At 51.5% G+C, this 71,128-nt stretch overlaps 1 protein-coding gene across 1 annotated transcript; it reads right to left on the bottom strand.

The window, feature by feature from the left end:
• Positions 1 to 38,426: 38,426 nt before the first annotated feature.
• ATOH8 (atonal bHLH transcription factor 8) lies at positions 38,427 to 70,875 on the bottom strand. The gene is made up of 3 exons (XM_047853998.1): positions 69,627 to 70,875; positions 60,287 to 60,478; positions 38,427 to 39,494 (listed from the first exon to the last, which is right to left on the bottom strand). The coding sequence occupies exons 1-3, from the start codon at positions 70,386 to 70,388 to the stop codon at positions 39,489 to 39,491; spliced, it is 960 nt and encodes a 319-aa protein (XP_047709954.1). The 5' UTR covers positions 70,389 to 70,875; the 3' UTR covers positions 38,427 to 39,488.
• Between the last annotated feature and the right edge of the window lie 253 nt (positions 70,876 to 71,128).

The raw sequence follows: 71,128 nt of genomic DNA, 5'->3' as shown, positions 1-71,128 counted from the left end.
CTAAACTAAGTGTCTTGTTTGAGTGGAATTGGTCACAGCAGTGGCCTTTCCCTCCCCATCTTTTGCCTGTGGTTCATCTATGTCACTTTTCTCTGAAAACTTGACCTAACTTTAAGAACATGAGTGCACTGCAAACCCTGGTATGGAGGGGGGGGTGCGGTAAGTGGAGGAGAGGTCATAAGGGACAGATCCCCACCTAATTGCTAACCTCACCTACTCTCCCCACATGGCCACCACTAGTCACGCAGAAGACTGACAGGGGAAGAAGAAATATCTAGCCCAACCTCTGGCTTCACAGACAAGCATTTCCTTTAGGGTTCATGCATACTGACCAGGCACCCCTCGTCTGGTAGGAAGTCTCAGTTCCAACTCTCCCATCTAGTTAGCAGGTCACATGCCCTGATTTTTACTTTGGACAATATACTCACCACATTTACTGTTTTATATACTTATTCCTAGAGACCTGTTTTGTGTTTCTTCAAGTATTTATCCCAAGATGTTTGGAGTCACTTTTAGAAAGGGTGGCTTCTGACCACTTCCATCTCAGCCTGCAGCTACATCAAAGTCTCTCCAGAATCTTCCCCAGACTGCTCTCCATAAAGAGCTAGCCTTGATTTTCTTCCTCTCTCCCTTCTCTCTGCCCATCCCTCCCCGCTACTTATGTCCTGAGTTGAAAAATGTATTTAAATTTCCTCCAACTAGAAAGAATCTTCCCTTTTCAGGAAGACAGTGAAAATTGAGCTGATTGTCAAAGAGATTCTGACCAGTGGCAGGGGGCAAAGACGACCGCCTTGTTTCTATTTGTCAGATGCCATAACTCTGCAGAAACAAAGGACTGTCCAGTTTTTATTATCTAATTTCGAATACTCCCAGAATAAGATTTTAAGTATTATTTAAAATTGAAATGTGCATTAGAAGACAAGCTTATTTAGATCATTTTTCATTCTTTAGCCTTTTTGAAGTCTTTATGTAATAGATGCTTGACCTCCTTTATGTAACAAAGTTGTATTTAAGTAGCCCTGCAGCCATCCTGCCTATGCATTGGAGAAACACAAAACTTGTGTTAACACCCACGGATGCAAATTTGTTACAAGAGAGAAAGGAGAGGGAAATATTTTGACGTGTTCATCCTATGAACAAGCAGCCAAAGTTGGTGTATCCACAGGTGAGGCATGGTGGGGTACACGTCCGCCATCAGCTTTGTGGGGCCTGCCATGTTGCTGTCACTGTCTGGCTCAAGGGTCTATGGGCCCCAGCTCTGGGAGAGCTCTGACCAGGTCAGGACAAAGGCCATGCTGAGACCTACCTGCTCCAGATACACCCCCACATTTTCCAAAACTCGCAACTGAAATAGAATCCAATGATCGCTTTACTTTCTTTCACACGAACTAAAATATACCAGGTCTTGGAACATGGAAGTGAAACTACCTCCGAATGGCCTTTGTGCAGGATGCTTACATTCAGCAGCTCCGGTTAACCATTCTGGCAAAACATTGTGTTCTGAACACCATTTGTTCAAACACCGAAACAGTTGCGCTCTGCCCACGATGCCAGACAGACACTCTGGGCTGTATGTGAGTGCCCAGCAGGGGGTCCTAAAGATACTGCCCCGTGGCACCTGGCACCAGCTCCTCGCCTACTCTGCCAGCATGGCCCCCTTAGTGTCAGTAGCCTTCTAAGAACCACAGCTGGACCCTGATGGGACAGGCTACAAACAAAATGGACCCTGTCCTACAGCTCGGGAGTTCAGTCTAGAGAAGAAAAGATGTGAAAGAAGTAAATATGACAGAGGCACGTATTAAAGCAAAGGGCAAGTGCACCACGGAGCAGATGAGAGGATGTCATGGAAGTGAAGAACAGATTGGCCAAGGTGTGGAGGTGCCTAGCACGAAACTTGACCAGAACAAACCCAAAAGGCAAGTATAGGCTCAGGGTGCAGCTTGTAGAGGCCAGGCTAAGATGAACGTCTGGGTAAAGAGCATTTTGGAGCCACCAGATGCGTTAACGGGGGTGACCTGATCCAACTCATACTGAAAGACGTCATTGTGGCTACAGGTGGAAAGAGGGTGGGGGGCTGTGGGGGACAGAGGACTGGAAACAGAAAGGTTGGGAAAACCAAGGGAGGTGACTTCACTGTTGGCAAGACTGAAAAGTGGGGGGTGCTGGAGGTCTGGGCCTCTTGGGAGACCCCATGACCCTCGGGGTTGCCTTCTGACCCAGGATTCTGCCAGCCACTTTTCTAGATCCTTCTCTGGGGTGTGACTGGAGAGAGCCTGAGACAGGAACCAGGAGGCAGGGAGGTAAACCTACCTCTGTTACGACACCCATATATACCTTGGGGCAAGTCACAGCCCCTCTCTGGGCTTCTCATCTGTTAAACAGGGCATCGGCGGGGCCCCAGCACATTAATTTCTCTTTAATGAAAAGAAAACTGCCAACCCAGAAAAGAGTGGCCATTAGAGTGGGCCACAGCGCCGCCTAGTGTCGATAAGGTGTGCGTACAGCTCTCAGCGCTGGGCCACGGGTGGAGCCTATTGCTCTGAGGTGTTCAGGCCTGCTGGCTAGAATGCCCCATCAGTTGCGGGGCACTTCCCCTCTTCAGCGCTGTCTCTGACCACGTCTCCGGCTCCCCTTCGTCCTCTCACGATTCTGCCCGCCATCCTCTCTCCCTTTCTCACTGTGATCTCCTCCTGTGAGATCATCCACTCCCTTGGTCGAACCACCTGCTTTGATGCAGCCTCTTTTTATTCCATTCCCAGGTCTCCTCCCTATCAAGCCTCCAGAGCCCCAGCCCAGTATGTCCACTTTCTTCATGGTATTACCTCCTCCATGGCTACCAGCTAGCCTGGACCTCACACTCCAAAGGCTGAAAATGCTGCACCCCACGCTGAAGCTTTTCCATTGACCAATTTACTTTCTGATAGCTGTGATCACAGGTGCCGTGACTCAGTCCCGTCCAACTGCTGGCGGGTCAGGTGGATTGTCCCTCTGCAGTGTCTCATACACCCAACTTTGTCACTTGTTAAATGGATGGTTTGGAAGAGCGAGGCAGTAGAGCTCCTACAGACCCTGCAGAGCCCACACCACCTTGACACTCTCCTGACCTGCTGGTCTCTGCCTACCCACGGCCCTTGACTCCTCCCTCTGCCATCAGTATAAACCCAACTTGGGTGTTTTCTTTATGATACAAATAATACATGTCCATTGGGGATACATTTTAACATACATACTCACAGAAACACAAAAATTAAGAAATTAAAATCACCCATGTTCCCATCCAGAGGTACACACTGTATAATGTATTTTCTTCTTAGTTGAATATCTTTGACTACTAGGGAGGCTCAATATTTTTCTGTTAATTGGTCATTTGTATTTTTTTTTCTAAAGTAAATTGCCTATAGCTCTTCGCACATTTTTTTTGTGTGGGGAATGTTCATTTTTTTTTCCTAATAATTTCATAGGAACTCTTTATATGTTTAAAAACAGTTTGGTTCTTGGGGCGCCTGGGTGGCGCAGTCGGTTAAGCGTCCGACTTCAGCCAGGTCACGATCTTGCGGTCCGTGAGTTCGAGCCCCGCGTCAGGCTCTGGGCTGATGGCTCAGAGCCTGGAGCCTGTTTCCGATTCTGTGTCTCCCTCTCTCTCTGCCCCTCCCCCGTTCATGCTCTGTCTCTCTCTGTCCCAAAAATGAATAAACGTTGAAAAAAAAAATTAAAAAAAAAAACAAAACAGTTTGGTTCCACTTTCCAGGCTGAAAGCATGAGTTGCCGCACAGGGCTCCTCTCCAGTGAAACAAGCAAAGCTAATGAAACTACTAAAAAAAAAGTTTAAGTGTTGTCTGGAAATTATCTTAAGAGCATATAGCAAATGAAGAAAAATCTTTTTCAAGAAAATCTGCTAAAACATGGCAGGAACATCAAGAGTATGTGGTATTTGAGCCACCACGCCTCTCCACCCACCCCACCCCCAACCATCTCAGGTTGACGGAAACTCCATTTCCAGTCGTGTGGCCAAGATAGGCGTCTTCCCCTCTCAGCAATTGATTAAGAGCTATTGTATCTCATCAGTAGGGACAGGCTACCAGCCTTTCTTGCCCCCTTCAACTCTAAATTGAAGAGGTGAGTGTGGCCCAGAGGCTGGAGATTCCTTTCCTCTGCCCAGCCCCTAACCATATGAGGGAGGCTGTACCCTAGGCATGACAGGCCCAGAGTACGGGGGCCCCAGTCATCCTCACCACAGCTCACTCACCCCATGCTGAGATTTCCTGGTAAGCTGACAGAACTGAGGGGAGAAATTGACAAGTCAACAATAAGAGTTAGAGACTACAAGACCTCACTTTCAATCCTGAATAGTACAACTGGGCAGAAGATAGACGATTAGATTTCCAAATGCTAAGGAATGAAGTTGGAGCCCTAACTCACACTATACACAAAACTTGCTCAAAATGGATCAATGGCCTAAATGTAAGAGCTAAAACAATAAAACTTTAAGAAGAAAACATAAGGGTATATCTTCATGATCTTAGATTTGGCATTGGCTTCTTAGATAAGACATCAAAAGCACAAGCAACAGAAGAAAAAATGGATAAGCTGGATGTCATCATAATTAAAAGTTTGTGTTTTAAAGAACACTATAAAGTAAGTGAGAAGACAATCCACAGGGTGGGAGAAAAATTTTTACAAATCATATATTTAATAACAGTCTTATATCTGGAATATGTAAAAAAATGATTATTATTCAATGATAAAAAGACAAATACCCCAATTTTTAAAACGGGCAAAGGATCTGAATAGACATTTTTCCAAAGAAGATATACAAATGGCCAATAAGCATATGAAGAGATGCTCAGTATCATTGGCCTTCAGAGAAATGCAAATCAAAACCACAACAAGGGACTCCTGTATGGCTCAGTCAACTGAATGTCTGACTCTTGATTTTGGCTCATGTCATGATCCCAGGGTTGTGGGATCAAGCCCTGCATCGGGCTATGCACTGAGTGTAGAGCCTGCTTAATATTCTCTCTCTCTCCCTCTGCCCCTCCCCGCTCCTGCTCATGTGTTATCTCTCTCAAAACAAAAGCAAGCGAGCAAACAAACAAAACCCATAATGAGATACCACTTCACACCCACTAGAATGTAATAATAATAATAATTATAATAATAATAATAAAGGTAATAGGAAGCATTGGCAAGGATGCAGGTAAATTGGAGCCCTCATGCACTGCTGGTGAAAATATAGAATGTTGCAGCCCCTTTGGAAAACAGTCTGGCAGTTCGTCAGATGGCTAAACAGGGAGCTATCATATGCCCAGCAATTTAATTCCAAGTGCATACCCAAGAGAAGTGAAAATGTATGTCCACACAAAAACTTGTATGTGGATGTTCATAGCAGCATGATTCATTAGCCAAAACATGGAAACAACCCAAATTCTATCAACTGATGAATAGATAAATGCCATGGGGTATATTCATACATCAGAATATTATTTAGCCACAAAAAGGAAAGAGGTATCTGGTAAGGATACAACATGAATGGACCTTGAAAACATTATGCTAAGTAAGAGAAGCCAGTCTAAAAGGACCATGTATTTTGTGACTCAGTTTATATGAAATGTGTGGAAGAGGCAAATCTATAGAGACAAAAAAAGATTAATGGTTGCCTAGAGTTGGGGTGATGGGGGAATTGGGAAGCGATAGCTAAGGGGTTCTATTTTTTGAATAATGAAAATTAATCGTAACAAGGATTGAATACACAACTCTATGAATACACAAAGCACCACTGAATTGTACGCTTTAAATAGACAAATAATATGGCCTATGAATTTACCTCAATAAAGCCATTGAACAATATTGTTCAAATTTTCTTCATCTTCCTGAAGACACTGACTGATGGCTCAGTAGCCTCCTCAGAACCCAGAACACCCTTCTGTGGCCATTCAGGGGCTGCAGGTGAAGCATCAGAGATACTCAGTCCCCTTTGTGTCCAGCCATAGCCAATCGCCCAACCTTGCACCCCACCTCACCCCAAGGATGGGTCCAGCTGTCCTTTCTGCTGCCTGGACCAGACTCCACTTTTCAAAAAGGATTCGATGTTCTATATTTATTCGAATTAGTAATGCCAGATTTAAAATGCTACAATTCAGAAATCTTACTAATTTTTATGAATCTTTACTTAAGTAATCTGAAAGCAAGACTTTACTGCATCTCACTCTGAAAACAAAAAAAGGTTGTATAAGCGTAATAAATTTACTGTCTTGCTTCAACAGGCTCAATGTCAAAGGTGTTAACTCCACAGCCATGGATCCTTCCAACATCTCTGTCTTTATTTAACTGTAGTCCCCAAACCCTCCACATGGAGTCTGCTCTCCATAGACGAAGAGGGTTGTCCAAACTGGCTTGTCTCACTGACAAAAACTCTCCAGACTCCACTTCTAAAAAGAATTCGGGCACCTCAAAGATGGCATATAGCTAATCCCACAGCTGCCACAGCACAGCTGCTAAGGGAAGACGTTGGGAATCTTCTCTTGCTCACTCTGAGGCTGAATGGGCACTCACCTGCAAAAGGTCAGTGGAGGTTGTATCATGTCCTCTACCCAAGGAAGGACTCCATGCACCTGTCTGTCTGGGGCCCCTGAGGCCAGAGGAAAGATTTTAATGTTCCCCAGGACTATCCCATGAGCCAATTTCCACTTCTACTTTTTCCCAGTTACAGAAATTTTCTCTGTTACTAGGACACTGAATCTAGCAGCAGACTTGGCTGGACCCTGAAGCCTGGGTCAGCTGTCTCATCAGATCCCCAAAGCCACAGAATGCCCTTCACATGTCCCAGCACACACACACACACACACACACACACACACTGAGAGAAAGAGAGAGAGAGAGAGAGAGAGAGAGAGAGAGAGGTTTGCAAAGGATAGCCACACACAGGGAGGCTGACCTGGCCTGCCTGAAGTGGGGTTACCAGCAGGAAATTTGCCTTAAGTCAGGGGAAGTTAAGCTCCAGGGCCCTCACTTATATGAGCTTTTTCCAATTTCACTGTAGTCTAAAACCATACCTTGTATGGGTTTTATTTATTTATTTGTTTGTTTGTTTGTTTGTTTAATTTTTTATTTAAGTTCAAGTTAGTTAACATACAGTGTAGTCTTGGCTTCAGGAGTAGAACCCAGCGATTCATCTCTTACGTATGCTACCCAGTGCTCATCCCAAACAGTGCCCTCCTTAATGCCCATCACCCTTTAACCCATCCCCCCCACCCATCTTCCCTCCAGGAACCCTCAGTTTGCTTTCTGTATTTAAGAGTTTCTTATGGTTTGCCTCCCTCTCTGTTTTTATCTTATTTTTCTTCCCTCCCTCTAAGTTCATCTGTTGTGTTTCTCAAATTCCACATATGAGTGAAATTATATGATATCTGTCTTTCTCTACCTGACTTATTTCACTTAGCATAATATGCTCTAGCTCCATCCATGATGTTGCAAATGGCAAGATTTCATTCTTTTTCATGGCTGAGTAGTATTCCATCGTGTGTATGTATATGTGTGTGTGTGTGTGTGTGTGTGTATTCCATCGTGTGTACGTGTGTGTGTGTATATATATATGTGTGTGTATATATATATATATATATATATATATACGTGTATATATGTATACATACATACCACATCTTCTTTATCCATTCATCAGTCAATGGAAATTTGGGATCTTTCTATATTTTGGCTATTGTTGATAATGCTGCTATGAACATTGGGGTTCATGTGCCCCTTCAAATCAGTATTTATGAATCCTTTGGATAAATACCTAGTAGTGCAATTGCTGGGTCATGGGGTAGTTCTATCTTTAATTTTTTGAGGAACCTCCATACTGTTTTCCAGAGTGGCTGCACCAGTTTGCATTCCCACCAGCAGTGCAAAAGGGTTCCTCTTTCTCCACAACCTCGCCAGCATCTGTTGTTGCCTGAGTTGTTAATGTTAGCCATTCTGACAGGTGTGAGGTGGTATCTCATTGTGGTTTTGATTTGTATTTCCCTGATGAGGAGTGACGTTGAGCATCTTTTCATGTGCCTGCTGGCCATCTGGATGTCTTCTTTGGAGAAGTGTCTCTTCATGTCTCCTGCCCATTTCTTCACTGGATTATCAGTTTCTATTTTTTAATATTTGTTAAGGTGTGTTTTATTGCCCAGAACATGACCCACCTTGGTGTCTTAGTCTGCTTGTGCCACTATAACAAAATACCATAGACTGAGTGGCTTAAACAACAGAAATTTATTTTCTCACATTTCTGGAGACTCGAAGTCCAAGATCAAAGTGCCAGCAGGGCCGGTGTCTGGTGTGGGCTCTTCCGTTGGCCCGTTGGGCACATGTCTGTCTTCTTGCTGTGTGCTCACATGACGTCTCTTCTTATAAGGACATTAATTGTATCAGACCAGAGTCTCACCATTATTACCTCATTAACCTTAATTACTTCCTTGGAGACCCTAGCTCCAAATTTAGCCACCCTGGGGATTAGGGTTTCAACATATGAATTTCTGGGAGGGGATACAAACACTTGGTGAATATTCTGTGTGAGCTGGAGTAGAAAGTGTATTCTGCTCATGTTGGATGCAGTGTTCCGTAAATGTCAAAGATCCAGTTGATAGTGCTGTTCAGTTCAACTATATATGTACTGATTTTCTGCCTCCTCGATCTGTCAATTTTTTCAGTTTTTTTTCATGTGAGGATGGGAACGACAACTTCCAAGCTCTTTACGTGTTGGAGCTGAAACAGGGACCCCCCTGATTGGCTTCTTTGAGCCAGAAGGAGTTAAATAGGAGGGGGAAATGGAGACAGCCCCTTCCTGGCTGCCCTTGGCAATGTATGTAGGTGAAATGTCTTCATCCATGTATTATGGAGAGCAAAAAGGTTGCCTTTGGAGTGTGGAAAACAAAGATGGGAGAGAAACAGGGGCAGAGAAGGGAAGAAATTTCTGAGGGGATCCTGAGTCTGTGGCCCTAGTACGAGGGACAGACGACAGCCTTGGTGTTCACACGTGGCATTGTGAAAGAAGGTGTACAAACTCAGAGAGACCCTGGGGCATAAGCAAGAGAGGGCTCTGGGTGCCTTATTTTCAGTGTGCAGGGTGGATGCTTCGATATAATGATTTGCAGAAAATATATATTTGGTCATTCAGATGCCAGACACGGGGTTCGAAGAGCGTCTGGGTTGGTGAACACGTGGATATTGGGGATGTTGGCTGTCCTGGAAGGGCATGGAGGTACCCACTCCCTGTACCCACTCCCTGTACCTCACCCTAAGCATCTCTTCCTCTGGCTGTTGATTCATACCCTCTGTCATATCTTTCCATAACTGGTAAATGTAAGTGTTTCCCTGAGTTCTGTGAGCCACTGTAGCAAATTAAGGTTTTTTAAGGGAGGAGGTTTTTGGAACCTCCAGTCTGTAGTAGGTTGGTCAGAAGCACTGGTAACAGCTGGGGTCTCGTGACTGGGATCTGAACTGTGGGGTGGAGGGCAGTCTTGTAGGACTGAGCCCTTAACCCGTGGAATCAGATGGAATCTCTGGGTAGATCATGTCAGAATTGAGTTGCATTCTTGGCGCCTGAGAATTGCTTGGTGTCATGTGCCCCCTCCCCCCCAGTGTGGGAACTAGGTCCAGGAACCTAAAAAAAATGCCAACCAGTCAGAATTCCTAGGGCATTTTGGTGGTTTATAGAATCTGGCAGACAGAATAGTATTGAAACTGCGACTACCAGCCATAAGAATCTCTACCAATGGGGTGCCTGGGTGGCGCAGTCGGTTAAGCATCCGACTTCAGCCAGGTCACGATCTCGCGGTCTGTGAGTTCGAGCCCCGCGTCGGGCTCTGGGCTGATGGCTCAGAGCCTGGAGCCTGTTTCCGATTCTGTGTCTCCCTCTCTCTCTGCCCCTCCCCCGTTCATGCTCTGTCTCTCTCTGTCCTAAAAATAAATTTTAAAAACGTTGAAAAAAAAAAAAAAAAAGAATCTCTACCAAGTACTATGCCAGGCACTTCACAAACATTATCCCTAATCCTTAAGATAAACCTATAAAGGATGCAACCATTACTCATACAAATGGGGTCCGTGTTCACTCTGTCCACAAAATAGTAGACACCAATACCCTCTAGTCACGGTCTTCATCTCTGAGCAATGTTAATTCCTCTCCTAATTCAGTCACCAATGCCACCTGAACTTTGTTACCTAGAAACTATATTGTAATGGGAAACACCACCAGCACTATATAAATCACTAGAGGAAAGACAGCAAGGGAAAATGATGAGTGTGTATAACGGGGAAGAAAATATGCAAGATCCCATACTTCACACCTGTAACTGGTCGCAGGGCCTTGGCTGGTGTCAGAATTTCTGTGTTTGTAGGACATAAATATGTGGCGGTTCAAATCCAGGCACTCAGAAGTCCCTTCCCCATTTCATGGGGCATTGACATGGCTGGGGAGGTGGGGGTGCTAATGAGACAGCATACCCTGGTACAAGTTAGGGAGCATGAGTCCATTTTCTAGGGAGCTCAGTGCAAATCCTAGGAACCCAGGCTTCAAAGACCATCCAACACTGTGGCTAATAGTGGTCGCTGGAGTCCGAGAGCCAACTCATGTCCATCTTGTACTACTTCCTAGATAAAGTGGCCTTGAGCAAATTCCTGCCCCCGCCCCCAGTGTCTCTCATCTGGGGCAGAAGATTAAATGAAATAATCAGTGTAAAGCACTCCATAAATGTTAGCTATTAGTATTAATAGCTGTCACTGTGAATTATTTTTTTTTTATGTTGGACGGCAGTCCAGAGAGGACTACTTACAGTTACTTAGGTTTTAAATTAATGTTCCTTTCATTAAAATAGAAATAACTTAGTTATCCTTAAGCTGTTATGTTCAGATTACAGATCTTGTTATTTTGTTTATAAAAATGGCAAGAACAGTGACCTTCAATTTTCTTTGATTAATGATCTATTAACTTGAAGACCCTAAGCTCCCTTTAGAAATCATCTGCAAACTTAATTAAACTCCTCTAAGCACTCTGAACTGCATTTATAAATTTAATATATTACATTTCCTTGGTAAGCACTTCAGTTGCCTAACAAAGCAAACTAATGACTCGAACAAGCAAGTAACAAATTCTTATATGCCTAAGAAATAAAATGTATTCACATGATGAAACAAAAGAAAGAAAAATTAAAATGTATTAACATAGTGAAACACCAGTTTTCTTTAAAATCCTATTCAGGAGCTCTTGAGTGGCTCCGTAGGTTAAGCGTCTGACTCTCGATTTCGGCTCAGGCCATGATCTCACGGTTTGTGGGATCGAGCCCCGGGTTGGGCTCTGTGCTGACAGAGCAGAGCCTGCTTGGGATTCTGTCTCTTTCTCTCTCTCTCTGCCCCCTCCCTGCTCTCTCTCTCTCTCTCTCTCTCTCAAAATAAATAAAGCTTTAAAAAAATAAAAAATAAAATCCTATCCATATTCACAAAAAATAAAGCCAAATTTTCTTTCCCCTTTCAGCTGAAAATCACAAGTCTAAATTTGTCACACATGTAAAACTGGAAGCATCAGGCTAATCTGTCAGTCTTTAATATGCTAGATTCTCTTACCTATTACAATATTTTAAAGAAACAACTATGCACAGGTTACTCCTAAACTTAACATGACATTTTGCTTCTAAACGCTTGTTTCCTCATCTTCATGTTTAAACCTGAACTTTCCCAGGTTAGAAAAGGGCCCTTGAAGAAGCAGATGCCACATCTCCAGAAGGTCAAGGGCGCCACCCTCCGGGAAATGGTGACGCCAGGCTGGCAGCCGATGGCCAAGATCTGGATGTTTCTCGGTCAGAGTCAAAACTGAGGATTGGATTCGGGCTCAGCAGAGTCCAGAGGGCCACAGTTCTACCTGCCAGGCCCACCGTACACTTGGGATGACAACAGGTACCCCAACTTTATTCCTTTCAGATAGCATTGGCTTTGCCACCAAGGCTCCCTGGGCATTTATGCCCTTACCCACTTTTCCATAACCTCTTTTTTAACTTTTATTGGTTTAGTTGAGGAGTTGGCACGCTCCATTCCCCATGACCAACCCCTTCCCCCAGGTTTCTTCGATTGGCTTCAACCAACCTACTTACCGTCTGAGTCATGTCCTGTTGGCTTCAGCTGCAGCATTAAAGTCATGCCAAGGACATAGCATTTTCCCACAGGCATACGTTGCTCCCCGGCTGATTTTAGAGAAGCAGGCACTTTTCCTGAGATAATCATTTGCTATTTGTTCTTGGTATATTTTCCTCCCCCTATACAACCTGCCTTTCCTGCTTTTATTTTCAGGCTCTTGAGCAATTTAAGGGGATTGGGTGGGAGTTGGGGAGAGGAGAAACAGGTGGTTGGAGAGAACTCAGTGGCCAGGGATATCAGTGCGTCCCCATGGAGGGCACAGGACCTCAGGTGGCAGGCCTGGCTTCGAGGCCATCAGGGGAGGGAGTGAGCATGGGCCCGAGCCCCAGGGTCGCCAACCTTGGCAAGGAAGCAAAACAGCCTCCCTGAGGCTTTGACGTGAAGCTTCCACAGTGGCCCTGACATATTTCCCCACCCTCCTCCCGTTTTCTAGCATCGTGTTATGCTCTGGGTTCTTACACAGGCCTAGGGAAGAGGAGCCCTGCTTCTCTTTCCCAAAGTAAGGAAGCATGCATTTTTCTGCAGTCCTGGCTGGCAAAGGTAGAGTGAGATCTAATTTGACTTTAATGAAATAAAGAAGAGTGGTCTTTCCAGCATGCCTGAGTTCTGCTATATTCACACAAGATAACTCTGCCTGGAGTGGGAGAAACAGCACCATGAGATGGGTCTGGTTCGGCCATTTAATAGCTGTGGACTCCTGAGCAGCGTCACTTCTCCAAGCCTCAGTTTGCTCATTTGTAAAATGGGGATGAGCTTCCCCGCCCCCCCACCCTCCCAACAGGGTTTCTCCCAGGCCAGGGTCTGGTCCACCTGCCTAAGTCCAAGGCTATGGAGGGGCGGCCCATGTGGGTTTTAGGGTCACCCTCGCCCTGGCCAAGGAGAAGCCAGTGCCCGGCATGGCCAGCAGAGGGCACTGCCACGCCATGCAGACTGTGTCCCAGCCCGCTGAATGGGCTGCTCAAGGAGGCCACCAGCTCTCAGGGCTTTATGGAGCAGCACGCGGCGTCCAGCATCCGTCCCCCTTTCAGTGGAACGGTCCAGATGCCCGGACCCTCAGGTGTCACCAACCCGTAGGCAGAAGGTGACGTGTAACCTGGTTCTCCCACCCACGGATCCTTAGCCCCTCAGCACTCTGCCCTGTCTAGAAACCCTTGGGGTGGCTCATGTGTGGTCACAAACCAGTGTGCACCCACCGGGCAGCACTGCAGCTTTGCCAGGCCTCTGGGGTGTCCCACACGGCACCCGTGGCACTCCAGACTTACAGCAGGTTCCACTCATCAATGGACACCACCCCTAAGGGTCACAGCTGAGAAGCAGTCAGGGCAGAACGACCCCGCCCCTCTCCGTGAGAGGAAAGAGGACTCAGCTATGAGTCCTGCAGGGACCACCGGTCTCCCCGTGACCAGTTCTTGCCTTCTCACAGCTGGGGCCAGGTCACTGGGTCATCCCCTGGGGCCCAGTTCCCAGACCACCTGGAGGGCCCAGGTCACCCCAATGGTGTGACTTCTACTTAAACAACCAATACTTCCATTCCCTCAGTGTGCCAGGCCCTCTCATACCTCTCATGCCACTTAATATCAAGGAAATGAGACAGAGGCTATCACTCCCGTGGGGAAACTGAGGCTCGGGAGAGCTTAAAGGACTTGCCCAAGACTTCATGGAACTACAGTGCTAGGACTAAAAACCAGACTCCAGATTCCAAAGGCCATGTGAGTTCCACAACGTCGTCGAGCCTCCTGATTGTGGGCACCGGGTGTTTGACTGTTTTGGGGGAAGCAGGAGGGGGGCACTAGCTGTCCGGCAGAAGTCTGGAAGACCCGCTGTGCAGGTGCAGGCCAGCTCAGCTCAAGCTGAGGCTGGCGTCACACGAAGCCCGGACAGGCCTGGAGAACAGATGCTTTCTGTGGGCTGCTTGTTTGGGGTAGCCCAGCCAGAAGGAGTGCAGACCCCCGTGAGGCATCTGTCCTTACCTGAGATTGAGCAGGGCTCCTGAGAGGCCCTGATGACAGGACACTTAAGAGGGAGGTAGAGGCGGGGGTTGGCAGGGAAGCTCAGACCATACTCTCACTGTTCTGGCTGTTCCTTGGTCTGGTAGCAGATGTCAGGAACATGGGGCTGATGTCCACCCTGTCCCCCACCTCCTTAAAGCAAGTGGGCTTGGGGCCCTCTTCTGCTTCCTTCACACAGGACACCAGTGGGATGTCACCATTCAGCCCAGATTTGCCATTGGTAAAAATTCAGTTTCCCCAAATGGGAGGCCCCGCTCTGCACAAGAGACTGGGCCAGACCTGCAGGGATCTTGATGAGGGATCAGAATGAGGGAGGCAAACACATCCACAGATCAAAATAGCCCAAGGTCAAGGGGATAGGAGACCTGAAGGTGCAGGGGCTGGGGGTGGAGGGTAGTGTTGCGGCAGCTGGAGGGAGTGAATCTTTCTGGAGGGGGTGGCCAGGGAAGACCTAAGGCACAGGTAGCAGAGGGTTGAGCCAAGGCTGAGAGCTAGGAAGGGGAGCACTGGTTTAGAACCAGGGAGATGACTGGCCAGCTGCACGAGAGGGGCTTGAGAGCACTTGGCAGGGATGAAACTGGGAGGGTGGGGTGGGGCCCAAGTGTGGGCAGCTTCGTGCCAGGCTGAGGATACCACGGGCACGTACAGCTGACAGAGGGGCAGCAAAGCACCTAAAACTCCAAAACAGACTTCCTGGGTTCAAATCCTCACCCGGCCAATCACTAGCGGTGTGACCTTGGATAAGTCATTCAGTTCCTCGGTGTTCTAGTTTCTCCCCCATAAAATGTAAACTGTACGTAGACTTAGCATGTGCCTGGATCATAATGGTGCTATTACTCCTACTTCACATAAATAGTAACAATGGCTCCCATGTAGTGAGCACCCGTGATGTGCCAGACTCTGGGCTGCTTCCCTATCTCCATCACTCACCTCCATCTTCACAGGAAACCTGAGGTAGCTTACCATTATGGCGCCCATTCTACAGATGCAGAAAAGGAGGCCCTTGCCAATAGCCTGGGAGCTGCAAAGCGGTAAGCCGGCTTCCCACCCAGACCAGACTGATTCCAAAGGCCAGGCTCTAAGGACTTCTAAGCTGCATCATTCTGCCGGGCAAGAGGGGCCAGGGGCCTGGGCCACGCAGCAAATGTGGCTTATGGATCTCGGGGATTCTGAGCCCAGCTGGGTGTGCCGGGGAGGTGGGGGTAGGAGAAAAACTCAGGCCTGCCCCCGTCCCCACCCCCGCAGCCCCCTCCCCGGGCCCACACCCAGGAGCCCTGGATTGGGGCGACACATCAGGGATCCCTTTAAAAACAGCGCGGAATGGAGCGGAGCTCTTAAACAGTACAAATGTGTCCCCCCGCGCGCCTGATTCTCCTGGAGCCCGGCGCGCACAGACAGAAGTTGTGTACACAGGATTTTAGTATTTCCTCTCCGGCTCCAGCCCCAATTTGAGGGCCTGTAAAAGCTTGAATGGCGTCCAGTGCGGCGTGGTTTGCCTAAGCTCGGCTCCGGCTCCGGCGGCGCGGAGTCAAAGCAGCCCACACAGGGACCGGGCGCCCGCGGGGGACGCCTGGGGGCAGGGGGCGCCCACGCCTACGGCCAGGCCGCCCCGCCTGGGCTGGCAGCGCCCACCAGCACCCCTGGGGACTGAGTGCACTAACGGGGGACGCCAGGGCGTGTCTGCTCCACCCTTTCTTCCCCCGGAGCCTGGAAGGAAAAAGGGTGAGTGGGGAAACCACTGAAACGTCATTGGGGTGGGGGCGCTCCCCGTCGCTGGGGGGGGTGGCGGGGGGGGGCGGGGGGAGAGGGTTGGCTGGTCCAGGTGTCTTTTCCGAGGTCTAGACAAGGTGGGAGGCTTGTCAAGTCCCAGCTTTTAAACATGCCCCGGGCACCTCTGCCCCACCTCCCAGTTTCAGTTTCCTGGCTAGCTGTGTGAGTCTATACAATTCACCCACCCTCTCTGAGCGTCCATCCCCTCATCTCCATCTCGGACCCCTGCCAGCTCCAGCTTCCACTCCAGCATCTTGGAGTCTGAGATTGTGAGCAGCCTGGGCTGCAGACAAGGTGTGCCCTCCTCCAGGGGCTGTGACCTGCACAGCCAGTCTGTAAGGACAGGGGTATATCTCAGGGCCAGGAAGAAACACGGGAGGGCTCCCCCCCCCCCCACGCCCAGCGCCCCGGGAGGGGCCCCGCGCCCCTGACCCTGCGGGACTGGTCATGGGCCTTCCAGGGGTCACTCACACCCTGAGCACAGTGCCCTCTGTGGACACAACCCAGGTCACAAAGGGCTCCACACACGAAGAAGTTTCTGCAGCCACATTCAGCCTGCACTCCACAATTGCACTCCCAAATCCAGAAGTTCCCGCCAAACATGTGTGCCCCTCTGGCCTATGTAGCCTGTGTAACGTTTGGGACTAAATCTGACCTCAAAAGACTCATTTGGTGACTTGAACTGACACTTCACAATTCTAGTATGTGTTTATCCCACTTTCTGGGAATATTCATACAATGCATTCATGAATATTAATGTAAATGTGCTTGATTTACATCGGGAGGCTGCCTGACACCCCCCCCATTCCCCCCAACCCCCCACTGTGGGGAGGAAGTTACATAATAAACACCATAGCACTGTATTACTTTTCTAACCCCCCTCAGAAAAAACCTTAAAAACTTCCTGGCCCCAAGGGTTTCACATAAAAAGCTGTGGCCCATAAAACAAAGAGACAGTGAGAAAGAAATGGTAGTGGCAATGATTCAGGTGGTTCTGTTGTGCCTTCCACGTAATGAAGTCCCCATCCCAGAGGCCATCATATTGGGAGTGTCTTCTGATGAAAGAGTGGCTTTGGTGTTTAAATACATGGATGTTCGGGGCGCCTGGGTGCCTCGGTCGGTTGAGTGTCCGACTTCGGCTCAGGTCATGATCTCACAGTCCGTGAGTTCGAGCCCCGCATCGGACTCTGCTGACAGCTCAGAGCCTGGAGCCTGTTTCAGATTCTGTGTCTTCCTCTCTCTGTGACCCTCCCCCATTCATGCTCTGTCTCTCTCTGTCTCAAAAATAAATAAAAACGTTTAAAAAAAAATTTAAATACATGGACGCTCATGGTAATATGGCTCCTAAAGCAGATTTCTTTATGGATGGCTGAAGAGATTTTTTTTTAATCTTATTTTGATATTATTACAGATTCTCAGAAAGGTGCAAAGACATGTGCAGGGAGGTGCCATGCGCCCTCCACCCAGCCTCCCCCAATGTGAAGGTCATACTTTACCATAGTATAGTATTAAACCCAGGAAGCCTACAGTGGTACCTTCTTTACAATGAACTCAGATTTTACCAGATATGCATGTGTTTATTTGTGTGTGTGGCTCTTTGCAATTTTATCATATGTGTAGCTTTGTGTAAATTGTCTTCAACACTCTCAGCGGGGTCTTTTGCAGAGCAAAAGTTTTTCATTTTAATGAGGTCCAGCTTATCAATGTTTCTTTTTGTGGATCATGCCCAGGCCTAGATCCTATGCTTTGTCAAGTTTTATAGTTTGTGTTTAAGCCCAGTGAAGTTTATGATCCATTTTTGAGTGAATTTTTGTATAAGGGGTGGGGTTAAGTCAAAGTTCTTTTTTTTTTTTTTTTTTTTCCTTTTTTTGCCTATAGATATCCAGTGGCTAAAGGGATTATAAGAGCTATTTTGACCATACCCAGTTTTGGCTTTAGAAACACTAGTTTTAGATGAAGTAGAGGCGAACTGGAGAAATTAGACAACTTTCCCAAAATTACTGTGGTCATCACAAATTCTGCTCACCAAACATTTCATGCTATCTCTCTTCCAGGCGTATAATAGGATCACACCTCTGGGCCCCTCTGTGGTTGGGTGGGGCCACATTGGTGCTTGCCAGTGACCTGTGAGTAGAAATTATATGAATCTCTCCCAAACAGGAGCATTTAAATGCTTCTGTGAGACCCTCCAGATCTTTTCTTTCCCTCTGTCCCAGCAACTGTTAAGTTCAAAATGGTGACCACTCCATCAGCCTGCATCCCAGAGTGGGGAGAAATGGAATAGAGCCCCCAGTGGCTTCGTGCGGATATTTAGAAGGAATAAGAGATAAACTTTGGGTCTAAGCCATTACACTTCTAAGCCTGTAGGTTACCAGAGCATGACTCAGCCACTCCTTCCCCATACAGCCACCAAGCTGGACTTCAGAAGAATCCAGGTTCCCCTTCACTCCAGGGTGAGTGCTCCACATGCTTGCTCTGACGGAAACCCAGCAGGAGGGTTTGTGGCTCTATATGAACCCTCTCTGCTACTGAAACAGCAGCTGTCCCCAGCGCCTGCACAAGCTCAGCTCAAGAAGGGCCCTCAGGGAATTCAACATTGCTGCTCCCAGTGACCCTGGAGACCTCTGCACTCTGCCTAGCACTAGTCACTCCCCCGACACGGGGGCTGGATTGACTTCTAAGGGGGATAAGGACAAACTGGGACCCACTGAGGAGAGGGCCTGAAATGGGAAGAGGGACACAGAAGACTTCACGGTGTCAAGTCCAGAAGGCAGGGTTTCTGATTCCTTACCATTTCACCTGCCAGAAGCTCCATTCAGAGACAAACAAAACAAAGAGAACACATCATTTCAGGCTATGTCTGGAGGACGTGCCTGAGTCCCTGTGGCAGACCCTGCCTTTGCTTACCAATATCCATGTTTCTTTCCCCTTTGCTAACAAATTCAATTTGTTTGAGATAGAAATGCACCCAGCCTCAAGCGCACAATCTATGGCCAGATTAAAGCAAGCATGACAAGCCTGTTCCTCTATTCCCATTCCCCTTGCAACCAGGATTGGACCATAAGATACAGGTGCAAGTGTGTGTGTGTGTGTGTGTGTGTGTGTGTGTGTATCTACCTCAAGTAAAGCTTCTGCTTTCCTAAAAAAATAGATTCAGCTGATACGTTCCCTCTTTCCATTTCTCTGTGTTTTCTTTTGAATGTGGGCATGATATCTAGGGTTGTACCAGCCACCTAAGACCACAAGGAAAAAGCCAAGAGAATCTCAGAGTTGCTGAGTTAAGATAGCAATATTACAACCACCACCACCTGATTCCTTGTTATGAGAAAAAGACTCCCTGGTGCATTTAAACCTCTATAACCAGGTTTCCCGCTACTTGTAGCCAAACACCTTCCTAAGTGGTAGAATTTCCAGCAGAGGAGTTGGGGAAAATGACTTTTTCTGATTATCAGCCACTGTACTTCTCCTCTTTCCTCACCTGGGGTTGTGTGGCCCCCAGATCAGTCCTGCCCCCAGAAGTTGTCCCTAGATCAATTCTGACCTGCAGCAGGAGGTATGATTTAAGCAGCCTCGTATCCTGTGCTCTGCAGCAGGAGCATTTTGCATCTTCCACATCAACTCCAGAGTTATCTCCTCCAAACACAAACCTGAATATGGCACTCTTCTGCCCCAAATCCTGTTAACTTCCCTCAGACCCCAAGAATGGCATTCAGATCCTTTCCCAAGCCTTCAAGGCCCTTCCCACCTTGGATTCAGCTTACTTTCGTAGCTTTAAATCCCTGTCCTTTTCACCAGGCACCATCCCCATCTTCTGGCCCACCTCTGTCACCCCATGTCCACCATGGGCTGATACGTTTGCTCCCTCCTTTGCACTCTTTCTGCACACCTTTGTTATAGCGAGCGCCACTCTGCCTTGTAGTTGCTTGTTTGCAAATGTTTCCTTCCAGAGATCGCAAGCTGTGAGGACAAGAGCCCGTCCTTATTCTGTTTGTGCTTCAGCTTCCAGAATACCTAGTACTCAAAAGAAATCCTGGGGTCAAGAAATAAAACCCCAGTGCTTTGGTTATACTTTGGACATTAACCTTGAGCTTCCTCTTTGGGCTCTGTTTGGAGCCACTCTTCAGGTAACTCTTGAAGTTCCCCATTATAAGGAAAGGGTTTGCTCAGTTTCCTATTAAGCAATATTTATTAAGCACCTACTGTGTGCTTGTATCAGTTAGCTATATGCTGTGTAACAAATATCCACAAAATCCTAATGGTGTATAATCATGAGCATTTATTTCTCACCGGTCTTTGGGTTGGTGGGGAGTATTACAAGGTGTTACTACAAGCCCCACTTTTCAGATGAGGAAACCAGAGGTATAGAGAGGTAATGTAATCATCCAAGTTTGCATAGTTGATGAGGAGCAGAGCCAGAATAACAAGCAAGAGGACCTGACCTGAGGCTGGAGTCCTAACCATTATCTTGCACTACCTCGCTGCTCTAGACTGCATGTTTGTGTCCCCTCAAACTTTGTATCTTGAAACTTAATTGGTGATGTGATGGTATTCAGACATGGGGCCTTTGGGAGGTGATTAGATCTTGAGGTTGGAGCCCTCATGAATGGAATTAGTGACCTTCTGAAAGAGACTCCAGAGAGCTCTCTTGCCCTTTCTGCCATGTGAGAACACAGGGAAAAGACAACCACCTATGAACCAGTAAACAGTCTCTCACCAGGTAACAAATCTGCCAGCATCTTGATCTTGGACTTCCCAGCCTCTAGAACTGCAAGAAAGAAATATCTGTTGTTTATAAGCTACCCAGTGTATGGTATCTTGTTATAGCAATCCAAATGGACCAAGACATTCTCCATCTTGGAGAGTATCCCACTGTGCTTAAGAAGTTGGCTTGTTTTTTTTTTTAATTTAATGTTTATTTCATTTACTTATTTACTTATTGAGAGAGAGAGTGCATGAGCAGGGGAGGGGCAGAGAGAGAGGGAGACACAGAGTCTGAAGCAGGCTCCAGGCTCCAACCTGTCAGCACAGAACCTGACATGGGGCTCCAGCCCACAAATCCTGAGATCATGACCTGAGCCGAAGTCGGCTGCTTAACCGACTGAGCCACCCAGGCGCCCCAAAAGTTTACTTGTTTTAAAAATAACACCCTAATATTCCAAGGAATGGATGTGGATATACCGTAATTACTTAGCCAGCCTCTACTGATGTGCATTTAAGTTTTTCTCAAACTTTTGCTACCACAAACAATGTTGCATGAGCAATTCGTGCCCAAGTCATTCAGCGTCTGTGAAGTATATCTGCAGGGAAAATTTCTAGAAGTGGAGTTGCTGGCTCAAAGTTATGTACCTTTGTAATTTTGATAGATATTGCTAAATTGCTTGCCAACAATCTATGGACTGTCGGTTTCCCCACACCCTTTCCCACAGGATGTGTTAGCAAGCTTTTTGATCTTTAGCAGCACGATGGATGAAAAGCAGTATCTCAGTGTTGTTTTAATTTGCATGGTTTTTATTATGAGTAGTGTTGAAAAAATAATGTTACCTCATGGGGTTGCTGTGAGGATTAAATGAACTAAGACAATGAATACACATCAAGTTCTTAGAACAGTACTCAGTACTTGGTAAGCACTTAATAAATGTTTATTGCTCTTACTATTATATATTAAATGGGGGAGAGCAATGCACAGAGCTCTATGCACAATATGCCACTATTTCTGGGGAAAAAAGGAAGCAAGCAAAAATATGTGTATGTACATAGGCATATACATCCACATCCATGCATACATTGATGTGTGTGTGTGTGTGTGTGTGTGTGTGTGTCTAGGTACTTGCATGTGTATGTAACATTTCTCAGGAAAGATATACAAAAGTAGAAAACATTGATGCCTCTAAGGAAGGAATTGTGTGCTGGTGACAGGAGAGAGAAGAGATTTTTCACAGCATTCCCTTTGTATCTCATCATATTTGAATCATGTGCACGAATCATTTATTCTCAAATGGGCTGTAGTTTCTGGCACTTCCTGTAGGAAGTCTATGCAATTAAGAAGGCTCCCAGCTCCAGGGTTTTAGCCCAGAGCCCCGGGGAGGTGACACATTCCAGTTTGCCACCTTCCCACCCTTGCCTCTTGAGGGCACCAGACTCAGCCCTAATGGTAGCTCAAAAGAAAGCTGGGTTTGCCACCAGCTGAGGAATGAATGGAAAGTACCAGTGTTCATTCTTCCTTTCCCCCCATGTTTTCCACACCTATCACTCCATCCAACCCCCTCAAGACAGAAGGAGGAAGGACCACATGAGAAAAAGGGACCCTGAAATCTTTGCTGCCTTCCAGACGCTCCGTGTGGTAATGGAAGAATTCCTGGACTTGAGTACCCTCATCTAGTCTCAACGAAGCCATTGATCTCCTGGGGAGACAAGAACCATCACCTTCCTGGGCCTTAGTCTTCTGAGAGTGAAAAGGGGTTACTGCCACCCAGCCTACATCATAGGGTTTGGATTAAATCAAATAAGAAATATGAAGCCACATTGAACACACCAAAGCGTGATGTTACAGAACGTGTGGGTGGCCTGGGACAGCGAGTGTTCCTGAGCTGTCACCAAAGACAGTGGCCTCTGCTCCACAGGACATCTGTTCGCAGCACAGACCTCCAACCTGGGAGTGCCTCTTCTCATCCAAGAGAACTGAATGAAACACCTTGCCCAGGTACTACCAGATGTCAGACACCATGTAGAGAATAAAGAGAACAAAGATGCAGGAAAGAGAGAAGCCAATTCCAGGCTTAATAAATGCAGGAATTTTGCAGGATGCGTTGGAAACATCCAACCTCGGTGAAAATCTGTTGATTAAAAACTTAACCCTCAGTCATAAGAAGGAATGGAACTTTTGACACGTGCTGCAACATGGAAGTCATTATGCTGAGTGAAATCAGCCAAACACAAAAGGACAAATACTGTATGATTCCACTTATATGAGGTAGCTAGAATAGGCCATTCATAACGGCAGAAAGTAGAATACAGTTACCAGGGGCTGGGGGCAGGTAAATGGGAACTTATATGCGTTCTGAGTTTCAGCTCTGGAGATGGATTGTGGTGACGGCTATACAACACTGTGAGGGTACTTAGTACTACTGAATTGTACAATTAAAAATGATTGAGGGGCGCCTGGGTGGCGTCCACCTTCGGCTCAGGTCATGATCTTGTGGTTTGTGAGTTCGAGCCCCGCACTGGGCTCTGGGCTGACAGCTTGGAGCCTGGAGCCTGCTTCAGATTCTGTGTCTCCCTTTCTCTCTGTCCCTCCCCCGCTTGCACTCTTACTCTCTCTCTTAAAAATAGACATTAAAAAAAAAAAGGCTTTTTAAAAATAAATAAATAAAAATAAAAATAAAAATGATTGAAATGTTAAATTTTTATGTTATATATATTTTACCAGAATAAAAAGTCGCCCCAAAAAAGAAAGGGGAAAAAAACCCTTTATTGCTCGCCAATTATACGCGATTGCCTTATGAGATCCTGAAACTAATTTTAAAATAAGGGCCCTGAAACAAGAAAACACTGGATCCCAAGAGCAGCAGTAGAGAGAGCGAGTGTGAAGGGCCTAAGGGAGCCCGCTAGGTCCACATCGGTGCCATTTCCTGGTCACACTGCTCTGAGTTCCCACTAGTTAATAGAAACTGCCGGGCGGTGACCCCAGAATGCCGCTATAGAATATTCACGGTCATACAGATTTGAGTTTGTGTTTGCCTAAGCGATATTGTAACATGTATGTCGTTTTCACATCACAATGTGAAGTCATTCATGCTAAAACAAATCCTTTCATTGACTTCATATAGTCCTTAGTTTAAACACAGAAAAGGATACCTTCAGCTGGTTATCTGGGTCAGGTGAAACTTACCTAGCTATTAAAATTGCGATTCATGGGGCGCCTGGGTGGCTCAGTCGGTTAAGCATCCGACTTCGGCTCAGGTCACGATCTCACAGTCCGTGAGTTCGAGCCCCGCGTCGGGCTCTGTGCTGACGGCTCAGAGCCTGGAGCCTGCTTCCGATTCTGTGTCTCCTTCTGTCTCTGCCCCTCCCCCGTTCATGCTCTGTCTCTCTCTGTCTCAAAAATAAATAAAAATGTTAAAAAAAAAAAAAAAAAAAAAAAAATTTAAAAAAAAAATAAAATTGCGATTCTGCTGTCCTGAGTAGGTGAAATCAGGAAAGCCCCAGTCCCATCCCTCTTAAAAGCATTCTGCCCAAATGAGGCTTGATTCTGTCTGGATGTGTGACCCACAACCATCATCAGGGATAAGTGACATTAAACAGTTTATGAGAAGAGGAACTGTGTCTGCCTCAGATCTGTCGCTGCCTCTGTCCCTGAGGTGGGCAGAGTCCAAAAAGAAAAGGGATCTTGGGGAATGGACGGGGTCAGGGGAAGGGAGCCGGACTCAAAGGCAGCCAGTTCTCTGAGGCTGGCAAGGAAAGGTTGTTCCTTTGTTTGCACAGTTGGCCCTCAGCCCAGACAGGGTGAGTGACCGCCAACACGGTGGGGCCTCTTGGACCTGGGGAAAGCCTGACCACCTGCAACACCTGCCAGCCTCACCTGCCAAGATGTGACAGATCCCTTCAGGGCACGACTACCCAGGCGCCTTAGTTAGGAGAATGCATGTTAAACATATTAAGTGATGTCTCACTTTTCAAGATGCCTTTGTTAGGATAAAATTTGGTTGTTGTGACAGAGATCCAAAGCTTCCCAAGTTTTATTTCCATGCTGGCACCCAGAGAAAACGATAACAATCATATAGCTCAGTGGCGTAAAAGAACAGGGTTGCTTGTGTGCAGAAGCCGCTGGCCCAGGGATGAAGGCAACAGTAGCTTCACACACCTGGACCCCATTTACGCACACCAGGGAGGCCCAACATTGGGAAGCTCTGGCTTTATTACTGTGGCTGTTGAGTTCCCTCTCAGACAAGTGTGTTGTTATTCTGACTCTGCTCTACAAAGCCGCTGAGGGCCCAGACCCCATCCATGTTGTTGCTCCTCCATTCCCAGGATGTTGCCCTCATTTGCAAGATCCAAGATGGCACTTCACATATCCACCTTCCATCCAGAGAGAGGGGAAAGAGGAAGGGAAGACCCACCCATCCTCTTAAGGGCGTGTATCGGGTGTTTACTGCTGCATAACAGATTACCTCAAAACTGAGTTGCTTAAAACAATCAACATTTATCATCTCAGCTTCCCTGAGTCAGGAATTCAGAGGCTGCAGTCAAGATGTCCACCAGGACGGCAGTCATCTGAGGGCTAGACCGAAAGCTTCAGAACTTGCTTCCAAGATGGCTCGTGTGGCTATTGGCAGGAAGCCTCAGTTCCTCACCACATGGGCCTCTCCCCAGGGCTTCTTGATTGTCCTCATGACCTTGCAGTTGGCTTCCCAAGAGTGGTTATTACAAGATAGAGCAAGGAGGGAAGCCAACTGCCTCTTCGGTCCTAAATCTTGCAGGTCACACACAGTGACTTCTGCCACATGATGTTCATTAGATGCAAGTCCCTATGTACAGCATACACTTAAAGGGAGGAGGATTAGACTTCACCTTCATGCAAGAAGGACTATCAAAGAATTTGTGGACATATATAAAACCACCACAGGACACATCTGGGAAGTTGTATGTACGCTTCTTCCGCTCGTACTCCATTGACTAGAACTCAGTCACGTGACCACACATAGTCCAGGGGGAGCTGGCATATATTGCCTTTATTGCAGTGGCTATACACCCGGCTAAAAATTGGTGATCTATTACTGTGGGAAAGAAATGGGACATGAATTAAGTTTCTGACTCAAAAGAAGCAAAAATGCAGATATGCTAGGTGAACAAAAAGAATCTGGTGGAGGGGCGCCTGGGTGGCGCAGTCGGTTAAGCGTCCGACTTCAGCCAGGTCACGATCTCGCGGTCCGGGAGTTCGAGCCCCGCATCAGGCTCTGGGCTGATGGCTCAGAGCCTGGAGCCTGTTTCCGATTCTGTGTCTCCCTCTCTCTCTGCCCCTCCCCCGTTCATGCTCTGTCTCTCTCTGTCCCAAAAATAAATAAACGTTGAAAAAAAAAAAAGAATCTGGTGGAATCTAATTTACATTCTAGGAGCAGGAAAATATGTTTTTCATCAATGGCATCCTTTCTGATGTTCATGGCATATGGATGAGTGAAAAACGCAGGTTGACTAACAGCATGATCCCATTTAAGACGATTTATATACACATATCTCAACGGGTGTGGAGGCCGAGAGGTGACTGGGAAAGGTGTTTGCCAACTTAATAGCAATGGTTATCTCCAGGTGGTTAAATTACTGCCGACTTTTTCCATACATTTCTATGTCATTTTTCTGTATCATTTACTGTTTCTCCCCAAACAGAAAAAGCTGTTAAAAAAGTATTTTCTCCTATCCTTTCTAATCAACCTACCTGATGTAGAGGAGGAGGGTCAGTGAGGAATTCTAGGCAAACTGCAGTGAGTCTTGGTGAATCTGTCAGCTCTGAGGCCAGCCAAGTGCAGGGCAGGAAGGAGAGGCAGGCAGGGCCAAGAGCCTGGTTAGAGAGTCGGGATGTGCCACTGGACACAGAGCATAACATCACAGCTGAGTCCAGGGGGTGGCGGGTCAAGGGCAGGCCAAGAATCATGAGAACAGAAGTCAGAGGCTGGAGAGTCAGGCCAATGGCGGGAACAACCAAGGTGTGGCGCCCGAGGGGATGTGCCAGGGTCTGGGCAAAATCCAGAGCAAGCATCCAGGCTGACGACAGTGTTCCCAGTTACCAGCAAGACCTAGAGTCCTGAGGAAAAGGGATTCCAGAAAGCGATGCTAGCTATCATGATGGGAGCCAGTGCAGGTCGAAAACACCCTAGGTGCCCCTTCTGGGCAGGAGCAACCAACTGGACTGCAGCTCCGGGGCAGCCATGAGGTCACTGGGGAGCATGCCCCTGCCCCAGCAAGAGAGGCCTCTGTGGGGCTGATTGCACTGCCCCTTGCTTGGGCGAGAGTGAGTGAATGGGTTTCATCTTGCCCCCCAACTCTGATCTGTGACTGGTGGCTCCTTGGCCTACTGGGTTGAGAAAGATTCTAAGGCTGAATCTGGACTTCAGAGAAACCACTGAAGTGATTGATTAGTGATGTCTGCCAAGGCACAGCCTAGAGTGTTGTAGGCCAAGTGCCATCATTCCTACAGCTCATCCTTTTCCACTAGGGATTCACCATCACCTCTTCCCTGCCTCACTCACCTGGCACCCATTGTAAGGAAAGTTTACCCATAATCTCTCCCCACCTTTTCATTTTGGCTGATCCATTGTTAGAGTTTCTATACACAGAGAGGCTTTTTATGTAACTGTCATAAAAAAGTACATCCTAATCATCATTGGAATCACAGCACGACTTTCCTATGATTGTTTTTCATCTTTTTTGAAGTAACAACATGCATTGTAGAAAATATGGAGAATCAGCAAGAAAAAAACTTTAAAACATCTTTAATTCCAAAACTCATAGGGGATCCCAGTGGCAAACCAGGATACTCACTCTAGGACAACAGCTCCAGAACCTTCATAAGTATCAGAATTATTTGGTTTATTCTATTCTATTTCATTTCATTTCATTTCAGAGAGAGAGAGAGAGAGTGAGCAGGGGAGAGGGGCAGAGGGAGAGGGAAAATCTTAAGCAGGCTCCACACTCAGCATAGAGCCTGATGCGGGGCTTGATCCCATGACCCTGGGATCATGACCTGAGCTGAAATCAAGAGTCAGATGCACAACCGACTGAGCCACCCAGGCGTCCCTGAATTTTTTTTTTTTTTTAAGAAATGAAGATTCCCTTTAAACGCTCATTAGAAGGGGTAAGGTGTTCCCCCCACCACCACTCCCAAAACCAAAAAATGAGCAAAGGCTGTGAACAAGACATTCAACAGAGGTAAGAAAAATTCAAGAGGTCAATAAATAAGAAACACATCCTTCTCTAGTTAGTCAGGAAAATGAAAATTAAAACAATGAGATGCCTCTCCCCTCATTAGCGCGTTGGCAAGAATCAAGAGTGAGATAACATCCAGCACAGGCAGGGAAATGGGCATGACCTGCTACAACCCCGTGGGGAAATAATCTGAGGTTGTTTATTAAAATTAAAAGTACTCTACACTATGTGCAGTTGACATAACAGTCTCACTTCCGGGATTTACTCGCAGAAGTAAAACCCCCAGAACATGAAGACATATGTACAGGGACAAACACTGAAGCATCCAGTCATTTGTTCAACCAATATTTGTTGATCAACTACTATGTGCCAGGCAATGTTCTAGACACCAGGAATGCAGTGACTAAAACACACAAAACTCCCTGATCCCAGCGAGTTTACCTTCCAGGGGGAGGAAAGGAATTACTGAGTAGGCAGAGAAGGCAATTTACAATAGAATAATCAGGGAAGGCCTCACCGAGTAGGCAGCATTTGATCAAAGAATGGAAGAAGGCGAGGGAAAAGGTCATGGGGATATTGTGGAGTAGAGCATTCCAGGTGGGGGAACAGCAGATGCAAAGGCCCAGAGGCGGGCTAGTCTGCTGTGTCAAAGAACCACAGACAGGGGAGGGGTAGATGGTGGGGTCAGGGAGGTAAGCAGGGCAGGGGGTGCAGGCCTTGGAGGAGGCTGTAGGACCCGGTTTTCCTCTGAGAGGGATGTAGCCGTCTCTGGAACGCAGCTATGAATCTGGAAGTCATTGACCTGCAAAGGGTTAGGGAGGAGAGAGAATGACGGACCAGAGCCCTGAGCCCCAGGACAGCCAACAAGCCAAAGAGGCTGAGAAGGAGCAGCCAGAGCAGTAGGAGGCAGCCCAGAGGGACAGAGTGCTACTTCGGGGACAGGGGATGGGCTGCATCAAATGTGTGGACAGGTCAGTTCTGGTGAGCACTGAGGGCCAACTCTGGACTTAGCATCATGAACGTCCTGAGCGAGAGGGCTGGAAGATGTGGCCCTGGAGAAGGACTTCAGTCGTGAGGGTGGGCGTGTACTTGAATGAACCTCTCAGGGAGGGAAGCGAAAAGAGCCCCCCGGAGCAAGGAGGAGCAAGAGGACAGCAGCTGACAGACCCTGCCAGCAGTGCAGGGGCAGCAGCTGGACTTCTCCAGACAACAATGGACCACGCTGCTGTGTCCTTGAGCGCCTGAGGCGGTGCCTCTCACCCAGGACCGGAGGAAATCGGATCCTGTGTTAATTAAGTCTCATCTACAGCAAGTCTGTACCTGCCAAGAGGATCCAGGCCCCGCCTCTGAGTAAGCGGCCTGGCAACAAGGAAGGCACTGGCTCCTTGGGAAAGTGCTCAGGCCCCTGGGGAGGAAATGAGCCCCTGACTGAGGACTAAGGACCGGGTGGGAGGAAGTTCCACAGCCCTGGGAGGGGCTCAGAGGGCCAGGGGAGAGGACAGGCCCGCCAAGGCCAGTCCTGAGTGAGAAAAGCAGATGGAATGAAATGCCTCTTCCTTCCCACCGTGGGTGATGCCTGATGGGGCAGGCAGGCTTAAAATGGTGAAATTAGAATAGAATTTAAGTAGATTTTTTTTTTAATTTAAATAGATTTTTAACTCAGCCTGGTGTTGACCGATAACTTCTAGAGTGACAGAATTATGTAGCTGGAAGAAGATATAGTCATCATGTCCTCCAACCACGTATTTTATGAATTGAAACGGAGGCTCAGAGAGGGGAGTCCTTCTCCTGGGTCACACAGGAGTAAGCGGCAGGGCTGAGAACCAGCGTCAGGGCCCCTGGCACCTGTGACAATCTGCATGCCAGGAGAGGCCTGGGGTATGCTGTTGAACCCTGAACCCACACCTGAGGAAACCAGGCTGGGGAGAGGAAAGAAGCCAGGAGGCAAAAATGGGCTCCCTCAGAGGACAGAGAAGAACCAAGAGAGGCCTGGCTCCTGGCAGGGCTGGGCTCTGTGAGCCAGGAAGAAAACCCCCTGAGAATAGACTGGCCCAGGTGGGAGAGGGGGCCAGAGCTCTGGGAGAAGGCAGGTCTCAAGGTGGGCTCAGGCCCTAGGAGGCAGGTGCTCACAGGCCCCAGCAAGGGTGAACACCCCCAACCTCTTCCTGTGGGGGAGGCGATTTTACTCCAATCCTCTGCACAGCTTTGGGCTGGAGAAGCTTCAACGTCACCGATTCCCCTCACTGTGTGCTCCATCTGGCTCCTGCTTCTCATTCCTTTCACACTGAGAACACTCCTCTTACCTGATAATTTTCTCCTTCACCTGAATCTCTGCTGGGCTTGGCAGGATGGCCCGCAGGCCGGGGTGGGATGGGCAGGACCCTCTGGGCTCAGCCTGCAGCCCCTCACCAGGGCAAAGAATCCCAAGGAGCCCTCCCACCCCAGAGCAGCCGTGCTGTATGGCAAGGCCTCGGGGCCTGCAGAGGGAGACAGCCGGACCCCCTCCCTGCCCTCCTGGAGCCCACATCTGGGCCAGGAAGATGGAAGGAGATCCAAGTATCAGTGACGTGAGGGGAAGGGAGGTGTCCTGGGGGGCCCCAGCCACATGGAGTTTGGATAAAGGGTAAAGGGCCTTCCGTTGAGGGGACGGGGCTGGGGGCTGAGGAGGTGACCTGTACCCAGATCAGAAGGATGACCGCTCGTTTATTTGTAGTTTCTCTAAAGATGCCGTTGCTTTTTTGTTTTGCTTCACAACTCTGGCAAGGTCTCTGCTCCTTCAAATAGTTCTCTGGTTTAGAAGATAATCTCTGGGGAGGAGACATAACAGCCGTTCTAGCAAGAACGAGGCATGGCTTCCAGCTCCTTGTGGTGGTAGAGCCTGTGTGTGGGGTTATAACCTGAGCCCTGACCTCCGGCACACAGGCAGGACCCACGCAGTTTGGGACCCAGGTTGGACATCGCTCTGAGAGACCTTGGAGGTCACAGAGCCACTGGCTACTTGTAGTCAAGAGAGGCGGCCAAGCTGGACGCCAGGCCTCCAGGTCCCCGGAGGGGACCAGGTTCTCCCCCAGTCACAGGAGGCTCGACTCTGGCTGCTGCCTCGCTTGCCTTTCCCAGACCCGCTCGTGGGGGAGGAGAGAGCAGCGGAAGACCCTCTACAGGGGGATTGAGCCTCGAGGGTCTGCCTGCCTGCTAGAAAGCGGTCTCCATGGGAAGTGCTGACAGGGAAGGGCGAGGAGGGGCAGTGGTTCAGAACACGTCGTCCAGCTCCCTGAAGGACAGGGCGCACCTGTGAGGCTGCCAAGAGGGGGCCGGGGCCTCTCAGGCAACTGCTCCCCTCAAGTTTGGCTCCTGTCCAGTCCTACCATCAAAGCCCGGGAAGGCAGGCCTGACAGATGTCACCAACACTGAGCTGTCAGTCATCCCAGTGGGTCCCCACAGCACAAGCAGGGCTATGTGTCCTGTGAGGGTTAGAGGGCAAGGCTCTCCCTCATCTCCCCAAGCACTGACCACTGAGCACCCCTCCAAGGTCCTTCTCAGACAGCTTCACCTCTCGTGGCTTCAGCCCAGCCTTGAGTTTGGAGACTGAGCTGACCAGAGCACTTCCGGCAGTGCCTGGGGCAAGCACGTGGGTAAGAAAATCCTGGCCCATTCAAACTCCAAACATTCTAGTGGCTTCACACACTAGCAGTCTTCAAACTGTGCTCCAGGGAACCCTCTTAGTGTCCCATGAGAGACAGGGGTATGAAATAAAGATTAAGTGTGCTCCACCAATAGAAGAATGAATAAGCAAAATGTAGCATATACATACAACGGAATATTATTCGGCCACAAAAAGGAATAAAGTTCTGACACAGGCTACAACATGAACAGACCTTATTAAAAGCCTTATGCTTAGTGCATTAAGGCTAATAGAGAAGGACAAATTATGGTACAAAATTTCACTTACATGAGTTACCTAGAATAGGCAAATTCATAGAGACAGAAAGTAGAATAGAGGCTCCCAGGGGCCGTGGGGAGGTGGGAAGGGTTTTTACGGGGGTGAGGACAAAGTTTGGGGTATACATAGTGGTGACGGTTATACGACATTGTGCACATATTTAATGCCACTGAATTGTGACACTAAAAATGGTTAAAATGACAAACATTATGCTACATACATTTTTCCACAGTAAAAACATTTTTTTAATGTTTATTTTTCAGAGAGAGAGAGACAGAGCGCCAGCAGGGGAGGGGCAGAGAGGGAGGGAGACACAGAATCTGAAGCAGGCTCCAGGCTCTGAGCTGTCAGCACAGAGCCTGCTGCAGGGCTTGAACTCACGAACGAACTGTGAGCTCATGACCTGAGCTGAAGTCAGATGCTTAACTGACTGAGCTACCCAGGTGTCCCAGCATTTTTTTTAAAGAAAATAAGTGCTGAACTAAGTTGGAGAGGCGCTCATTTCTCAAAGTTAAATGTTTTCCTACTGCAGGACTTTTCAGAGGAGTATATTACGCTGAGGCTCCCAATGGAGAGGACCATTGAACCCTTTGTTCTTAGAAGGCCCAGTCCTGTTCATCTTAGAGCTCTTCCCCAAATTACAAATTTGGCTTCCTAGGCTGCCTCTCACACCTGAAAGAGGCACCAAAATCTTTTTCAAATCCGGGTTTTTATTTAGAAAATAAAGGTCAACATAGCTATCCTAAAGTGTGCCAAAAAACTTGCTTTTTGTTTTATTTTCTTCCCCAAAAATGGAGATTTCTTTCTTGGAACTTGGAAACATTTTGAGTTCTTTATTTAAAAAAAAAAAAAAATTGTGTGTTGCATGCATGTATGTGTGTGCAAGAGGGAAATTCTCTAGAAACTTCTGGTGTGGAGCTGAAAATGAAACCCCAGAGGATGAATGCTTGTTGTCTGTGGGCCAGATGGCTTTGAAGGTGGTTTGGGGTATGGGGCTGGCACAGGGCTAAGTTCAGGGCTCTGTCTGCTTCCTGGGGGAGGGGCAGGCTTTGTCCTGTCCCCTGTTCCTGGTGGTGTCATCAGTCAGCTGTTTTAGGAGGGACAGGCTTCCCTTACAGGAAAGCCTGAAGGGAGAAATGTGGCTGCCCCAGGGCATGCATCCTCATGTATCTCTGCCCCAGAAGCAGGACCTTGGATACTGCTCAGCTGAGGGTGGGTGAGAGCCCCAGCCAGCCGCCCTATTTGCTCGTGACCTTTCCACTGGACATCATATTTTATAGTCTCATGTTGTCTGGCCTGGGTTTGATGGGGACCTGGGGTTGGTTAAGGGGGATATTAGATTGAAGAAAAAAGGCTGGATTCAAGCCCCAGCTGTGGGACGACTTAGGGTGAGTCACAGCCCAGAAATGTAGTGTCAGGGAGTGAAGCCAGAGGGGAAAATATTTATAACTGCCGGAAACATGATGAACCTGTCAAAAATATATGAAATCAGCTAAATAAATTGGGAAGAAAAAGGCAAGGCCTTGTTTGTTTTTTGTGTGTGAGTGTAAACATTTCTTGAAAAATCATCAAGAAAGAGAAAAATAATTCCTCTACATACAACTGCCATATGTGAGTGATGTTTAGGGGAAATTGAGGAAATGCGGCTGTGTTCCCTTGAGCTGAAGCAGGTTAGAGAGACAGCATCAGCCATGGGAGGCAATTGGCAGAGAGATTATGAATTCACTGGACCCAAGAAGTCAAAGCTGAGATAACCATGGGGATATAAGGCCCCCGAGAATCCTCAGAGATCTGGAGCGATGCTGGCCTTCTGTGAAGATAGGATGGAGGTGGAGATGTTTTTATTTATATCTCAACAGGAGAGAGGAACCCTTAGGACCTAGGCCACTGCTGTTGGGTAAAGCAGGGTCCCTCTGGGTGCCCAGGTTCGGGACTGGGAGAACTCCAGTTCTGGGAGGAACCAGGGGGCCTTAGGTGGATCCGACGCAGAGGAAAAGTTAGATTGAAAAGGAACCGTTTCCACTGCAGCAAACACTAGGGTTCAGAAAGCATGTTGTTTCAGGGGCAGCCAGAGAAAAGGAACCTGGAATTCGGCCAGCACCCCAGGATGCCAAACTGGGGGTCATAGAGACTGGGGGGGATGTTGGAGACGCTGGAAAACAGCGAGGACCACTGGCCACAGATCTGTTGGGCAGCTAAGGAACCTGGACTTTGCCCCGGCGGAGATGGGCCCAGGGGAGGGACTTCAGAAATAAACCACTATCAGCCACAGCGGAGGGTCAGCCGGGAACAGATCAAAGACAGGCCAGCCAGGGGGCGCCACACAGCCCCATGAGCAATAGCGAAGGCAGGCCTTCTAACCTAGCCTCAGTCCGGTCTTCCTGGCGGTGCACCCAGCAGGCTGGTCTGAGGGTGTTCCTACCGAAACTTGCTCCAGGAAGGCAGAGAGAGCGCATCTCTTCGATTGATTAACAGTGACTGCCCGGAGCGCGGTCAGGAACTCCGACCGCAGAGCCCGGGAAGGAGAGCCACCGCTGATTGGTGATGTCTGAGGCAGGCGGTCAGGGGGTGTGGCAGCGCTCATTCATTCATCCATACCCTGTCCACAGTTTACCTCCTCCGTGCCTGGCCCGTGTGCTCTGAAGCTGTCCTCTTCGCCGGGTCTCAAAAGGCTCAGCTGCAGAAAAAGCAAAAGTGCCCACAGCCCAGGCTCCACTCTGCTCTGGCCCTTCTCCCTTGGAGCCTCTTTGAGGTTTTGGAAAACGCCTGTGTCCCACTCTGTGGGGATCTTGAACAAATTAGCTGCGTGGTAGCTATTTGTGGAAGGAAGAAAGTAAATGCGGGAATCACCATATTTTCCACTTTTTTATTCATTTAACAAAGAAACCAATATATACATTTTGCAAGGCCTTTTCGAGGATTTGGAGATGAATTAGACCCAATCTTTGCCTTCTAGGAATTCATAGCTCATCTGGAGATTAGACACGTGCCCAAATATCTGTAAAACCAGGTCGTTATTTATAAATACAAGTTCCTTGGGGGTGCCCGGCTTCAGGAAGGCAAACAGAGCTTGTCTGGGGTCTGGGGTATCAGAGGGGAGGAGTGTGCCAAGGTGAGAACCAGGATGGGGCGGGGGCGGTAGCAAAGGAAAAGCCAGCTGCCCTTCCTCTGGCCCCCCACCCCCACCCCACCTCCCAGGCAGGTCCCCCTCCATGCCTCCCTGTGCTCCTGGAGCCTGGAAACAGAACACAGCTGTGCAGGATTGGCAGCAGCAAGAGGTCGGAGTGACAATGGCATTACAAGTCCCCTTGAAGGAAACACTTGGAGATGTCCAAGTCTTGCTCTGAGAAGGCCAGACTGTCACTGGGCTACTGGTGATGACTACGTTGCTGCTCAGAAAACAGCATGGACAGAGGGAGGCAAGTGCAGTGCCAGCTCCGGCCTCCCAGCTGGCCTACCATGGCTGACCACAGCACAGCACTTGCCCACATCTCCGCCCTGGATCACGGGCATGAGGGGCTCTGTGGGTTCCTCCAGCTCCCAGCACAGTCCCTGCATGCTGTTACCTGTTCTGGCCCCTGGGACCTGCCCCTCCTCCTCGCAGGCTGGTGAGAAAGGGGAGAGGGGTGAGGGTGGGTCGGAGAAAAAAGGACAGCCCAGGGCCCTTGGAGGACTCAGGTTGGTAGAGGGAGGGTAGGAGGATGTCTCAGGCCAGAGTGATGGTGATGGGGACAGGAAGGAGTCACTGTGTGGGGAGACGGAATCCACCTGGGGCTCTGGCCCAGCTGTGAGCCCAGAAAGGGGCCCAGGGACTCATGGACCGCCCTCCCCAGAACTTAAGCCTCTCTTCTGGGATGATGTGGGGCCGGAACCAGGAAGCAGTGCAGCTGATGTGCACAGAGATTTTGAAGTTTTATAAAGCTGGGTGGAGCTGGGAACTCCGAGTCCTGGAGCAGTTCTTTGTGCTTTGTGTCCTGCGGAGAGCAGGAAGCATGCATGCTGCAGGAACCAGGCAGGCACTCAGAGGTACACACACAGACATATGTGTCACTCGCAGGTCCCCTGGGTCCCTCTGTGGCTGGTGATTGATGAGCCATCACCGGCACGTGGGCTCAGGACGCAGAGCAAACAACAAAGCAGGAGGCTGTGCCGCAAACAAACCTGCAGGGCTCTGTGATCACAAACCCTCCGCTGGACTGGGACGTGAGGGGGGTGGCTCTTCATAATTTTTATCCTGTAGAGGGTCTTCTTGCCTGGCTGCTTCCATAAAATGGCCTGAAAGCCTACCAGTGAAATTGGCAATCTCAATCTACCTCAAATGGATCGCCCTTCCCTGGGAATATCTGCAAGCGTGTATACAGATGTGCATGTGTACGCAGGAAGGAGTGTACATTTGTGTGTGTGTGTGTGTGTGTGTGTGTGTGTGCACAAACACAAGCTGCTGTACTGGGGGAGAAGCTGGAAAAAGAAAGAAAAGCATGAACTTTCAATCGTTCACACACATATGTGCACGCATGTGCACACAGAGCTATACACACACACCCACGTCCACCCATCCACATTTTTGGCCCGGCCTGTATCCCACATCAGTGATTCTAAATCACTTTTTTGTCAGAAACCTGAGCCCACTTAAACCAGTAGCTCTCAATCTTGCCAGCACTTTGGAATCACTTAGGGAGCTTTTAAAAATCCCAATGCCAGGGACGCTTGGGTGGCTCAGTTGGTTGAGCACCGACTTTGGCTCAGGTCATGATCTCACGGTTCATGGGTTCAAGCTCTGTGTTGGGCTCTGTGCTGACAGCTCAGAGCCTGGAGCCTGCTTTGGATTCTGTGTCTCCCTCTCTCTCTGCCCCTACCTCTCTCTCTCTCTCTCAAAACTAAACATTAAAAAATCCCAATGCCCAAGTCACACTCCAGACCAATACATCGGAATTTCTGGAGATGGGACTTTGGCATAAATATTTCATATCAATAATCATAATCTCCTTAGGTGATTCCAATGTCCCGCCAGGGCTAGGTATTCCTAAAAGCCCTTCTCCCATTCCTCTGCACAGAGAAAACTTCTGTTCATCCTTAAAGACCCAACTCCCAAGGCCTCTTTGGGGGAATTGCCTGAAATTCCCAACGACATCTTAGTCATCTGACTGTATCATAATTATTTGCTTATCTGCCTGTACAGGTCCATGAGCTCCGTGAAGACAGGTGCTGTGTGAGATCCATTCCTCCATTGTGAACACCCAGCTTAATGTCTGATAATGCAGCTAATGACCAATAGATGCTTCAGAACGAAAGGGAAGTATGTTACAAAGACCAGGAATAAGAAAGGGGTGGGAGCGGAAGCCACAGGTTGTTTCTGGGTGGTAAGGCCATGGGGTCTGGTCCCCTGGCAGCAGGATGAGGGTACCTCCCCACCTTTTAGTAACAGAAAGGGTCCTCTTATGTCAATAAGTTTCATGCTGTTTGGTCTACATTTCCTGCTTCCCTAGGAAGTGTCACCAGCAATACTCAGAAAGTCAGGGAGACAAGTGAGTGGGGATATGCCTTGTGCCCTGGAGCCCTAGGTGACCAACCTTTTTTTTTTTTAATGTTTACTTTGAGAGAGAGTGGAAAGGGGCAGTGAGAGAGAGAGGGGGGGAGCAGAGAGAGAGAATCCCAAGCAGGCTCCATGCTGTCAGTGCCGAGCCTAACGCAGAGCTTGATCTCCCCACCATGAGATCATGACCTGAGCTGAAATCCAGAGCTGGATGCTCAATCGACTGAGCCACCTGGGCACCCCAGTGACCATCCCCTTGTAGCCCCCATCCCAAGCCCATTCTGTCTTGCAGGGCACCTTTGCTCTGAGGAGTGCTCTGAGCAGTCTGGGTCCCCTACTTCTGTCCCAGATCCAGGACCTGTCCAACAACCTGGTTCTTGGCAAAGGGCCGTGCCTGGGAAACACTAGTGCAGGGGGAGGAGGCTCCTGTCAGTCAGCTGCACCTGCAGACATTCAGGACCCGGTCCAGGATCCGAGGGAGCAGACAGAGACGGCGTGGCTGGGCTGAACCAAGGGACAAATGTGCACCCTGCAGGAGCATAGCTCCTTTCCTCATCACCTCCCATCTCCCTGGGCAGCCCTGCCCCTGACAGTCCTCTCCCCATTCTTACCTTATGACCTCTTCCCCACCCCCAAATGCCCACTGAGGTGAAGTGATGTGACAAGGCCACACAAAGACTTTGGGCTGGGACTGGACTAGGGGGCCAGAAAGGGGGTAAGAGCACAGGATTTGGCGTGAGATCACCCTGATTTGAGGGCCAGATCCATCACTGTCTCCTTGGGGCCTTATTTCTTCATCTGTACAATGGGATTAAAATGACAGTTCCCACCTCATAAACTCGTGGAATGGATTAAGTGAGGTTTGAAGTGGAAAGAGCTCCTCACATGTTTCTGACCAGGCCTCCTGGTCACTAGTCCAGATTTGAGGTCATGGTGAGGGCTCCCTACACCCTGACTGACACACACACACACACACTCACATGCTCAACTTCTAGGCCGACACCAGCCTCTCCCCTCCTCCCACAACTCCCCCTTAACTGACCAGCCAAAGTCCTGGTCGCCCACAGAGTCCATTCAACACGAGCAAGTGTTTTCTTTGCATGTTTGGGCTTTTACTTCAATTTGAAGCAGATGGTTGAGCACAGATGTGAACAGCTTTGGCCTTTTGAGCACAAGGAAGGAATAGGCCTTGGCTTTGAACATGCCCCTCGCCACCTTACTGGCCCATTTCCCTGGTCCCTTCCTCCCCTCTGCCCACCCCCTGCATAACCGGGAACAGACGACTGGCCTTCATGCAGGGCACCATCTTGTTTTCCCAGCCAGGAGGGTGGGCCATGGGCAAGGAGTGGCTGGCTGGGCTGGCTGGGGAGCAAAGACCCTTTAGGCTGGTCACCTTGGGGGACAAGACCCTGGGGTGGGGTACGGGGTGGTCAAATTGGTTTCTTTTCCCCCTTACTCCCTTGCCATGATGCTCAGGGCCCAAGAAGCCTGGACCAGAACACTGACAATCAGAGTCAGAGGCCTAGGCAGCCAGTGGGAAGGAGAGAAGAGGGCCAGGATCTCACATCCCACTCCATATAAGCACCCCCAGCCCCCTCTCACAGCCCCCAGAAGGCTTATCTTGTACCCAGCCAGCTCAGGACCCAGCATAGAAAGAGAGTGCCAGGTCAGAGGGTTGAGTGCTTCCAATGGTCACCAAATGTCCATCCCTTCCATGAGTTTCCTGTGGGATTGCTGACTCGTCTTTGGCTTGAGATGGAACTCGGGCAACAGGAGGAGCAAAAGTCCTAGAGCAATGGGGTGGCTTTTTGCCGTGGGGTTTTGTCACCACCATTTCTTCAGTGTCTCTGTGGAATCTTTGGCAATGAATTTCTGCAGCCAGACAGGGGCCTCAGGCCCTGGGCAAGGGGGAGTCTTTGCTCTCCCCTCCCCACCAGGCCGAGGGCAAAGTGCAGAGTCACCAGAGTGGCTGAGGGGGGACAGGAGGGCAAGAGGGAGGCAGGTGTGCCCCTGCCCCACCCTGAGAGGCAGTGGTCTGAGCATCTGGTGGAATCCTGGAGAAGACAAGGCTGGACTTGGAGAGCTCACCTTCTCCTTGGGCTTGACCAGAACGAGGGCCCACGGAAGCATCCTTGGTCTAGACCGGGGCCAGTCACTCCTGAAAGAAACAACCAACCATCAGAAAAACTTGACTCTCCCGACTCTTTCCTAAAGGCCAGCTGATCCCAGGAGCTGGCACCCCAGCACCTCCTCTCTCTTGATCCTTGCTGGCTCCTGCCCCGGGAGGGACCTGTGTGGCTCAGGTAGGGGACTGCATCCTGAGGGGTTCAGTAAGTGATGGAGCCGGCATCTGGACCCAGAACTGGCTGCCTCCAGAGCCCACACTGTCCCCTTACTCCTCACTCTGCATTTCAGAGCCATTGCTGACTTGGCCGCTTTGGGGATATGGGCAGGGCTGCAGGGGTTAGAGGGGGGCTCAGGGACACATGGTGCTGATAACACAGTCCTCCAGGTCACACCTCTGAGGCATGTGAGTCAGGTCTGCCCCCTCCCCCCACAGGAATGACCACCCGCAGCCCCTTTTCCCTACGCTGTTCAGACAAGAGCACTATACCAGGAGTCCAGGGGCCTCCTCTAGGTGCTGTCCATCCACCCCACCAGGTGGGTGACCTGAGACAAGTCACTTAACTCCTCTGGGCCTCAGTGTTCTCCTGACACAGCTAGAGCAGGTCAATAATTTTCAAACTTTCTTTTAAGCAGCAGAAATGAAGTCTAACCCGTGAAACCCTAACACAGAAAACAGATAAACAAGGTCTGGTGTGTTTGCAGTAGCAGGGTAGGGAGGACACAGGGAGAGGGGGTCACAGGGTGCATTCCCTCCAACGGGAGGCCTGGGACATCTCTGAGAACCCAGGGTGCGCAGGAGCCTAGTTTGAAAACCACTAGGTTGCACCGTCCGTCGTGCGCGCCTCGCAGTCCCGACCTTTGGAACCCTCACTCTGGCAGCTGAACCTGGTGTCGCTCATGAGAAAACTGACCGTAGGGTGTGACTTGCTACCAGGGACAGGAGACAGGGAAAGGTCACAGGGGCTGCTGGGACTTCAGGTTCTGGGGGAGGTCAGCACTGTGGGGGGTGGGGCGGGGGGTCCTGCGAGGCCTCCAAGTCTACCCAAACACGCCAAAGAGCAACAGCAGTGCCCTAACCTGGCACAGCACACTCCTACGAAAGCAGCTCCAAATACCACTTCTCTGGGATTCTTGCAACAACCCTGAACAAACAGCTAAGTACTCGTTTTTGAAGCAAAACATCTGTCAGGCACCTCCACCATGCCAGGGGGGCTTTCTCCGCACCCTCATCTCAGAGGTGAGCCATCGCCGGTGGAGAGGGGGCGCTGGAAGCTGGAGGCCATCAGGATTCGAATGCGGATCGACAATGTTTGTTCTACCACAGAGAAGCTGCTTCTGCTGAACCGGAGGCTTGGGGAGCCGGGATGGGGCCAAACCACAGCCTGGAGGGCCTGCCAACCACAGGCCCCGGTGAGCCTCGCAGGCCTGGGGCGCAGGGCTTGGCCAGCGGCCAGGGTGCGAGGCTGGGGTAAGGCTGGAAGTGGGGTCCGAGGAGGGCGAGAGCTGGGCCAGGAGGAGGGGGCGTCCCCTAGCTAGCAGAGGCTGAGAAGGGAGAAAGGAAAGAAGAGGGAGCATCTTGGTGGGGTGAGTCCCGGCTCACATCCTCTGAGCCCACAATGCGGTGCGTGGCTGGCCCCAGCAGGAATCTGCTTTTTGTTACCGAGTCTGAGGAGGAGGATTAAGAGGCGGAAAGGAAACCCGTGGGGATGGCACAGGGTCTGTGGTCCACGGGGTGATTTACAGCCCGCGTCAGCCAGTCGCTGGCTGCCTGGGCGGGCCCTGCGGAGAAGGGCCCAGAGTTCCTCTCTGTCCAGCCGGCCTGCGGTCTGGGGGTTGGGCGCAGAAAGCTGGCTGGGCAGGCGGGCCGGAGCTGTCCCACTGGCTACTTGGTCAAGGCGCCAGGGCCCTGCCCGGGCTCGCTACTGGCCCTCAGGCCCTGCGGAAGCCATGACTACCACCCAAGAGCAAGGGAGCCAGGTTCTTCTCGCCAAAGCCTGACCTTCAGTTCTTGCTCCCACCCTTTCCCTGGTGTCTACACTGGACCTGTGTTCCCACCGCCCACCTCGGTACAGGAATCCCAGCACACGTATCATCCATACGTGGAAGTCTTATGTCAAATGGGGCGTGGTGGGAAGAACACCGGGAGGCCTTGGGTGCCAGGACCTCCTCTGTGATTAACCAGCTTTGTGACTTTGGGGGACTCACTCTCCCTCTCTGTGCTTAATTCCTTCGCTTGTACAGCACACACATGGATTTGCACTCCCCCCAAAGGGTACGCACATTAGGCAGGTGAGGTTATCCCATCTGGGAGTCTGGGCAACATTTCAGACCTTGACCCCACCTTGGAAAGTCACTACATATATTAGCGTATTAAAGGACTGAAAAGTCCTGCAATGAAGAAATTCACAAGACTTTATTTACTTGTTGTTTTCTGAACTCCTATGATCCTGTGATCACAACTGCACCCTGAGTCAATCTGTGGCCCTTCCCTCTAGGTGCCTCCCAGAAGCAGCACTCGGCCACATCAAGTATCTGCTTCCTTCCTGCCTACCAGCTGGCCCAGTCTCTCAGCGCCCCAACTCAAATGTCCCAGTGGAGGCAGCCGGTGGTCCAGCCTCAACCAGATTTCCTCCACAGATCAGCTGTGGCTGAAGGGTTAGGAGACAAACCCATGGATGCCCCTTCAGAAGGGGCAGGGTGTATGTGTGTGTGTATTAATTACAGGCACATAATTACAAATGTGACAGAGAGGGCTGGCAAATACCCCCACTTTGGCAACCATACTACAGACCCCTTCTCATGAAACTGGTGGCAACATCCTATGTCACCTCACATAGAAGCACAGCCTGAGAGGGCCTCCCGAACCCCATCCAGCTCTGGGATTTATAGGTGGTGTTTCCTCTTTGGGCCAAGGCTCTGGGTACAGAGGGGAAAGGCTCTTGGCTCACTGCTCACAGAAGTCTCCTACATCCCAGCCCCTTACCACAGAAGATGCCCTTTAAACAGGTTCTGCAGTGAAAATAAACTTTGAACACGACTAGGCAAGATGGCCTCCCAGGTCCCTTTCTGCGGTCTGACGTGCTGAGTCCGATGGAGGTGATTTGGTCAGAGTGGCAAAGTGGCTGAGTCTATCACATTTAGAAATCATTTTTCTTAATCTGTTCATTTGTGGTCAGAACATCATTTGTGGTCAGAACATCAGCTCCACAAGGACAGGGACATGTCTGTTTTGTTCCCTGACGTAGCCCGAGAGCCTAGAACAGTCTGGACACATACTAGCATCTTGATAAATATTTGTTGAACACGTGAATAAATATTTCCAGTCACAGGCATTTTATTCACCATAGCTTTTATATACCATGGAGTATGTTTCCTGTTTCAAATGTAACTTCACATTTTTGAAAATATGCCTTTGCTTTACGGAAACTTGGGGTAATTGTTGTGAACCCTGGAACAATTCTGCATCATTTTTTGCTTTTGTTCACCTCCAGTTTTTTATTCTGACTCTATGTCCTCTGCTTACCAAGTCTGTCTCTGGCTTTAGGTGGATTGGTTTCCTCTTTTGATCACTTCTGTGTATTGCAGGGCAATTTTACCATTTTAGGGTCATTTAAAAATGACTGTGTCTGCTTTCTAAGGTATTTTACCTTTTAAATTCATTTTCAGTCCATGTTACCTACTTAACCATTTTTCATTATTTTTAAATTATACTTTTTTTTTTTTTTTTTTTTTTTTTTTTTTTACATTTTAGCAATTTGGATACAGCCTTCTACATGCAGAAAAAGACATCTAATGGAACGGAAATCCCTTCTTTTGCATTAGTTTGTCCTAAAAAGAATAGTCAGGTTTCAGATGTTAGTTTAAAACAAAAACACAAGGGGCGCCTGGGTGGCTCAGTTGGTTGGCTGAGCGTCCGACTTTGGCTCAGGTCATGATCTCACAGTTCATGAGTTCGAGCCCCGTGTCAGGCCCTGTGCTTATGGCTCAGAGCCTGGAGCTTGCTTCGGACTCTGTGTCTCCCTCTCTCCCTGTCCCGCCCCTGATCGCACTGTCTCTCTCTCTCTCTCTCAAATGAATAAACATTTAAAAAAAATTCTTTTTAAATACAAAAGACAAGCAGAGAGGACGTGGGAAAAGTATTTTTCAAGACCCATGCTATTAGGTATTATTTTTTCTTTCACTTTTAAGTACATCCACGTTTGGGCTGGAAAGGGGGTTCTGTGTTTGGTTCTAAATGCAGAATGTTGGCGTTCACCTTGGCCCCAAAGTCGGCAGGCTATGGGGCTCTGGGCAAGTGAGTTCATCTCTCTATGCCTCAGTTTCCTCATCTTTATAGTGAACCTAGTAACAGTACTCACCTTCCAGTTGCCAAGAATCAATGAGACAATGGAGCGGTGCCCCCCCCCCCCCAGCAGGGCCTGGCACACAGTGGGAACACTGGAGGGTGCTGGCTCACGTTCCTGGAAAAAGCTGAGTCCTCGGTTTGACTAATGGGTGTTTAGAAACATAAAAAGGCATCACAGGCTGAAAAGTCTCAAAGTAAGTTTATGTCATCTTGACCAATTTGCTTCCAATGGATTGTTTTTAAAAATGTAGACACAACTTCTAAAATCACATAAGGCATGTCTCTTGCCTCATGAATGGATAACCAAAGTGTGGTGTATCCATGCCAGGGAATATTATTCAGCCACAAAAAGAAATGAAGCTCTAACACAGTTCCAGAACATGGATGAACCCTGAGAAGAGTGCGCTGAGTGAAAGAAGCCAGGCACCGAAGACCATGTGTCACAGGATTCCATTTACATGAACTGTCCAGAATGGGAAAATCCAGAGTAGGCTAGGACTGAGGGACAGCGAAGACCGTGGGGTAGGAAGAAATAGCTAAAGCATACAGGGTATTTTTTTTTTTGCCTGATACAAAAGTTCTAAAATTGTGGTAATGGCTGCACATAGGTGTGAAAATACTAAAAACCACTGAAGTGGACATATTTTTTTTTAAGTAATTTTTTTTGTTGTTAAATTTATTTATTTATTTTGAGAGAGAGAGAGAGCATGCGAGCATGCACACAAAGCAGGGGAGGGGCAGAGAGAGAGGGAAAGAGAGAGAATCCCAAGCAGGCTCCACACCATCAGCACAGAGCCTGATGTGGGGCTCAAACTCCCAACTGTGAGATCATGACCTGAGCCAAAAGCAAGGGTGGGATGTTTAACCAACTGAGCCACCCACGTGACCCTGAAGTGGACACTTTAAACAGGTGAACTATATACGATCTCAATAAAGCAGTTAAGTTTTTAAAAACATTACACAGGTAGGACATGTTAATTATAGGAAAACTAGAAAATACAGAAGAGTGAACAGAAGAAACAACATTTCAATCACCTCAGTCTCCCCACTAGGAGCAAACCACTGATAGCCTTGGGTGACTTATTGTTCCATATATTTTTATGCTTAGACCTACCTATATAGTATTTTTTGTTTGTTTGTTTGTCTGGGTATTTATTTGTTTACTTGTATTTTAAGATTTTTATTATTTAAGTATGCTTGGCACCTATATAGTAGTTTATGAAAGTGGAGTTATGTTGTGTAAACCGCGGGTGTTTGTGTTTTCTCCAACACCCCAGCTTGTACACCTTTGCATTTGGCAGATGTGTTTTCACATCTCCACGGGCCAGGCTGTGCTGAGGTTATTCTGGGCACAAGCACAGGCCTGGGCTTCTGGCCTCCCAACTTCCCAGGGAACTGGAAGCAGGTATGGACCAGCCCACCCCCAGCGCCTCCCGCCCCGCCTGGCCTGGGCGCCAGGGGTGACAGGCAGGAAATTTATGAGCAGTTGGAGTTGGCTGCTATTTTCTGAGGGCGGGAACATGGTGTGAATCAAGGATCCCACTGTGTCCAGGCTGGGAGGGCCCTCTGAGGTCCCAGCCATCTAAGATTTGCAAAGTTACGGCCAGAGCCCCTTGTGGGCCAGGAGAATCCGCCTGGGGACCATGAATTGGGAGAATTCATTTACTCATCAAAGATGTACTCAGTCCCTACTGGGTGCCAGCTCTGTGACAGGCACGGGGTTAGAGTCCCTGCCCTGGGGCAGCTGACGATGTAACTCCAGGGTGAGACTGAAAACCACTGCTGCTGGTACATGCCATTGATTCGCCCGGTCCCCCTTGTGTTCGCTCCTCACTAGAGGAGCGGCTGAGGTGGCCAGGGGCTCTAGGCTAGTGTGCAGACAGCTGCCTGGGCAGCTAAGAGGCTCCCCTGCCCCGCGGGCCCCAGCCCCCCAGGTGGGAGCATGGGTGGGTCCAGCAGTCTAAGCCCCCCATTGACTGAGGCCAGTGGAGACGACCAAACTTCAGTCAGTCAGTGACATACAGAAGAACTGTCCTACCGGGAAGAATGAACCCCCTCATCAGACAACGTTGAGGATGAGAGCAGGTAACCCTGGGGCCCCCTCCTGTGCTAAGACGCCAGCCGCAGAACCGGGTCCAGGTATGCTGGGCAAGCATTTCGAGAGCACAGTCCACACACCCCACGCTGCCCTGAAGCTTTACTCGGAGTTACGCCCGCCGGCTGGACCATAAACTCCAGGAGGGCAGGGTTTTGTGGCTGGGTCCCTACTGTCTCCCGGTCCAGGATAATCGGGGCTAACTCGAGTCCAGTCTCTTCACCCCCCAGGCCCCACCTCCACTGCAGGCTGAGAAAAACGTGCCTCTCCCCTGCACTCCCGAGGCACCGTATGTGGACTCCCACACCCCTCCGTGCCACGAATTATTGTTGGTACGATTGCCATCACCGTCCCCTCACTCACCCCACATACCTCGAGTGCGAGCTCCCGAGGGAAGGAGGGGGTCGCGCCGTCCTGTCCACTGCTGTCCTCCCAGGCCTAAGGCCAGAAGTGAGTGAATCGGCGCTCAGAGCTACCATCTACTCCCTCGTGCCGGGCACCACGCTGCCCTCCTTTGCATGTGCTGTCTTACACACTCCCTGGGAGGTGGCCATCTCTGCTCCCATTTTGCAGATGAGGAAATGGAGGCCGGTCCGGTTTCCTGACCGGCCTGGGTCACGCTGCTAAGATGCAGCAGAGCAAGGCAGACCCCCTGACCTCTGGACAGCTCAGCTTCTTCACTGGCAAGCGGGCTGGTGAGTCCCCAAGCCATCCACCCAGCTGCCACCTTCCTTGGTTCTAAGAAAATCTCCATCTTTGTCCTTTGAGCCTAAGGGAAAGGTGGCTGGCAGTGGGAGGCCTGGCATTCCCAGAGCCAGGGCCAGAACCCAGAAGGAGCCCACTGAGCCTGCAGGGGATGGCCAGGGAGAGCCACGGCCCCCGCCACGCTGACGCCTTCTTGGGCTACAGGCCGCTCTCTCTGGCTGCCAGTCTCTCACTTTCTTTCTCCATGCTTTGCCTATGTGTCTCTGTGCCAACTTTCTTTTGGCCTCTCCTTTGTTTATATCTCCCCGTCCATCAGCCTGTCTGTCTTTCTTGGCCCCCACCCCACCCCACCCAGAGCACAGAGCACTGGGAGGGTCGAGCTGGCCCGAGAGAGGCCTGAGGCCCAGCTGCTGCAGCTTCCCATCTGCTTCCCATTCTGTGATGTTGTCCAGCCAATTCCACTCGGCTACACACTGCTCTTCCAGACCCCAGGAGCTCAAGGAGCCCGTGACCTTGCCCCATAGCCAGGGGAGGCACTCAGGCTGGAGGGGAGCAGACAGCTGGGCAGACAGGTGGCCTAGCCAGGTGAGGAAGGCCCTGCTCCCTGGCGGCTTCCCGGTGGGCCCTGACCCATGCCCCTCACCCCACCCCCACCCCCACCCCCGCTATGCACATACACACACACACACCTAACCGCAGTGCTGACAGATCCCTGTCAGACCTGCTTCTTCCCCAGCTGGGGATCGCTGGCCATCACTGCCCTGCATCTTTCAGTGCCTCCCCCCACCCCCGATCCTTACTGCAACTGACAGCAGGGGTGATGGGGAACCAAACAGACAAGCCAATCCACGCCCAAATGCTGGCCAGCACGCCTTTGCAAAGATCACGATGTATCTCTCCAGGAGACCTCCAGGAAGGAGTCTAGCTGTGGATATTTCAGGACCAGCGGGGCAATAACATGTGGTCAGGGAGCCCCTGGAGAGCCCAAACAATCAAATGACTTCCACAAAAACAGCGTGCAAATGCAGTTTTAAGGTGAGAAAAACACCACCCCTACCCCTCCTCATCATCCCTGGGCCTCTCACAGCCAGATTCCGGAGGCACGGTGGGGGACATCTTTGATCAGGGCTCTTTACTCACTGCCACCCTGTCCATCAGTGACACCACAAAAGTAGCTCCCAGCCGCATAAGGGAAAGGCCGAGACTGGACGAGAAACGATTATTTTACCCACATGCATATGCACACGCACACCTACTGACAGGCAACACGGCGCGGTGGCTGAATGTGCCAGCCGTGGCACCACACGGCCTCTGTTTGAATCCTGACTTCCTCATTCTACCAGCTGTGTGACCTTGGGCACGTTCCTTAACCTCTCTGTACCTCAGTTTCTTCACCTATAAAATGGTAATAATAGTAATCTACTACAGGAGGTTGTAGGGAGGACTCAAGAGCACAGTGGCGGCCCCGCGAAGCACTCGGCACTAGGCAGTCACGTGCCAGAGCACAAGTGTGTGCATCTGTGTCTCCCTTCCATTGGCCCGTTAGCTCCTCAAGGCAGGACTGTGTCTCCACCTCAGACTGCCAGGGTCCCACCCAGTACTGGGCACAGAGGAGCTGCCTATTAGATCCTGGGGAAGACAACTGGAAACCCCTCCTTTCCTATGGCTTCCACTCATCCGTTCTTTCGGCAAACATCTACGGAGTGTTTAGACCATGCCAGGCTCCCTTTGAGGCACTGGGGATGCTGCAAACAGCAAAACAGACACGGAGCCCTGCCCTCCCCGCACTGACATCCTAGAACCAGCTCTTGCACAGAAGCAGACTTCCCCAGAGAAAGGAAGCCTCGTGTTTTCTGTGCCAAAACAGCTTGGACAGGTCCTTTCCTAATAATTGATGCACTTCCCTGCATTCTCAGCCCGACGTTACTGGATGTACTTTAGCTTCCTCTTGACAACCCAAGGTCAAGCCCAGAAACATCAGGCCAGAGAAGACTCCACAGGTCCTCGAGGCCTTGGGGGCCCTTTACCCAGACACTAAACGGCTCCAAGCCTCTTGGCTCTTCTGAGCCTCTGGCACTGCTCTCTTTGTTTTTCTGTTTCCTCCCACACCATCAGACCGCTGGCTGTGACTCTGGGCGCTGTCCCTGCACCTGCTCCAGGTTACCACTTCAATAGGTTATTTCTGCTCAGCTGCTCTGATCTGAGACACCGGGGAGTCCAGCTTGTCAGAACTGTGCACAGATTAAGGGCCGTGGGCTCTGAAGAAGGCCCCTCCAGGGCTCCCCTATGAGCTTTTATGCTTGGCTCTTGTGTCATTTAGCCCTGCCCTCCAAGGGGTGGGGCCTTTGTTTTGTTCTCCAACGTGACCCGGCACCCAGAACAAGGTCTGCCGCACAGTGGACATTCCAAAGTATTTATTCTTAAACAAATGTGCAGGACCCTCACGCTTTCTTCATCTTTTACTGCTCCTGTTAACTCAAGAGACTGAACAAGTAAGAATCACTGTGTGGATAGGCTGAGGCGGTGAGTGGGCCAAAGTGGGCCAACCTTTGCCAGTAACCACACCGGCCGCCCATGTGTGCATGCAGGTGGGGCTGCGGGGGGCAGGAGACCACCACTGCCACGGACTGGGTGGGGTGATTCTCAGCAACACCTCTACCCACCTGGACAGGAACTCAACCTACCATGTAGGAGGCCCCCCATCTGATCCTGACAGACGGTGCCTAGAGACCCAGCGGGACACCCGTGCGTGTGTGTGCGCGCAGGATGGACGGGGTGTCCTCTGCGCGGTGATGCAATCAAGTCCTCTGTGGCCAGCCCAGTCTGATATCCATTCTCTAAATCACTGGGTGGGGAGGGGACACTGGGGCCCCTCTGCCCAGTGCCCTGATGGACGTGGAACCTCTCTGACCACACAGCATTTCCAACTGACAAAGCCCTTTCTCAGCCATTGTCTCCTTGAAGCCTGCTCACCTGTAGCCATTTCCATCCGTGTTTTAGGAGGAGCAGAGCATAGAGAAGGCAAGACCCTGAGGTCACAAAGCCCAAGAGTGGCTGGGCTGAGACTCAGACCCACATCTCCCAGTCCTGGGCCTTTCACTGCCAGACACTCTCTGCAGCTCATACCCACCTTGGGAGCAGCAGAGGACAGAGACGGTCTAGATTCAGGAGCACCTGTGTCATGGGGCTGAGGAGCCTGCCTTACCCCACCTGGCCTGCCCAGTTGTGTGACCTGGGTGACTTCACCTCTGGGTCCCAGCCTCCCCATCTAGCTGCCATGGTTAGAAATATGTGTCTCGGGAGGTCTGGGTGGCTCAGTCAGTTAGGCATCCGACTTTGGCTCAAGTCATGATCTCGCGGGTTGGTGAGTTTGAGCCCCAAATCATGCTCTCTGCTGTGGGCGCAGAGCCTGCTGCAGATCCTCTGTTTCCTTGTCACTGCCCCTCCCCCACTCTCTTGGATGGAAGGAAGGAAGGAAGGAAGGAAGGAAGGAAGGAAGGAAGGAAGGAAGAAATGTGCGTCTCTAGAGGTTGCTATAGGAGTTAAGTGAGTAACAGGCATGAGAGGGCTCTGCAAAGTGTGAAGCACAGTGCAGAGAGGTACACGGTCACTAGTGGCCTAGCCTGGTCACCCAGGTTCTTTTAACCTTAGTGTCGTCAACTGAAAATGGAGCTATTTGCACTCACTTTGCGGAGCCACGGCGAAGAGGGAGGAAGCTCACGGAGGCGGGGTTCTGGCACTGTGGTTAAGGTTAGGACACCGGTTAGCCCCACTAAGAAGAAAACCACCCTGTCACAAATCAGGGCCAATGCTCCAGGGATGTCACGTAGCTGCATGTCACGAGCCTGCTGCACTCCCAACTGAGAGATCCTGATGTCTTTCTCACTTTCAGGGGGAGCACCCCTTCTTCTAGGACAGGTAGGGGATGTCTGGGCAGGACAACTGAACTGATGAGGAGAAAGGCTCTCTCCAGCAAAGCCCCTGTTCTGCCTTTGGATGTAACATGAGGATGAAGTGCTCAGTGCTGTGGCAGCCACTATGTAGCCATGAGATGAAGACAGAAAGAAGTCTCTGCCTTCAGCCTAGGAATACTCAGCCCCAGCTGTGTGGATATTAGTTGAAGGAATGGTGTGTCATTATTTGGGGGCCTACTATGCACCAGAAACTGGGATGCAAAAATGAAAGGGCACCCAGTCTGATTGGAGAAGCAGGCACTAAATAAACACTGTATGCCGTGAGGTAGTGTAGTGTGGGGGTTATAATATCACATAATATATCCTGTAACACACCAGCTAAAAGTGTAACAATATAACATGGGCTCCAGCACGTCACATAACAGAACATCTTATATCGTTACTTCACAGTATATCATAGGACACTCTCCTGAATTAGACTATACACACCCCTGTGGTAAAGGCAAGTAGAGTGGCCATGCTATGAGGCCCTGAGGAGGAGGCTGGGGTAGGGGTCAGGGAGGTCTTCCAGGAGGAACTGAGCCTTCCAGAATGAGGAGGAGTTAGCCAGCCAGACAGGGGAGAAGGGCATTCCAGGCAGAAGGAACAACATGAGCACAGAGGCCAAAAATAGCCCCTTTGGGCGAGGAGTTCCTTGTTGCTAGAGTGTAAATTGGGACACAAGGAGTGACCGGCTGGAGCCAGGTCACTTGGGGGAGGGTCAGGTGTCCTACAAGGGGGTGTGGCCTCTACTCTTGGCCTGTGGGGAGCCCCTGAGGGTCCCGAGCAGGGAGTGAGGTGGTCAGACCTGGCTTCTGGCTGAGCTGCTAGGAGGGGCTCAGGTGGGGGCCCACAGAGCCAGAGCAGTTGGGCAGCTGGGCCAGGTCCCAGGTGGCTGTGAATTCTGGGTGGAGGGCAGGAAGGTCTTGAAGGAAGGAATGGCTCCCTACTTCTCCCTCCAGAAATATTTTTACTAGGAGCTCAAGGAAGGCAGGGATTGATATCTTCCCCTAGAACCAGCTTTCTGGTGTGCTAGGGCAGATAAAAGGGGAGAACCAGTTCAAGGACAGGCGAGGAACGGGGGCCTGCAGCCACCCCTCTGATCCGGGCCTTCTGCTGTGCTGGGTACAGTGTTCAAGGCTGAGCAGGGAGCAGGGAAGCCTCAGGGCTGGAAAGCAACTTCTGGTCATTGGGCTGACTCTACATTATAACCAGGGGCCTGGGGCCAGTAGTCACTCCTCCTTGCCTGGCCCCCCGCCTCCCCCCCCCGCACCTTTGGCCCCACAAAGACGAATTTCTCAGGCAGAGGACATGGGAGAGAGGAGGGAGTTCACGAAACAGCTTCGCGTACTTTGTGCATCAATCCTTGAGTAGATCTGGAAGGCAGGCTAGGCATCTTCCAGACGGGACACTTGAACACAGCCACCCAGTCACACAGCCCCGGGGCAGAGCTGAGGCTGGCTTCAGAGTCAGGGGCCCAGACACCTGCCCAATGACACCAAGCAGGGAGGGTAGATCTCAGCCCCCTCTGAGCCCTTCAGACGGTGAGATTAATGGCCCTGAAATTGTGATAAACATAAATATTTGGTCCTTCTGGAGCTGCCTCTCTCCAACCAAAACTGGGAGGGGAGGAGAGAGAAAAGGAGGGCAAAGGAATGAAATGCAGGGGCCTGGGTACAGTGTAGATGAGACACACGGATGCCCTCCAACACCCACAGTCCTTGGCTTGTAAGAAGCCAGCCACCCACAGCCACGGGACAACAGACTTTTCCCACTGCTGCGGTGAGGGGTTCCGGAGCTTCCGGGTCTGCTGGGGCTGTGTGGGGGCAGACAGTGGGAAAGGGGTGCAGGGAATTGAGAAAGGAAAGGGGAGACCCCAGTCCCTTGGCCCTGACCTGTGTCCCCCCCCCCCCCCCCATATCAAATCAGCACCCTCTGACACTTGGGAGGCATCCCTCTTCCCACCTCCACCTGGCAGCCTGGGGCCTGAGTCTCAGCTCCACATCGGTGCTCCAAGGGGAACGAGGAAGGCGGGCCACACCTTGCCATCTTGCTTCCTCCCGGAAGCTGGTGTCGCAGCTGCCGGCCCTGCCCCGGCACCCGTGGCCTCCGGACAGACCACAGGGTGACTGCTCCCAAGAGGTGCCCAGATTCCAGGCACACATCTCCCAGAAGCTTCTGGGACAGCCAGTTCTTTAAAAAGGCTTCATGTCATACTGCAATCAGCTGAGGGGCCCAAGCACAAGGGTGTTTATGAATGCCACTGTTTTCCCAAAGCATCTCCACGTTGCTCTCTGATGAGCCGACGAGGGTCTCTGCGTTATCTCTGCCCCACTGACGTCGCTGGCATCTTTTGTGCCTGGGTTTATGACTTTCTGCCTCTCATCCAAGACCTGAGCATTGATGGCCTGGGCCTTGCCCATAGCGCGCCCTCCCAGGCACCTTCTTTCCCGTCTGTCCTTCCCTACCCCCACTGCACCCCCCCCCCCCCGCCCAGGTTTTATGAAAACAGTCACTTCCAACTCCCTCCAACCCTAACAGTTTTGAGACGGAAAGGATTCTGGCAGCATCCAGGAGAACTAATTAGGTGGTCTTCAGGCACCTTAGAGGAAGAAGAAAAGTCATAAGTGGTGTAAGAAGAGGAAGAAACAACATAAAAAGAAAACGAGGGGAAACAAAATAAAAACCAGAGATAAAAAGTCAAGAGAAAACGGCGGCGCCTGAGAAACAAGAATTCCAGCCGCCAACTTTTACGGCGTCCAGCCCTGTTATTCATAAGTGAGTTTCCTCTCTCACAAAGGACCTTTTGCACGGTTTTCCCTTCTGCCTCCAAACCAGCTGCTCGCGCTGTTGTATCCTGAGTGATGATGAGGCTCTGAAAGGGTTTTTTGGGAACAGATGGCCAGGGGAGAGCTGGGGAATGTGCCAGCAGAGGGCTGGGCGGGCTGCCAAGGCCTGCGGTGACTGAGTGCTTGGGCTTCCAGCTCGCGTGCTTTCCCTGCCCTCTGCCCTCCGTGGCGCCAGCAGGCCTTCCCAGCGAGCGCTCGGAACATCTGGAGTCTGGGGCTGCCAGGAGGGGGGGCCGCGGCGGCCGGGCGGGGGACCCTCTGTTCCAGCGAAGCTCCCATGGACTCGCCACCAGGCCCGCCTCGCAGAACAGCTAATCAAAACCACAGCGCCCCGAATGGGAACCAGGCGTGCTCCCAGCTGCAGCCAGAGGCCGCCAGGCGACTTAACCCGGTGTCAAGCCTCGCTGGCGGTGCAGCGCTGGGGGTGCGCGGGGCTGATGACACCCCCAGCCTACCCCACCCCGCGCCACCCCCAGCGCCACCACCGGCGGGCTATTGGCTCCCTGCAGCTAAATGCAGCCTCCACGTGCTGCGGCCCGGCCGCTTACATAAGAGCTGCTGCTCGGGGCAAGGCGCTGCACCCGGCATTTGCTGGGGGCCCTCTGGGCGCAGGCCACCCCAATGGGCAGTGGGTGAGCCTGGGGGCCCGGCAGGCCTCCAGAGTTGAAGGGAGGGCATGGAGTTTGGAACCAAAGAGACACAGGCTGGAAACGGCTCGACCGCTTGCTAGCCATGTGGCCTTGGGCAAGTGCCCTCCTCTTGGCCTCGGTTTCCCCTCTGTGCAAGGGGGAAGGAGGTCCTAACTTGTGCGGTTAGTGTAACGTGAGGTAGAGACAACGTATGTGAGATGCCTGGCAGACAATGGGCACTCACTGCATGGTTGGCATGACCGTAGGGGGCAGCTTATTAGCACTATTACTTGTGCACAACCAAACATTATGCATGTTTTTTGGTATGAGTCCATGAACTTGAAAAGCCAGGGGATTTCTGAGTTGGCTGCACGTTCACCTTATGGGTGTGAGACCAGGGGTTTGGGCTGAAGTGCTGGAGAGGGGAGGGGTCCCCCATTCAGAACTATTCATTCTTATCTGCCTTTTGGTTGGTCAGTCTTTCGTCCACCCCAGGCACCGCCCCTTCCAGAGATAGTCCTTCCTGGGGTTCCATATGAAGTTGTTACCTTACTGCTATAAATTCCGGAGATTTCCTTTCTGGCACTCCCGGAGAAGATGCCAGCCCCTTCTCATATGGCAACCTGTTGAATCCTTCCAGCAAGGTGGCAAGGAAGGCATGTGGGCTCTCACTTTATAGATGAGGGAATGGGGGATCAGAGAGGTTAAGTGACATGCCTAAGGCCACACAGCTAGGTCTTGCCCATGTCAGGACTCTCCCCCACAAAACTCTATTCTTGGCCTACTTCACAGTCTTCCTGAAGGTCTCCCTGTTCTGCTTTCATATGTCTTAAAGTTACACAACAGCACCAGAGAGAACTGAAGAGAACTGTAGGGTTCAACCTACCCCTCCCCCAACCTACACAGACACCCTTTCTCCAGTGTCTTAGACCAAGGGTCATTGAGCTTCTGCAGAGATTTCCAGAGGGACACCCTGGCTCAAAGAGCAGCTGGCGGGAGGATGGGAGGGGGGTTCTCGGAAGGGTCTCTACATTCCCAAGGGTGATCCTTTAGAGCCTCAGCGGGGTCTTCCCATGTCTCTGTGACCTTCTGACCATGAGTGGTTGGTTCTTTCTCGCTGTGCCCAAGATGCCAAGTTTTCACTTGTGGACAGCATGCTGGGGAGAAGGGTGCATGTCAGGAGCAGAGCAATTTGGAAAAGGGGACAGGAGGCGGGTGAAGAGTGCGTGAAAGCAGAGAGTAAAGCAGCGCCAGCCTCCACCCCACCCTGGGACCACCCGGGGAACATCGGAGGGCCGACTTCTGCCTTCCTTCCAGGGAAAGCTGGCTCTGAGCTCACCTGTGAGGCTCCCCAGCCAATGATCCCTCCAACCCAGTCCCTGCCAGACTTGTGGACTAATGATGTCAAATGTGAGAGGAGAAACGGCAGCTGAGAGAACACTCTGTTAGAGCAAACAGCTGGCGACAAACGTCTATGTAATTGGAATGCCAGAAAAAATAAATTGCATCCATTTTTATGCCTAGAAGGGAATTTGATGGTGGTTTCCCACCCACCCCCCTTTTTTCCCAGCATAGATGGACTCTATGGGCTTTGGAGGCAAATGGTATTTAACTCAGTAACTTGGCCGGTAGGATTTGGAAATAGAACCTCCTCTCACACACCCACTTCCATGTGGGAGGCAGAACAGGGAAGGGTAGGGCCGCTGCACCCCTCTCTGACTGGCTAAGGGACCTTGGTCAAGTTCCTTAGGTCTCTGGACCTCAGTTTCATTATCTGTGTAATGGGACAGCATCAGTACCTCCCTCGTAGGCTTGGCAAAAAGAGTCACGAGTCGATACATCACAAGATCTAAGCACCATGCCCGACACGTAGTCCAGGCTCTAAGAACATCAGGTATTACCGGTGTTCCCGGGACACAATGCACTGGAGACCCAGCAGTCCCTGTGAGAAACTTTCCGGTCTGTGTAAGATGCCCATGCAGGGCACAGGGAAAGTAAGAGTACCACGTTTAGTCATTCAGACAGAAAAAGGGGCTGAGGTGACCTCAGCTCAGAAAGCCCAACCAGAAAGGGCCTCAGAAATCACTTCTGGTGACAACTCGCCTCAGAGAAGTGGACACTGAGGCCCCAGTGCAGATGACTATGTACATGCAATGGGGATGGAGCCAGGGCTGTGCCCCTTGGCGGATACTCTAGGGACACAGGAGGCCAGGCACACCAGCAGTTGGGTCCAGCCAAGCAGGAGCTCTTAAGACTGGGCCACATGCTCCGGGGCTTGGGTACAGTCCACATAAGGCTCTGGGCTCAGCCAGTCAGTAAAAGGCCCCTCGAAACACCCTTGGCTCCCATGGACCCCCAACCCAAAACCAACGTACCACCTCCGCTTGTCCCCAGCACCAAAGCTACAGAAGTCTGCACACAAGATGTTCTTCCGAAAAGGAGCAGGTCACCCTGGGACCTGCCATCACCAAGAAAAGCCTCCCCTGCCTAAAAAGCAGCAGGAAAAGAGGGAAGACATAAGTGTGATGGAGCTGCATCAGCTTCAGGGCTTCCTCCGGCCCAGATCACCCAACGCGTTAGGAGCAACCTCCAGTCTTGCAGAGCCAGCCTCCCTCCATCTGGCACAGCCCTGGGGGTCCCTAACCGCTGCCCAGGCTTCTGGGACAGCGCTTAACTCGGTGCATCATGACGTTTTCTCTCTCCCCATCCCCAAACAGCCTGCAAGCAACTTGAGGGCACGGACTTACTGGCCATTTAGCACTAGCGTTTAAACTATGCCTTCAGTGTTAGTAGCTATCGTTATTACCATTATTATTATTACTCGGTAGGTTAAAGGCACTGGTAAGGGGCGTCCTCGATTGTGGGAAATTGGTCCTTTCCTATTCTGCAGGTCTGGCAAGGCCCACCCGGCCCAGGTGTGAAACAGTCTTGTTGCTCTTCTTCCTCCTCCTCCTCCTCCACCTCCCCCTCCCCCTCCTCCTCCAAAGCTCCCAGGAGTTGCTGCTTTAAAAACAGGAGCTGCAGAAACATGGCCCAAAGCCAGGTGCTTAACGTGCATTATCTCCAGCTACAGCCAGAGTCAGAACTGCGTTCTCCAGGGCCCATCCACTCCTCCCCACCATCTCTGGGCTGGGCGGCCTCACCAGCTGACACAGGCCTCACCGCACAACAGGGGCTTCCAAACGAGGCTCCGAAACCTCAGAGTTGTGTCCCATGAGGACCAGAGACAGAAGACCCACCGGTCAAGGGACACCGATCTCCGACCCCTGGTAGGGAAGGGCTGAGGTGAGGCAAAAGGATGCACCTGGGACTTGGGGTGGGGAGCACTGAATTCAGATTCAATCCCATTCTTAACACAGGTCTGGCGGGTGGGCAAGGCAGCTCATTAGCGCTACAAGGGATCTCAGATGACACGGTGTACAATCTCTCAAGGAGGCGTCCTGAGAAAGGGTCGCCCGGCCTCTTGGGGACACATGAACTGTGTGAGGGAGCCATCAAGTGGGACAGCTGGCTAAAGATGCTATCAGTCATACCGGTGAGGGTCACTGCCATCACAGCAGCTGTTTATAGAGGACTTCCTTTGAGCCACTTACATTGGCACATGTTTTCTAGTTTGTTCCCTTTTTTACTTTTTATCTCTCTCATTAGGATTTAAGCTTGGCTCACCCCCATCCCCAAATCCTCAGTGGCCACAGGGGAGGGGTACAGAGGCTTGATCTGAGCCCCAAATCCATATACTCTGTGTACAGGGACTATGGAGGGTCAAGTCTCAGTGTGGATGGAACTCACTGCACATGCTCAATGAACATTGAGTGAATGAATGAATGAATGAATGAGTGAATGATCAAGTGAATTTCCAGGGATACCGGTCTCCTTCATTCTGGTTAACAAAAAGGTGGCCTGCCCCAGCCACTCAGGGCCACTGGGCAGGTCACTAGAGACCATCCCTGAGGAAGGACATCTCAGAACTCACCTCACCTGCCTGGTGACAGAGAGGCAGGGAAGCACAGGTCACAGAAATGGGGTGGTGCTGTGAACCCCCTATCTGCCAGGGCAGAATGCTGGGGCTGGAGAAGTCCTCAGATGTCCCGGCAACTCCAGGACCCTATCCGTCTAAGTCCTCTCAGCAGAGCTGACTGTGTAGGCATAGCCCTTGGGAGATAGCAGCCCGGGGACAGTTAGGAGGATGGGATGTGGGTTGCAAGCAGCCCCATGCCCTTCTGAGGTGAGGCAAGACCTCTGCGTGGACACACAGGCTGGAAAGGGCCTGAGAAATCACTGATGATGCTCCCACTGTGCCCATTTATCAGTGAGAGAACTGAGGCTCGAAGAGGTTAAGAAATGGGTCCAAGATGACACAGACACAGCTGTTAGGTGACTGTGAACTCGGTTCTTTGTTGCTCTGAACTGCCGTCTGCCACCTCAGTCTCCCAATCTGGACAATGGGAAGTTGGACCAGATGGCCTCCAAGCTGTCTTAGATTTGAAGTGATTTTAGGGGAAGCCAAAAGCTCATCTCTGCTGGGGCTCATCTTGACCCCACTCCCCTGCTGTCCTCCCCAGCCCAGGACGTGGTCTGCTCCAATCAAGGAATAGGGAAGAGAGGGGGCCTCAGCACTGTCTTGCTGCATGGGGGGACTTTGGGGGGCAGGTGAGGGGATGAGGGGTGGATTTGGAGCAAATGGCGCCTGACCACCCTGCCCATCCACACCTCGGGACCGCCCGAATGCCACGGGAAGTTCACCCAGAGTTTACAAACCTCCTTTGTCACAGAGCCCCGCATGGAGCCATCAATCACACCCTTAATTTACCCGTGTCACTTTCCAGAGGAAAGCCGCCCTGCCAGCAGCCAGTGGCGCTTCCTCTCTCACCCACTTGATGAGGATTTCATCTAATTGGTCCATGTTAAATCACTCCCAGGAATGCAACGTACAATTACTGCAGCAGTGGCTGGCGGTGAGGACGTGCCTGGCCCTCCTTGGTGGAGGCAGGAGAGTCTAGGGGGGGCCTCCCTGGCTCAGGGCCCAGAGGCTGCTGGGAGAACCCAGAGAGGAGCCTGATGGAAAGGGGGGCCGGAGGAGGAATGTCAGGGACAAGAGGGAGAGGCAGGTCAGGAAGGAAGAAGGAGGCAGCAGGAAGGAGGGAGGATGCCAGCCACCGGGTTCCCCCACCTTCCCCATCCCTGGATGCCCAGGGGAGCCAGGCGTCTCTCACAGCCTCCACCCTCCTCATGGACACAGCCTGGGTCCCACCCTCTGTGTCTCTTCCCCTAGCCTCCCAGGAACAGGCATCCCGAGGGTTGCCACAGCTTTGCCCGGCACTGCCTGGCACTGACCCCCAAATGGAAAGGCTGGAAGCACAGGCCATTCAGGGACCACAGCTGTGCCCACCACCTTTCCTCCTGCACATATTTCTCTAAACACATCAAGCTCTGTACAGGCTGTTCCCTCGGTCTCGGATGCCCTTCCATGTTTCATCTTCCTGGCGAACTCTTGGTTATCCTTCTGGTCCCAGATCAAATACCACTTACACTAAGATGCCCTTTCAAACCACGTTGGGCGGGAGAGGTAACCTGTCCCTCCTCTGCCTGGCCTTCCACGGCCCTCAGCAGAGACCTCTGAGACCACCCTGTACCATCCATATCTACTGGCAGAAGGGTCACTCTGACCATGCTGTGAGCTTCATGGGGCCTGGGGCCACATGCCTGTCACTTTTATAGCCCCTGCCCAGCACGCTTTGTACGTGGGTGGGGTCGGCAAATCTCTCCACAATGAATAAATGAATTACAAATATCACCCGCCTTAATATACGGCCTCAGGTAATCCACAGGCGAAGTCACACTCCCAAAACGTGCCAAAGGGCTCTCCTGGGCTGTCACCCTGCTCAGAGGATCTCATTCTAATACAAATTTATTAGGGGCCACGTGAGCAAACCAGCACCAGAGTACATAAAACCAGAAAGAGCTTCAGACACACCATCTTCCGCAGTAAGTGAGCAAATGAGCAAACCCAGGCCCAGAGGCCCAGGGTGACTGTCCAAGGTACCCACCAGGCCCATGACCAGTAGAGTCACCCCCATAATCCCAGGGGCGTGAGAAGCTCCGAAGGCGGAGCAACCCCCAGCAAACCTCTAAGAGGCTGATCTCGCTGGCCCCCTTAGAAGCCTCGGTGAGCGTGGGGTGCCCCGATTTCTCTTCCCACCTCTCCCATCCCCCTCCGGAGGCTGCTGCCCGAGTGGCTGGCACATACCTTACGCTTCTTGGCACGTCCCTCGGCCTGCAGGGTGCGGGTGCAGCGCTGCACACACTCGGAGAAGCTGAGGTTGCTGTGGTCGGCACTGTAGTCAAGGTCAGCCAGCCGCGCCAGGGACAGGATGTAGTTACAGGCAATCCTTAGGATGGCCAGTTTGGACAGCTTCTGCCCATATGAGTAACACGGCACCTGTGGGTTGAGAAGGCATCAGGAGGGGCTGCCGGGGGTCTCTGTGCTGAGCTAGGCCCAGCAGGGCACCCCAGCCAGGCCGGCGTGGGGCCCCTCACAGTGACATCCCACCGCCTGAGAGGGGACGGCTGGGCAACAGAGGTGGCCTGTCTAATCCCCTAACGCAGAGTTTATTTTCGAAGCACCTGCTGTTTTCCACGCATACATCTCAACTCATCCACTCACAAACTCCGGGAAGCATCCACATTCCCACTTTGTAGTGGAAGAAACTGAGGCTCAGCTCATGCCCACGAGGCAATAGGAATGAAGCATATGAGCTCCCTCCATGACAGAGCTCTGTCCCCCACCCTCCCTAAGGAGTCTCTCAGAGAGAACGGACACATTTGTCAGCGCCCACGTTCCATTCATTCACTCACGCAGTGACACTTGTTTTGCTGGGCGCTTGGGGGTCCAACTCTGAACAATAACTTGATTCCTGGCTTCGGAGAACTCACGCTCAAGAGTTACGTTACAATGTCATAATGGAATTAGGTACCCAGGGTCCTGGGTCAAACGCAAGTGCTTAGCTGGGAGGGCACACATATGCATGGTTTTCTTTTTCTTTTCTCTTTTTCTTGATGCCCTCTGGACCCTAAGTGCTGCTGGGCATACAACAGGTACACAATAAATACAGCCCCAACCAGACATGCTTGTCAGTGACTCATCGCCAAGTACACACTCACTAATTGCACACGGGTGTGTACGGCGTGAAGCGATGGAGCCTCTACCTTTTTAACATTGTCCTGTGTGAGCAAAAGGCAACGCAGACTACAGCTGAGTTCTGCGCGGTGACGTGCAGGCGATACTACAAGGCCCATGTGACCGGTGCTAACCGGTACAGCCGACTGCCCCTCTGATGCACACCGTTCACCTAAATGGCTGAAACGTGCTGACCCAGCAACCAGGGCTCTGGTCTCCTCTGCCCTCTGGCTCTCCAGGATCTATACCCAGCATCCATCCCTACCATCGCCGCTGGTACTGATCAACCCCATGCCATAGACTGGGTCACCCCAGCACATCCATTCAGCAAGTCTTTGGTGAGTATCCCCCATCTGCCAGGCACTGTTCTGGGCCAATGGTTCTCAACAGGGGATGATTCCGTCCCTCGGGGGACTGTTCGCAATGTCTGCAAGACACGTCTAACTGTCCATCTTGGGGAGCAATGGAGGAGAGGTGCAACTGGCTGCCACTGGGGAGAGGCCAGGGTTGCTGCTAAACAGCCTGCAGTGCACAGGGGCCTAAAAGGCCCCCATCACACAGAATTGCCTGGCCCAAACTGTCACTGGTGCAGAGATGGAGAAAGCATGAAGAAGACAGTCCCTCAGATGGGGACTCTAAATGCATCATCTATTTTGATCTCACTTGAAACCTCACCTTGCCCAGGAGCTCTCTCTGACCTTCCCCACCCAACCCTAAGCCAGGGGGCAAGGGGCAGAGTGCAGGAGGGGGCACCTGCCCTTAACAGTGCTCTAGTAGCCCCCCAAATGTCCTTAACTCACAATCATCGCAACTAATTTAATGGCCCGTCTTCCTGTGAGCCGTTGGAGGAAGGGCCATGTCTGCAGGACCTAGCACAGGCCAAGGCCATAAACAAGGGCATTTGTTGAATGAGGGAATGAATAAATAAATAAATGACTGATCTACCTCCATGTTCCCCAGGTGTCTCCAGAATGTTTAGAAATGGGTTCAAAACCCTTCCCTCTCTCGGAGGATGAAGATTAGCTATTGAGGGTAGAGCTGAAGCACACGTACCTTTTGGTCATCTGGTTTCAACTCCTGACTCTAGCTCTCACCAGGGTGAGTGACATCACCTTTCCAAGCCTGGGTTTCCTCTTCAGATGCTCCCAGGACTGCCCTTGCAGCACGGTAGGGTTAAGTGAGATGACGGGTACATTCCACAGAGGAAGGCCTGATACAAGTCGGTGAGTTATTACTGCAGAACGTCTCCAAAGAGGGGCCCCAGAGCAGGTGAGGAGCAAGAGGCCGGAAGCCAGGACACAATGCCGGCTCATTGCCCTGCTCCCCCACTACTTGGGGTCCTGAAATGGCACCCACGTCAGAGGTGAGGTTTGCTGTCTCCTTTTGAAATCCTCCAGCAGCCAAGGAGTTGCCCCTCACCAAGCTGGGAAACTGAAGGAGGACCCGCTTGGTGACAGACAGCATGCCAACTCCTGTGCGCTCCCCCTTCCCACCTCCCATGCCCAGCCCTGGCTTCGGCTCCAAACCCATCCAAGAAAAGCCAAGAAAGGCCAGCAGAACAATGCACTTTGCCTGTTCCCAGCCAGAGTCCAGAGAATCCTGCTTTATCAGCCTGAACAAATAAACAAGGTCTGTGGGACAGAAAGGATCCTGGGAGGCAGGGAGGGGGGATCTCAAAAGCCAGCCCAGCACCTCTGGCTCCTCTGCACCCCAGGAGGGAGTGCCTATCTGGCAGAGGCCCTCGGGCACTGAGTGCAGCTCTGTGACACAGGTCCCTGCTGCTGTTTTCACCCAGGAGCCACGCCGGGAGTTACCCAGCTCACTGAGCTCTTGGCCCCTGAACAGAGGGGCTTTCCTGCCAGTGGGGAGTAGGGATCTCAGGAAGGAGCCGCATGTGGGGATCCAGGGTCACTGCAGGATTACAGAGCAACAGATGAGGTCAAGGCCAACCTAGGGGCTCCTGTGCCAGGCTTGGGGCCAGTTTTGTCACTCTCTCCCATTGCTTCTTTCAAAATCCACATCTGACAAGGAAACTATGCATCAAGCTCTAGTTGTATATCTGGTACTATGGGAGCAATTCACAGGTCGTTTGTCCCCCCTTTAAACCCTCCCCGAAATAAAGATGGTTATCCCATCTGCACATGAAGAAACAGAAGAGTGACGTATTGGACCACAGTTCACTCAGCTAAGAGCTTAAGCTAAGCCAGGAGCTTGTCTATCTAGTACCCAAGGAAGGTACATGGCCACTGAGCTCCCCAGGATCCCTCCACCACAGGTGGCCATATATGGGGCACCTTTTGGACAGCTCACTCCTCCTCCTCCTCCCCTCCCCTGGAGGGAGGTGTTCCTCAGCCCACTGGTTAATTCCAGACCCTCCTGGAATTTTTAAGCCCCAGAGCCCCGTTCAGAAGCACCCTGGCCTGGCCTGGCTCCTACAAAGTAAGAGTCTAGCAGCAGGTCCTAGTTCTGGAAGGTGGAGGTAGGGTGGAAAGAGCTGGTCTGAATCGCAGACACTTATCAGTAGTGTGACTCTGGACAAGTGCCTTCACCTCTCTGAGCCTCAGTTCCCTCACCCGGAGAGTGGGGATGACAATGCCTGGGGACTCCACATGATTGTGGGGACTGGGCCACCTCTTGCTGTTTACTGTGATCTACTAAGGGTATTTTTGATACAGTGCCTATATTTATCTTTAAACTTTATTTATCTAGGGGCGCCTGGGTGGCGCGGTCGGTTGAGCATCCGACTTCAGCCAGGTCACGATCTCGCGGTCCGGGAGTTCGAGCCCCGCGTCAGGCTCTGGGCTGATGGCTCAGAGCCTGGAGCCTGTTTCCGATTCTGTGTCTCCCTCTCTCTCTGCCCCTCCCCCGTTCATGCTCTGTCTCTCTCTGTCCCAAAAATAAATAAACGTTGAAAAAAAAAATTTTTTTAACTTTATTTATCTATAGTTTTAATACAATGCCTATATTTATGTTTAAAAAGTGAGGTAGAAATGATCACTTCCACTTTACAGAGAAGCATTTGATGCCTCAGCTGGGCTCCTTCCAATGAGCTGGAAGCAACTGCTTGAGGATTTGGATGAGCCTTTATAGCCAAAGGTCAGGGCACCGGCAGCCTGCCCTTCTGAGCTGGGGATGGAGAGTTCTGGACTGATAATCCCATGGGACCTTAGCCTTTGTGCATTACCAGCGACCCCACCACCTGCAGGGGAACCCCTCAGCAGCTGTCTGTGACCCTGGTCAGAGGACACAGGGCACAGGAGACAGCAAGGTCACTTGGCTTCAATTCCTGACAGATTGCCCAACTTCCAGCAAAGTAAGGGACCTGCCCCGTGCTCACTCCATCAGGATTTTCAAGCTTCAGAGGACCAGGGGTGGGGATTTTCACAAGGTCCCCTATGCCCCCGCAAACATTCCATCCCACCTGCCCCAAGCCAGACTCTCTCCTGGCTCTGGAAAGCAGGAGATGGTGGGAAGGGCACTGGCCTGGGAGCCTGAGGACCTGGCTCTATTCCTGGCCATCCAATGTGACCTTAGGTAGTTCCATAACCATAAAGGACCTCAGTTTCCTCACCAACAAAATGATCATCAGAATACCCACTACCTCACAGTGGGAGCCCAGCAGGCAAATATAGGAAGTTGCTACAGAGAAACAAAGTCCAGAACCTACCAGCCCATGCGGGAAAGTCCTCAAAGCCCTCCCCCTCTTCAGACCCAGCCCAGGATGTCCTCCTGGTAGCCCATCGGGACTCCCGGACCCACCGAGCTCCAATATCACCATGTCATGGCACACAGCTGAGCCCCTGACTGCATTTGAAACTATTCTCTAATCGCTCAGTGGGTGCTGGCTGCCTGGGGTGAAGCCACTTGGTGCAGGGCCGTGCGAGGTCCTTGTCAAGTTCTACCGAAATAGGTTCTCGAAAATCCCCTTTCCACACAGCCGTGAGGCTGGACCCTGAGAACCTGGCTCTTAGTAGTTAAGAGCCATGACCCCAGGGCAAGACAGACCTGGGTACAAGTCCTGGTCACTTGCTTAACCTCTCTGTAAGTGTTCTCATCTGTAAAATGGGAAGGTGACAGCAGAGATGTGACACAGGCTCAGGTAAGGCACTTCACCCAGTGCAATGAGGCTCAATAAACAGCCACTCTGGTGACTGTGGTCATGAGGGGGCAGAGTAAAGCCCTCTGTCACCCCTCAACCATGTGGATGGAGTCCCCAAAGCTGGCCTGCCCCCCATTCCCTGAGGAGGTACGCACTGGCTGCTGTGGGGTCACAGCCCCCGGCATCCTATGGGGTAGGGGCTAAGGGAGGTATAGGGCTGGGGGCACCATCCCAATGCCCCCTCATGGTCCACCCTGAGTTCACTCGGTGAAGATCCCCTGGGAGACAGAAGGGTAGGGGCCCCAGGCCCAACTTGCTTGGCCCCCCGCTCATGAAGAGGTACCTCAGCAGGCCCTGAGGGCTCCTCACCACCACCCCAGGCCTCGGCCCTGTCAGGTTACCATTCCTCCATCGAGGCTGAGGGGCTTTTGAGGGGAAAGAGGAAATCTGCACTCACACCAGATGTCCCAGTGTTCTGCCAGGAGGCTGAGGCCAGAACTCGGGCCTCTCCCCTCACTCACCCAGCAAAGCCAGGCTTTCCTTCTGACCCCCTCCCACCTGGCCCTGAGCAGCCCTGCACACGGGCCAGGCCCAGCTGTGCACACATGGCCTTCACATGAGGCGGCAGGGAGGGCCCTACGCAGCTGGGCTGGTGGCATGTGCTGTGGCCTGACCATCTGCCCCGCACACCCCCCCACCAAGACCAGAGGGCCTCTCCCCACCTGCACTTCCTTGGCCAAGCAGCTGCCCCCACTTCCCCTTCTGGTTAAGAGCAGAGTGTGTTGGACCAAACAGGAGGCTTCCTGGTGCTGAGGGTGGACAGCTCCGGGGCATTCAAAAGCCCGAGAAGCAGAGCTCTTAAAAGCCTGGTCACTGGAGTGACTCACTGACTCTGATCTGAATCCCGGCCCTACAGTGACAGTGGAACACAGCGACACAGGCTGTGCCTACACCATGCACCAAGAAGGCACCAACACACACAAATCTAAAGACTGTTCGCCAAGGAGATGTGCAGTACAAAACCCGCAAGGCCCCACGTGGTGGCAAAAGGCTGCGACCTCTGCCAACTCACATAAGCTCTCTGAACCTCAGTTTCACTACCTGTGAAATGGGGAGAGGATAATATACTTATTTCATTAAACGAACTAACACACATAATATGCTTAGCCTGGTGCTCTACCCAAAGCAAACATCTGATAAATGGTAGCTTCTATCATTGTTATTAAAATGATTATAGGGGTATCCGGGTGGCTCAGTGGGTTAAGTGTCTGACTTCGGCTCAGGTCATGATCCCGTGGTTTTGTGAGTTCGAGCCCCACATCAGGCTCTGTGCTGACAGCTCAGAGCCTGGAGCCTGCTTCAGATTCTGTGTCTCCCTCTCTCTCTCTGCCCCTCCCCCACTCACACTCTCAGTCTCTCTCTCTCTCTCTCTCTCTCTCTCTCTCTCAAAAATGAATAAACATTAAAAATTTTAAATAAAATAAAATGATTATAGAATATTTATTTCCACTTATTTCTCAAGGCTTTGCTTGGCACTGAGGACACTATAAATGCTCAAGGATTGTTCATTCCTCCTACAGCCCCATTCCTTTCTTCATTTGCTCTTTGCAAAGAAGCTATGGGGAGGTGTTGGGGGAGCCTTATCACCATTTTCCAGCTTTAGCGACTAAAGCCCAGGGAGGGGAAGTGACTTTCCATGATCACACAGAAAGCATGCAGCAGAGGCATGATTCAAACCCAGAGGAGGCCTCTGAACTCCTCATCCAGTGCTCTTTTAGCCATACCAAGAAGCTGCTCAGGGAAACAAGAGCCCAGATTAGAGCCGCAGTCCCAGAACTGATCTCGGTGCTATGATGGCCAAGCCCTCCGTTCAGGCAAAACCATCCTCCTTCCTTTCCCTCCTTTGCCAAGGGCCCATTTCAAACAGTCAAACCAGAGCGACAGCTTGTGTGGACTGGAGTATCTGGATTGGGATGTGGATGTGTGCACCTTTTACAGGTGGGGGACTGAGGCCCAGAGGAGGAAGGAGTTCCTTCGGGACACAGGACTTTCTCCATCAGATGGATGCCATGGTGGGTGTGGCCTCAGCCCCTGGCTCTGAGACCATGAGTGCCCTTGCCATATTTCCTTTCCTCCCAGACAATAGGCAGATGCCCCCTATGGCCCAGCAGCATTCTGGGGAAGGGACAGAATGGTCTGAGCAAGGAGAGAACGAACAGGAGCAGGCACCTCTGTGGCCGTATATTTGTGTGTGCTCTTAGGCACGTGTAATGATCATGACATAGCCATAGGTATGTCCCTGAATCTGTCCTTTTTATGTAGAACTTCTCCACAAGAAGGGTAGAAGCAAAAAGGGACCAGGACTTAAATAATCTCATCTCTGACTCAGCCATGTGTGAACCAGCTTCTGATTGTTAATAAACATGACATTGATACAAAGATGGCACGGTGGAAAGCATTTGGCCAGGCAGTCATTCCAGAAACTGCTGCCATCTGCCTTTACCCACTAGGTGATCTTGGACAAGTCTCCTTCCTTCCTTCTCTAGGCCTCAGTTTTCCATTCCATTGAATGGGCTAATTCAACCTGCCAGGATGTTAAGATCAAACAAGATGGAATATTATTGAAAGAAGTTAAAGCCACTGAGTGAATGAGATGTAGTTGAGTACACAGAGACCATGAATACTTTCTCAGAAGTGAACGAGGCAAAAGGGGCCTTGAACTGGCAGCCAAAGGGACCTAGGTGACAGCCCTGCCCTGCTACTCACCGGCTGTGATGCTCTAAGCACGTGGCCGCCCCAGTCTGGGAGGTTTCCCTAGTTGCAAGGGGAGCAAGTGGACAGGCATCTTTCTGCCCTTCTGTCATCCTTCCATCCTTGGGGTGGGTTGTAGGACACTCTACAGGCTGCCACCCTCCCCAGGCATTCAGACACAGAGCTGCTGTCCAAGAATAAGCCTGAATGTTCCACTGGGCCCACTGCCCAGGGTCCCAACCCGTGTGGCTGGCCACCTCACTGACCAAGCATCTTACCCAAGCCCAAGCAAGACACTTTGGCTTAAGTCGTAGAGCCTCTTTTCTCCCAGGAGCTCAATTCCCTTCCAATGGATGGACACATGTCCCTGTCTACTCCGCCCGCAGGAGGAAGAAGAGAGTGGGATCCAGAAAGAAGATCATGTTTTCTAAGACGCTTTGTTGTTGGCTAAAGAGAGAGGCTGAGTTACTTTCTTGGAGTCACACAAGAAATCAGCTATAGAGTAAGCAAAAAACCTGAACATCTAAACCAGTCCCATCCACCCCTAATCCTTCCCCATGCCCTGTGGGGCTGGGGGCTAGGGGCAGGGGGCACTTACTACCCTCTTCTAAGATCTCCCTTCTTTCTAAGAAAATGAGAAGTCTAGAACCCCAGGGCAGTCCCAGTCTTGTTTAAAGTGTAATTGCAAAACTGCCCCTCCCCTCTAAGGGTAATTCTCTAACAAATGTTCTTCATCACTCATCCCCCCCAGAGGACGCTGGTAAGGGCAGCACCCACCAGCCCCAAACTGAGAAGCCCCTGACCCACCTCAGAACTAGGCTCTGAAGATCCCCTAACCATCCGGTCCCCTCAGTAGACCTACCTGCTTCACGGTGAGGTGAAAGGGAGCAGCGGAGGGCGTCCCCTAGGAAGGCTCTCAACAGCCAATTCCTGAGGCTGCCCCCTGGGGAGGGGACGCAGGCTTGTAACCCAGATCCTTAAGGATACCAGGGAAAAGGGTGCAGAACCCCGAAGCAGCCAGAGTGTAGGGGTATCTCTTTTGGGACGTAGGGGCTGAAGAGGGGCTAGCAAAACTAGGTCCACCCCTCCGCAGCATCTGGGCCTTCCAAGACCCAGACCACACTAAATGCCCGAAGGGAAAGGGTCTTCCCCACTCTTCCTCGCTGGAGACAGATTCCCACATTCCCTCTCTCCACTCCCCACCGCGCCCAAGGGACCCGGGGAGACAAATAACTCGCTGCCATAAAAGTGAACTATGAGGGCTGAAGTCAGACGCGCAGACAGGGTCACCCTGGGGGGCTGGGGGAAGAACCGGGGCGTGCCTGGCCAGAGATCTCGAACCTTTGCCCTCACTTTGCAAGCGAAGATCCGTACCAACGCTGTGACAAAGGTTACTGCCCTAGAAGGGTTCAAATGTGTCTGGGCCCTGGGCCGACCGGGCGGGAACAATATGCGCCTCACACACACCTTCATCTGCCCGAAAATCCCCCCGCCACTCACCCACCCACTCCCGCAACCATCCCTCGGGCGCAGTGAGGGTGTGCGGCTGGGAGCTGGTACCTGCTTCCTGAGCGCCTCGAAGGCTGCGCTGATCGTGTGCACCCGCGTCCGCTCCCTGGCGTTCGCTAGGAGCCTCCGGGTCTGCTGCAGGGCTTTGATCTCCGAAGCGGCGGTGGTCGCTTCGCCCGGCCGTTTCCTAGGCGATGCGGAGGAATCCGGGTGGTTATTGTAAATTACGTGTGAAATTGACGAGTAAGAACTTTCCCCGGGGCGCGTGGGGGGCGCCGGGCGCACTGAAGACTCCGGGGGCGCAGGGGGCGCCGACGGCGTGGGGCGTGCAGGCGGTGCGCACAGCAAGATGCGGGGACGCAGGCCGGGTTCCCGGAAAGGCTGCGCCTCGGGACCCCCAGGTACTTGGCCCTGGGACGCTGGAACCGGCGGCGGTGGCGGCGGCGGCGGCGTGGGGAGTCCCGGCCCCACTGCGCCCAAGGCGAAGCCGCGTTTCCGCGCGTCCGAGACCTCCGGCGCTCGGGCGCCCCGGCGCTCCCCGGCTGGGTCCGCACCCCCACCTGAGGGAACCGCCGGCGCCGCCGGGGCTGGCACCGGGGCCGCGACCGGCTGCAGCCTCTGGGTCCTGTCGCGCAGCCCGTTGGTGGCGGTGGCGCCGTGCTCGGGCGCTTCCAAGTCCAATCGGAAAGTTTTATAGCCGTTCGCGCGCCGCGCCGGCTCCTTGCCTTTCCGCTTGAGCTTCTTGAGGCCGTTCAGCTCCTTCACGCACACGGTCTTCCACGGCCCGTCCTCGAGAACCGGGATGTGCTTCATGGCGCGGGCAGCGCGAGAGGCAGGGGCGTGGGGCTGCCCGGGCCGCGCGCCCGCCGCGCTCGCTCTGCACGCTGCGCGCCGGCTCTGCCCGGGCCGCCGCCGCGCTCAGCGCCTGGGAGTCTCGGGCTCTCCCCCTTCTCGCGCCCGCCCTCCTCCCTCCCTCTCTCCCCCTCGCCCGGGGCAGCTGCGCCGCCGGCTCCGCGAAGCCGCCGGGCTGTCCGTTCCCGGAGCGCTCAGAGTGTCATCTGAAGTCGCTGCCGCCTTGCCAGCATTTCTGGAGAACGCCCGCTGCGCTCCATCTGTGTTTGTTTAGCCTCAGTTTACACAGAAGCCCAGTTCGCGAGATCAGTCAGCGCCGCCGCCCGGAGAGGAGGCAGCTCCCGCCGCCGCCGCCTCCCCAGCCCCGGCCGCCCGAGCCACGAGCGCCTTTAAAGAAACAGGAAGCATTTTTCAAAACAGCTGGGCTGCCGGCCGCCTCCTTTGTCCGCGTCCTCTCTACCTCCCCCCACCCCCATCCCTTCTGTCCAGAACCTGCCTCCTCAGGCTCCCCCTCCCCGCCCCCTCCTCAAGTCCGGGGCGCTTCTCTTTCCCCAGAGGACGGTCTGCTCCCAGCAGAACTGCCCGGAGCACGTGGCTTCTGGGCCCTTGGGCCCTTCCCCAAATCTGAGCTGGGCCTTCTCTACCCGGGCTAGCTGACCTCTGGGTGATGCACCAGCGACCTTCTGCACCCAGCAGCTCTC

Source organism: Prionailurus viverrinus, chromosome A3 (assembly GCF_022837055.1).
Source record: "Prionailurus viverrinus isolate Anna chromosome A3, UM_Priviv_1.0, whole genome shotgun sequence".
Classification (NCBI taxonomy): domain Eukaryota; kingdom Metazoa; phylum Chordata; class Mammalia; order Carnivora; family Felidae; genus Prionailurus; species Prionailurus viverrinus.
Note: the sequence above shows the minus strand (reverse complement) of the source record. Positions and strands in the feature narration are given on the sequence as shown.

Coding starts and splice junctions, on each gene's coding strand:
- ATOH8 (XM_047853998.1), bottom strand. CDS start 70,388: ATGAAGCACATCCCGGTTCTCGAGGACGGGCCGTGGAAGACCGTGTGC. Junction 60,479..69,626: donor TCGAGGCGCTCAGGAAGCAG/GTACCAGCTCCC, acceptor CTCAACCCACAG/GTGCCGTGTTACTCATATGG.